This window comes from Cololabis saira, chromosome 23, assembly GCF_033807715.1.
Source record: "Cololabis saira isolate AMF1-May2022 chromosome 23, fColSai1.1, whole genome shotgun sequence".
Classification (NCBI taxonomy): domain Eukaryota; kingdom Metazoa; phylum Chordata; class Actinopteri; order Beloniformes; family Belonidae; genus Cololabis; species Cololabis saira.
Genome location: NC_084609.1, coordinates 21,086,592 through 21,158,680, shown reverse-complemented (window position 1 = coordinate 21,158,680; position 72,089 = coordinate 21,086,592). Strand labels below are relative to the sequence as shown.

The following is a 72,089-nucleotide window of genomic DNA, read 5'->3' as shown; positions in this document are numbered from 1 at the left end:
TCTCCTTCATCTTTGAAAAATAACTAGATCTAACTTCTTTCACTTTTCAACCCCCCCCCCCACCCCCCCCCCCACCCCCCCCCCTCTTGTGCTCTTTTTCATTGCTTACAGTATCAATTTCGCCAATCCTTTAAACTTTGGGCTGGGATGCTGGCAAGCTGTGATTTACTTACCTTTGTTTGTAGCCCCTGGCAGCGATGTGAGAGTTCAGGCACAGAGCACAGCAAGGGCCATGTCAGTGTAAATCAGGAGTCGTGCCATCAAGATTCTTGGATGCACGTACTACATGAATACTGAATGAACAAGTGTAGAGTGACATGTATAATACATGTGCGGTGTTGTGTGTTTTGGATCCTTTGCAGTCCTGTGGCTAAATTGTTCTTTTTTATACCAGCCATTAGTATGTACAGTACAATATTGTTCTGAAATTTTCTGCACAGATTCCATCCATCAATGTCTACACATGTTTTATGTATGTATACTGCACAGGCTAAGTGAAGCAGAACTAAAATAATTTATGCTTTTTCCAGCATGCAAGCTGCAGAGCTCAGCAATCTGACATTAAGCTTAAACTCTATGTGAGACCCAAATCTTGTGTTGATTTGTACATTGTTACTATCACTGGTACACCAAGAGCAAGAGTTCTTTTCTGACAGGAGACTAAGGCCCCGTTTACACGTAGCAAAAACGGTGGCGTTTTCATGCGTTTTGGCCGTTGGTTGGTTGGAAAACGAAGCTCAAAGTCACCAAAAACGATCAATCCCGAAAACTCCGGCCAAAGTGGAGATTTGCAAAAACTCCGTCTTCTCGTTTGCTTGTAAACGGAGGGAAACGGACATTTAGGCTTCAGAACGTCACGTTCTGCCACAGAAACGTCACCACACTGCAAAAACTCAAAATCTTTTTTTTTTTTTTTTTTTTTTTTTTTTACCTTGTCTGCACACATATTATTGATTGATACCATGACGGTAGAAACCAAAAGTGTATATATGTGCATTATTACTATATGTAATATATACATATATATACGCACACATATGCGTACACATACATAAATATACACATACAAACCCAGTGGTTTTTTTTTTTTTTTTTTTTTTTTTTTTTTGGGGGGGGGAGGGGGGTGGGGGGGGGGTGGTGACGACATCCACTGCCAATCCAGGAAGCAGGAACACACGGAGACACACGTCAAGCACTGGAAATCTGCAACAAAAAAACCACAAACAAAGCACGAAACCGGCACGGAGCCATCCAAAACACGAACAGCAATCGACCTAAATCTTGATTTTTTTTTTTTTTTTTTTTTTTTTTTTTTTTTTTTAAAATAGAATATTTTTATCCCGGTTTTTTTCCCATTTTTTTACCACCCCGTGCTCCTACCTACTGACAGTCCTGTGCATTGCCATCCTCTACCAACCCCGGGAGGGCCCTGCACTGAGCTCAGGTCTCCTCCTTAACCTGAGGAGTGAGCAGGCCGCATCTTTTCACCAGACAGGGTGGGGTTTCTCCGGCCGAACGTAGCGCGTGGAAGGATCACGTTATTCCGGCCGGATCCTCCCCACCCCATCTGGCGCCCCGGTTGGCCAGAGGGGGCATGTGTAGCCCAGGACTGTGGGCATGTTTTTGTGAGGGTAGCTCACACTAGCTACCCAGGGGAACACGGGGAGAACATGCAAACTCCGCACAGAAAGATCCTTTCGCCAACCCCACCCATGGTGTGGGCACTGAAGTCATGGGGGAACTAACACGCACTTCAGCGCCCACAGCGTCCCCCGGCGGGAATCGAACCCAGGACCTTCTTGCTGTGAGACCGCTGCACTACCAGCTGCGCCACCGTGCCCCCTCAAAATCTTAACAAGAATATATGTCTTATTTCTAGTTAAAATGTTTCATTTTTAGTCAAAAAAATCTCATTACACTTAAAACAAGACTCGTCACTGGAAAAAAGGGAACATTTACAAGTTATTTATCTGGTGATGACTCTTGTTTTAAGTGTAATTAGATTTTTTGACTAAAAATGAGACATTTTAACTAGAAATAAGACAAATATTGCTGGTAAGATTTTGAGTTTTTGCAGTGCAGCATCATGTGTGCGACCTGTGTTTACAATTTGGCCACCATCAATATTTTCTTGTATTTGACCTGTTTTATATTCTAACATCACCCTTAAAAGTAACTCTACTTCTCTGTCACTACAAACGAAAGACTATCGTTCATCTTGGAAGTAACTGGAAGTTACTCGTGTCATTTGTTGAGGTTTTTTTCCAGGATTCTGATTGGCTAGCATGACTTTATGCTTCTCGTTACACTGCCCCCTGTAGGTTTGCTGCTCATAGCACCTTAACAGCGTATTTATGCTGGTTCGTGTAAATGATGGTATTTTTCAAAATGTAGATGGGGAAATATCAGTTTTTGTAAATACCCGGCTATGTGTAAACGTGGCCTTAAGGGCACCCTTAGCTGAGCTGTATGGCCAAACAAACTGACCATCCTTCCCGACTCTCTGCTTGCCCTGCACTCATACTCCAGTCTCAATCGTGCTTAAGCACAGTTTCCACTTGTACATACGTCACATATGATTTGTCACCATCACTCATGGTGTAGCTCTCTTCAGGCAACACAGACACAGGTCGTTCTTTATAAACAGGCGTTTATTGCTGGGGCTTCTTCATCCACCTCCTCCTCATCCCTCATCACGCCGTGAGAACTACATAAATAACAATTGTACAGCATGGAAGAAAACAAAGCTTAGCATACATGTACAAAAAACACACACTGTATCCACGTGTAACAGAATACCTCGTTGGCCGCTTGTCCTAAAAAGAGGTTCCTTTAAGAGTCTTTATAAAGTTGCTTGACATCTGCTTCAGCTTCAGAGGTTCATTAACTTCTGCTTTAGCTTCAGAAGTTCGTTAGTATCTGCTTCAGCTTCAGAGGTTCGGACTTATGCTCGTAGCGAAGTTCTGTGAGAAACATCCGCTCCGCTGCGTCCCTCATGCGTCCCTCATGCGTCCCTCGTGCGCAAACCAAAGCTAAAACACCAGTCACGTGCAGCGCAGCAGCGCAGCGAGCGAGTGGTCAAGCGAGAGAGAGAGAGAGCAGCACCTCGCAGCGTGACTGAGAACAAACAGGTGCGCCCAATCGCTCCCAATTGTAACAAATAACATATATTTACCATATTATTAACTTCAATTTTAACTTTAAATCAAATACATTGTTTATCCCTTTAGCACATTAAATTATGAAATCAACCATAAATAAATTATGTACCATGAAAATAAAATACTTTGCAAAGGCACTTACACTCCCACCAAATCACTCATTAACTTGGAATGTGGGATTTTAACCAAGATCTTAAAGGGAATCAATAAATGAAAGTAAACAAAAGTCTGAATGAATGTGACCTTATGCATGCAACTTAGTTAGCCTCAAGTAAAGTAACTACTTTGTGAATAGGCCTTTCTAGGTGACCTGACCTAGGGTGTGGTTTTCCCTTATCTGGTGTAGTCTCACTGACTTGTAGCTTCAGCTTTCGCACCAGACCATCTGCACTAGGGTGGGCTTCTACAACCCTAGCAAGCTTCCACTCGTTTCTTGGTGCACTATCATTTTGTAGGATCACAATGTCACCCACTTGTGAATTTCGAGTTGATTTTTGCCATTTCTGTCGTTGTTGGAGGTTCAGCAGGTATTCCCTCTTCCATCTCTGCCAAAATTCATTGGATAAGAACTGTACTCTTCTCCATCTCTTACGCAGATAGAGATCTTCTTTACAGAACTGTCCAGGGGGGGGCAGAATGATCGATGATTTCATGGTTAGTATATGGTTAGGAGTGAGAGGCTCTGGGCCGATAGGATCATGAAGATGTTCAACACTTAGCGGTCTGCTGTTGATTATGGCCATTGTCTCATAAAGAAATGTCCTCAGAGATGTTGTGTCAAGTCTGCTTGCAGATTTGTCAAGCATGGCAGTTAAAATGCTTCGGATTGTTTTGATTTGGCGTTCCCAAACTCCGCCCATGTGACTCGCTGAAGGGACATTTGTTACAAACTCACAACCGAATGCTCGTTGACGTTCTTGATCCATTCCTTTGAGCAACTCTGAAAGCTCTCTCCTAGCACCCATGAAATGAACGTTCGAAGCGCATTCATGAACGCATCTGTTGTCATGTCATCTAGTGTCTCAATATGTACTGCTCTGGAGCATAAGCAGGTGAACAGCAATCCATATCGCTTTAACTCCTTTCTTCCTTCCTTTACGCTAAAGGGGCCGAAGCAATCGAGACCGCAGTAAGTAAAAGGAGGGGAAGTTTCGGTTCTCTCTTCTGGAAGATCCGACATTTGTTGAACTTCTGTACTTCTCCTGTATCTCCTGCATTTTACACACTTGTAAATATGTGAGGAGACCACATTTCCACATCCTAAGATCCATATCCCATTTGCACGCAACTCATTCATGGTCATGCCTCTTCCTTGGTGGTGTACACGCTCATGATGATGTTTGACAAGGAGGGCTGATACATGCGATCTTTTCGGAAGTATTGCAGGATGTTTTACGTCATGATGTAAGGCTGATTGAGATAGGCGTCCGCCCACCCTGAGTACACTGTTCTCGTCCAAGAAGGCGTTCAACTGGTGTAACTTGTTGCGCTTGTTCAGGGTGTCCTTTTTTTGCTTAATTTTTCTGAATGTCTTCAGTGAAGGCTTCTTCTTGCACCAACTTCATGATGAAGATTTCCGATTGTCCTCTTTCTTCGAGGCTAGTTGCTTCATTTGTCCTCGGCTGAAGTCTCTTAAATTCTCTGACAAATCTCTTGAGTCTCGCGACAGCTCTCACGATTCTGGACCAATCAGAAAATTTGGTAAAGCGGTTCACCATTGAACTCACTTCTTTCGCCTTGACTGTGTGAACATGAGCCTTGCGAAGCTCGGGGTCAGTTGTATCTACTTCTCCCACCATTCGCTCTTCACATGGGAGGTTCTCTTGCCAAAGGAAGTTGGGTCCTTTCAGCCAGTTAGACTCTCTCAGCTGAACTGCACTCAGCCCTCTTGAAGCATGGTCAGCCGGGTTGTTTTCGGAGCTTACATGTCGCCATTGTTTAGGGCTTGTGCTAGACCTTATGCGTTGAATCCGGTTGGCTACGAATGTGTGAAACCTCTTGGCATCATTGTTAACATAGCCAATGACCACCTTTGAGTCAGTCCAATAGTACTCTTGAAGGTTTTGAATCTCGAGCTCCCTTTTGACAACATCACCATTGCGGACTGAGGTCACGGCTGATGACAGTTCGAGTCTCGGGATGGTCGTTAATTTGGTAGGTGCTACTCTTGCTTTCCCAACGACAAGGGAACAAGTGACCTTTCCTGTGTCACTTATTGCTCGAAGATATGAGCATGCACCGTATCCATTGAAGCTTGCATCGGAAAAGTTATGCAACTCGTATCGTGTTACCTCCCCAAAGCTTGATGGAAGGTAGCTCCTTGGTATCTTCAGGGCTGCTAAGTGAGGTAAATCATGAAGCCATGACTCCCATTGTGGCAGAATGTGCTCAGGGAGGTCTTCGTCCCAGCTTACTTTGTCTCGACATAGTGCCTGAAGGATCTGCTTACCAACTAGTATGAAGGGGGCAACAAACCCTAGCGGATCGTAGACTGAGGCGACGGTGGAGAGAACCCCTCTTCTTGTCAGTGGATTTTCTTTAACTGTGACCCTGATTTGGAATTCATCTGCTTCGACGCACCACTGAACTCCAAGTGCTCGTTCGATGTGAAGTTCTCCTAGAGCCATGTCTAGATCTTTGGTTTGTGCACGCTCTTCAGTTGGTATTGCAGCGCTAACTTCTTTGTCATTGGACACAAACTTATGCAACCGAAGTTTTCCTGTCCTGCACAAGGCTCTTGCCTCTTCCACCAGATGTATGGCTTCTGCAGGCGTATTTACACTAATCAAGCCATCATCAACGTAGAAACTCCTCTTGATAAACTTGATGGACTCTTCGCTGAACCTTCCATGACCCTGCGATGCTAGATGCTTGAGCCCAAAGTTGGAGCAGCCGGGGGATGAAGCTGCCCCAAACAGATGCACCTTCATCCTGTAGATCGAGGGTTTGGAGTTCAGATCACCTTTGTCCCACCAGAGGAACCTTAGGTAGTCTTGGTGTTCCTTTGCAACATGAAACTGGTGGAACATCCTTTCTACATCACACATTATGGCTATTGGACCCTTTCTGAATCGACATAGCACTCCAACTAATGTGTTAGTGAGATCTGGTCCGGTTAAGAGATGATCATTTAGTGAGGTTTCTTGGAAGCGTGCCGAACAATCAAAAACCACACGGATCTTCCCAGGCTTGTGGGGATGGTAAACTCCGTGGTGTGGAATATACCATGCTGGTTGGTTATCAAGTTCAGGCTGTGGAACCTTCTCGGCATCTCCTCGGCTTATGATGTCATTCATGAAATTGACGTAGTCTTTAGAATACTGCTCATTTCTCCTAAGTCGACGCTCTAATGAGATGAGCCTGTGAACTGCACATGCTTTATTGTCTGGGAGATTAGGTTCGTCTGTCTTGAAAGGAAGTGGGAGTTCATAGTGGCCATCTTCTTTCTGTCTTATCCCCTTTTTCACTTTGGACAAGAAGAGAAGATCTTCTTGAGAAACTGGATTATCATCTGCAATGTGATCAGTGAAATCAGATTCAAGAGCCTTAATTGCATCTGATGGACTGAGTTCCCTGACTTCAGTTCTACACACAAAGTGTACCTCTCTTTTAAGTTCAGCTGATGGTTGCATGACAGGTGTTACTTGTCGTACTATGATTCTGTGACTGGTTCCTATTGCATCAATGAAGGCGCTGGCTGGATTCGAGCAGCCAACAATGCTCCAGCCAAGATCAGTTCTCTGTGCATAGGGATCATTTTCTTCACCTTGCAGGACTTCTTTTGGAAGAAGGGCTTGTTGACAGTTATAACCAATCAGCAGACCTACTTCACAATCCAGTAGTGGTGGAATCTTGTCAACTAATTGTTCCAGATGAGGCCATTTCAGAGCTGTTTCTTTAGTTGGAATGTGCAACCTGTTTGCCGGAATGAACTCTCTTGTGAAAGTTGATGGTAATGGAATCCTTTTCTCTGAATTGTATCCTCTCACTTCGAGGTTTGTCAACTTCTGACAGGGTATGACTGTTGACTTTGCAGACATTGTGGACAGCCGCAAACTGACATTCTCTTTGTTTGTGTTGAGGTCTTGGGCCACTTCATCTAAGATGAATGTTGTATCACTCTGTGAGTCTAAGAGCGCATAGACAAGGATTTCTTGATGTGGCTGCCTTGTGGAGGAGACCCAGACTGGAATGATTGATGATGTCTCCGTACTAGAGTCGTCTTGTGTGACTGTGTTGGTAATTGCTGTAGCAGCTATTTCTTTTGCGTCTTCTCTCTTTGGAGGTGTTGACCTTTGACCTTCGAACTTGTCATCATGTAAACATGTTGGGTGTCTCCTCTGACACCTTTCACATGTGCTCTTATTATCACATTTTCTTGAGTGATGGCCAGTCTTCAAACATCAAAGCAAAGCTTCTCTAGTTGCACAAACTTAACACGGTCTTGAACTGTCTTTTCACCAAACTTCCTGCACTTGGCGAGGACGTGTCCTGCTCTTTTGCAAAAGATGCATGATGGGATGTCACTTTGTGTTGTGTTTGTGGACAATGTCTTTGCTTGAATGGTCTGGCTTCGTGGATGCTTTGGTTTCTCATTTTCCATACTCTTGAGCGCTTGTATGGAGGTTATGGGGTCGCAAGCAAGATCTGCTTCCTTTGATAGGAAGTTTGCAAGCACTTTGAATGGTGGATACTGAGCATTCTCTTGTCTAGCTTCCATTGCTTTACGGTTCCAACTGGATACCAGCCAATCTGACAATTTCAACAGAATTTTTTGACTGTCACTGCAGTCATTGAGAACTTCCAATGTCTTAATGTGGGGCATTGCAGCCTCACAGCTCTTGAGAAAGTCTGCAAATTCTCTTAGCTCGTAACCATCTCTAGAGCTTATCTTTGGCCATCCATGCAGCTTGTCTCTAAAGGCCTTCCCAATTATGAATGGGTCTCCGAAACGTTTTTCCAACAGCTGCCAGGCTGAGTCATATGCTGCTTCGGTGCCTAGCAGGAAAAATCCTTCAACAGCTTTCTTTGCAGCGCCGCCTAAGTACTTTCTTAGGTAGTACAGTTTTTCATTCTTTGGAATGTTTTTCCTGTCGATTAATGTGTCAAAGGATAGTCGCCAGTCTTTGAATTTCAAAGGATCTCCCATGAATAATGCAGGCTCTGGTGTTGGTAGACGATTGGCACTTATGGCTTCTGCTAGCACGTTGACCAAATCAAAGCTGTTCTGGACTTGAGGCATGGGTGCTGAAGTTGGTGGAGCTTGAGGTGCGCGTTGCAGACTATGGGAACTATGATCATAGCTTGTAGCTGGCTGAGGTTGAGGAATGAATGGTGGACTTAAGGCGTTCAGAACTTGAGTCTCTCCTGTTGGTTCGAAATCATGCAACACATCAATCACTTCAGAGTTTCCTTCAGCTTGGTCATAGACCTTTACTCGAGCTTGTGCAGCGTTCAGCTTCTTAATTTCTTCTAGACGGTTAAGCTTTCTACGTTTGTCTTGTATTGCTTGTTGTCTAGCTAGGTTCTCAGTTTCAAGCCTTTGAATTTCTACTTCTTCTCTTTCTTGTTTGTCCAACACTGCCAAGACTTCCTGGGATGCGGCAGCTTCAGCCGCAGCCTCACTTCTTTTGACTGAGTGGATACTTGAATGGATAGAACCACATTTTGATCGATGAAGCACTGGTGGTCTTGATAAAGAACCTGTTGAGTCTAGGATCGATCCAACATCAGGCCAAGGTTCTTCTGCTTCACTTGTTGTATGCTCTTTAAGTTGCTTTTCTGCCTTTCGAATAATGAAATCAGAAAGCGATATGCATGTGTCAACTTTGCGCCGCAATTCTGTTTCAGGAGCTTGCAAACGACGTAACTCTTCATAAATGACCTTTACATCGGAACAGGTGCCTTTCATGTTCTTTATAAGCTCATTCAATTCCTCTCTGGAGGCTTCATCAGTCAATATTTCTCTGCCTAGTCTTGCATGATACCTCCACTTCTCATAGATGATTCTGTACCGACGGTGTACACTCCTCAGTCTTTCTTCTTGAAGTTCTACTCCCCTTTCTGTAAGTGTTCGGGTTCTTTCGCTTCTTCGTAACCTTTCCACTTCTGCAGATTCAGTGTCTGTAGCTTCAGGTTGAGTAGATGACTTAACTTTGGTACGGCAGGTCTCAGTGCTTGTGTCGGTCATCTTGAAATAACTTGAATGGTTGTAAAGTGTGTAAATATCAAGCTTGGATTGGATTTCTATTAGGCTATGTGTAGACGTGAGCTACATAAAGCCTAAATGTGAATAGCTGTGAAGGTTGTTAATACCTGTATGAATTCTTTGAACTGTATGAGGACTATGTGAGAAACCTGATTTTTACATACAGACCTCACTATTGTATGAAGGTAACTCAATTGGCATTTAAATCTATCTAGACTTTAAGTTAGCTTCAATTTCAAACAAAATAACTATCAGATTGGAACTGGCTTGAACACAAATATACAAGAATATGCACACAAATGCAGATTTTATCCAGAGGAAATATGCTTAAAGTGCATTAAATCACTTAACCTTCAAATAAGAAAACTTTTCACCTCAGTAAAGTTACCCTTTAAACATATCTTAAATTGTCAGTTACTTTTCATAAAACACAGAACTTAACAAATCTTAATAATTTCAAATTCAAATAATGTCCTTATCCTTAACTTTTACCAAAACATGTTCACTTTTGACATGCAGCACCATGGATAGCAACACATTAGATTTATCCTCAAACATGTAGGCACAGTATGCAATTTTAATAGACTTGAGTCCTTATTTGCAATTTCCGAGTTATCCACTTTTCACACCACCTTAGCTTGATACTTGTGGTAGAGAACTTCTTGGTTTTAACTTGAAAGATTGCACTTTCACCGCAGTCTAATCATAGCTGCTATGCCTAGCACTGATTGATGGGCTTTGCTTATCTGATGCGTCGACTTTTCCTTCGTGTCGCGATGTTTCGGTCTGGTCTCTCCTACCCGTGTTGAGCAGTCGAGTTCTCACTGTAGCTCTCTTCAGGCAACACAGACACAGGTCGTTCTTTATAAACAGGCGTTTATTGCTGGGGCTTCTTCATCCACCTCCTCCTCATCCCTCATCACGCCGTGAGAACTACATAAATAACAATTGTACAGCATGGAAGAAAACAAAGCTTAGCATACATGTACAAAAAACACACACTGTATCCACGTGTAACAGAATACCTCGTTGGCCGCTTGTCCTAAAAAGAGGTTCCTTTAAGAGTCTTTATAAAGTTGCTTGACATCTGCTTCAGCTTCAGAGGTTCATTAACTTCTGCTTTAGCTTCAGAAGTTCGTTAGTATCTGCTTCAGCTTCAGAGGTTCGGACTTATGCTCGTAGCGAAGTTCTGTGAGAAACATCCGCTCCGCTGCGTCCCTCATGCGTCCCTCATGCGTCCCTCGTGCGCAAACCAAAGCTAAAACACCAGTCACGTGCAGCGCAGCAGCGCAGCGAGCGAGTGGTCAAGCGAGAGAGAGAGAGAGCAGCACGTCGCAGCGTGACTGAGAACAAACAGGTGCGCCCAATCGCTCCCAATTGTAACAAATAACATATATTTACTATATTATTAACTTCAATTTTAACTTTAAATCAAATACATTGTTTATCCCTTTAGCACATTAAATTATGAAATCAACCATAAATAAATTATGTACCATGAAAATAAAATACTTTGCAAAGGCACTTACACATGGGTTACTCATCTTCACATAGCTGCAGCCATACACAATGTCTCAAGGAGGCAGACATATAAAGACACAATCTCCTATTAATTGCTTGTGATTACAACACTCAAACTAAGCTCCTCCTCTCATCGAGTTCACCAACAGCAACACTCCATGTGTAAAGGTCACAGCCCATAATGTGAGTTGTCAGTCACAGCAGTAAATCACACCATATTTCCTTAACTATAAGATTTTGGACACACATTTTGGAAATATTAACTCAGCCAGCTGCTGAACTCGTATTCAGTTCCAGAACGATGGTAGTTTGACCACAAAATCAGTAAAAAAATAAATAATAATAATCAGGTTATTCCACCATGAAGAGATGATTGATGCTAATACAACTGAACTGTAACTAATATCTAATAAAAAATGACTTAGCCAACAGGGTTTTTGTTTTGATTGTTTTCTTTTCTGGTCTTTTTTTGGTTTTCACAAAGATAATACATTTTGGAGAAATTTATCTGACTTAAATTTGAGCAATTTCAGAAATCTGGACAGAAAACAGGTGGAAACCAACTTCTCTAACAGGTATGTCAGATGTCTGTTCTTACCAGGTACAGGTGTTCAGTGATTCTCTTTGACTTTATTTTTCATCCTTTTTTCTACCCAAAGGTTTTTTAAACGTGTTAATATGGAATTCGTTCAGGCAAAAATATCAGAGGGACATACCATCTAGTTTTATTTAGTTTGTAGTTAAATGTCTACAGAAGCAGCAGCCAAGGTCAAGGCTTTGAAATCGCAGCAAAAACTTTTGCACCACAGCTAATTTTTTTGTTTTTGCCAAACACAAAATGCTTTGGAGCCCCTAGCCTCAGTGGAAACCTAATACTTTCCCTCATATCCTACCAGCTTTAGTTAGCACCCTTCTAGCCAGCTGAGGATAGTTTGTTTACTCCAGCTACATGTGTAGCTTATTGTAGGTTAGTTATCATACTCTAGCTATATTTGGAGGAGAATGCGTCATATTAAGCCATTATTGCCTGTACTTTCCTGCTATAAAAATGTCTCAAGAAATCATAACCCCCCCCATCTCAGTTAGTGAAGGATTATGATTATTATGATTTTTTTTAATGTTAAACCCCAGTCTTCTACTGTGCTACATAATAAGTGGAATCTGAATTTTACTGAAAAAGAAAATGCATCTCAAGACATTTCCATCAACGCATTAGTGCACATCATTGCATTGTAGAGAAAAATCTATATGAAAAATGATTAGGAAGGATTAGGTAAACATTTCCTCAGAGGGGCGCCTAATGGTAGCCTCTGTTCATTTAGCACAATGGATCATAAACTTACAAGATTAAAATGTATGTTCAGAAATTTCTCTTAAATTATTTTATTTACATTCCAAACAAATCTCTAATTAAAGCAGGAGGTTTTAATCTCATCACATTGAGCAAAGAAAAGTACACATTGCTCCCCTGAGGTTGAAGTAAATGGGATCAGATCTGGATTAGAACACCATTAAGTTATAAAATAATCATAATGCTAGTCACTCAGGAATCACTGCAAACATCAAATATGAGAAAGAAAACTTTTCAAATCTTTTATAACAACAAACAAACTGAGCTTCAGGGAAACATTTATAGCAGTGCAAACCCATTCCTCTGTCTTTTATAAGACTCCTGTCTGTGCTAAAAGCAGATAAATGTGTTTCGTCCTTCCACAGAGAAAGCCTAAAAGGGCAGTTGGAGCTGACTTTAGAGAAATAGCCTTTTGAACTTCTATTAAAAGGTTAGAAAAAGGAACTGTTACCAACATCACACTTCATGTCTAACGCCAACTCCAGCTAAACTCACTACTGAACTTGTATTACGACCCAGGCTTGGTGAGGACTGCAGGACGCTAATGTAAAATTGGAGCTGAAGTGTTTTATTTACAAAAAAAAAAGTAGAAGAATAACATAACCAATGCAAAGGTGGAGAAGAGCCCATCTCAAAGGAGCACTGAAACATCTGTTTTGCATGATGGGCACCAGCAGCCAAACAGTAGACCAGCCAGTCCTTGGAGAGAACTGAAAGAGATCTCTTGGGATAAAGAAGGAGCGAGTGAACACGACTGCAGCCCAGGCCTGTGGCAACTTGGGATATATTTATATAGGACATACCCCGAGTAATGCTGTCTGTTTGATGCTGAAGAAGAAACCATGCTCTGCAAGCATTGCTTCCTACCGACTAACAGGCACAAAAATGTCTATGTTGATGCTAACGTCCAAAAACCAGCACAAGACTAATATCCATTGGGCGTGTCCCTGTTACAGCGACCAAGCATCACACCTGAGCCTCGTTCTATCAGCAGTATTTGTCCCAGCTTGGACCTTCAGTCGGTGCCAGATCGTTGTTACACCAGTGGTAACGCTCTCCGGCTCCTCGTTAATTTATACTCGTTGAAATCAAACTCCACTCTAACCTTTGTTTGTTCGCCCTTGCCAGAAATCATCCGGTCAGTCGGCCCGCATGCTCACCTGCTTCACCAGATCACCTCTTCATCTGTTTCTCCCTCCAGTCATCTGTCCACCTGCTCCGACCTGTTCCGACCCCTGTCCACCGCTTCCGCTCACCGGCTCGCCAGCATTCCTGCTCACTGGCACGTTTGTTCACCGGCCCAGCTGGACCTTCCTCCGACACGGATTCCATCCTGCTCTCGCCACCTCACTCCCCTGATCATCCAACCACAATAAAGACAATCCTTTATCATTTAAAATGTGTCCGCTCTTGGATCCTGCTTTCCACCTGTCCCTTATCAAAACTGGATCCATAAGACAACTCACCAGGAAGTAAACCATTTTTTATTTTACCTTTATTTTACCAGGTTAGTCCCATTGAGATTGAGGATCTCTTTTTCAAGGGAGATGTGCTATGTGTATGTATGTGTGTGTATGTATGTATGTATGTATGTATGTATGTATGTATGTATGTATGTGTGTGTGTGTGTGTGTGTGTGTGTGTGTGTGTGTGTGTGTGTGTGTGTGTGTGTGTAATAAACCAAACAAAGCTCCACCTGAAGTGTATCTATAGTGGGGGAAGGGGGGGAGCAACCCCGCCACCCGCGAGACCAGAGGCCGACAAGGAAGAACCCGGAACCCAGGCCACCAGCAACCCCACAGAGGGGAGAAGTAGGAGGGAGGCAACCCATCTGATCATCCAACCACAATAAAGATGATCGTTTATCATTTTAAATGTGTCCGCTCTTGGATTTCCACCTGTCCCTTATCAAAAATGGAGCAAGTAAACCATTTTTTATTTTACCTTTATTTTACCAGGTTAGTCGCATTGAGATTGAGGATCTCTTTTTCAAGGGAGACCTGGCCAAAATGGGAGCTTTAAAAGTTACAGATAAAACAACAAATCAACAACAGAAATAGAAGGACAATGCAAAATACAGCAAAAAACAGTGCCAGTAAATAAGTTACAATACTTTGCATTTGTAAGAGCTTTAAAATCAGACAATGACAATAATTTTTTCAGCTTCAGGTCTTTTTGGACACTATTCCAAGCAAGTGGGGCAGAACAGCTCAAGGCTTTCTTCCCTAGATTGGTCCTTGCACTTGATATGGACAGCAGGATAGCATCATTTGATCTCAGCCTATAACTACTGATGGCTTTCAAATTGATCAGAGAACAAATGGAAAATGGAAGTTTACCTAATATAGCTTTGTATATTGTAGCGACCCTGCAGTAATGTTCCTGTATAATGTTGTCATGTTCAGATGTTCTGTTGAATGTTAGGCCTGTGGGTAGAGAGCAGGTAGGGGCGGGGTAAGCACGGGAGTTGTGAGTGCGTGTGCTTGTGGCGGTTGGTCGGAGCTCGCTGGGAGAAGCACGGCTGTTGAGTGGCAGTTGAGTGAGTTCAGCGGGGTTTTTGTTGTTTTGGCGTGGTTACGGCCAACAGTAACCCATTCTGTAACAGGTAATAAACTGTTAAACTGGCTAACGCTTCGCTCGTTCTTCCGACACGTCCTGGCGGACGCTACAATATGAACAACTACCATTTTGAATCACAGTTTAAATACTGGTGGAACTTTTGTCATTTTCAGTCAATGGATTTGAATAAAATGTTTACCATACCGTGCCCCCTGAGAAATTTCTATGAGAAGCCAGGAAAAAAGGAAGTTGTTATAAGGTACAGTTTTTTTTATATATATATATATATAGTTGGATGTTATGCAAATGGATGTGCAAAATCTTTGTCTTTCGTAGTTAACGCTTCAGTATGAAAATGAACGGTCATTGCTGCTCTGTTTGCACATTTACGCGACTGGTCTGCCACGTTTACTAAGTTCTAGTCCTGCAGCCCGTTTGCATCGTTGCAGGTTCACAACTTGCAAATCTGACTTCCACGTGGTTATTTTTAATTCAATATTGTTTTGTTAGTAAAAAACACATTCTGGAACCGTTCTTGTAAAAATGGAAAGATTACTATAAAAATTCAGGTATATTTTTTAGAGTTAAACGTAAAAGTGGTGCCCTAAATACCTGGTTTTCGGCTTTCAGACTACGACATTGTATCTTACAGTTGGTTGAGCTAGAACCAGCTAGTGAAGTTATGTCCTGTTTCTGATTCTTCCGCTTCTCCTTCTTTAGCAAAGATGGAAGGATCCCTTCAGATCAGATGGTACAAAGGAAGCGGGAGAAACAAGGCGAGAAAGGAAAAAGAGTGTTGATGAAGAGAGAAGAGGGATTATCAGAGAGGTATAGGGAGTGTTAGTCGTGTACAGGAGAGGAAGAAGGATATTTCAGGGAGCATAGGGAGACAAAGATGAAAGCGAGCAGCCAGAGAAAAAATCGAGGGATGAGAGAGGATCAGATAGGAGATCATTACAGGGATACTCATGGGAGAGTAGAGAAGTGTTGATGAAGGTAAAGTAAGGGTCAGATGGAGAAATTAAAGGTTGTTGAAAGATCAAAAACAGGAAATCGGAAGGTCGTTGAGGGTGAGGCGGGAATGTGAAGAGTATAATTTGTTTCCTCCTTCAGGTTTTTTTTTACCGATCTCCAGACTGTTTCTCTCCATCTGCTGTACTTTTTCTCACTTTCTGTATTCCTCTCTCTGCTTCTCTGATTTCCTTCTTCGCCTGTGTCTTTTACTCCTCTACATTTTTCTTTATCCTCTCCAGTTTTTCTTTTGATCATCCCGTTCTTGCATCCGCTGCTCAACTATTTTCTTCTCCTCCTTCAGTTTTGTCGTTGTGAGTTTAAGTAGTAGCTGCTTATGGTTGTCTCTTTCCCTAATACATTTCCTCTTTTTATCCTCGGTTTCTTTTCTTTTCTTTTTCAAAGTGTTTTTCTCGACTGTCTTCATCGAAGTCTTTAATTTTTTTCTGTTTTATACCCGTTTTCCTCCAGCACGTCTTGTCTTGTGCTTCTGCCTTCATTATCTGGATCTTTCTTTTTGTACATCTAATTTTTGCATCTCATTAGCAAGTGTTGCTCTCTCTAGTCTCACTTTCTTCATCACCTTTGCGATTTCTCACATCCGAGACAGTTTTATCCTCTCCACATCACTTTCTTCATGCCCCATAATTTTTCTCTTTTAATTGCATATTCTTTTTATTACAAAAAGTTTGGATGTTTTGTAAAAGATAAATAAAAACAAAAAAACGTAAATTTTTCTAATCCTTTTCAACCTATTCAATTAAATATACTGCAAGGACAAGATGTCTTAAAACAATAAATGTGAAATCATTGATTGAAGAAATTCAATTTCAATCAATTCACTTAAAGCTTAAATAAAAAAGAAAAAAGTACCAAACTAGCTGATGCCAAGAAGCTCAGATTTCCCTAAATTTTATTAAAAAGGTAAGCTCTAAGCCTAAGTTTGGCTCAAACTCACCCATGAATAAATCCCTTCAAATGTCACAAAGACAATAATTCCTCATTTGACTCTGTTACTGTTAGAGTTTCATGATGCACAGTTTGTGACGATTGGGTTCTCAATGCAAGACTTTCCCTGGGTGTCTTCTTCAATGTAAGCAGCCTGACCTGAAACTGAACGACTGTTCACCAGAGATGTTTGTTCTTACTCCATATTCCTGAGTGGACACCACCATCACCAGAGGCACTGAGTGCTCCTTCACATGGGCCAAACCAGTGGGCAAAATGACATAATTCACTCATGGATAATTACAGGGATGTTAATAAACTATTACAGGGATTTTCAACCATATTCCGCCCATGTCACTTTTGTTTAAATAGAATAAAATAATGATCACCATAACATAATAATGTATATTTTTGTTTTTGTTTTGCCCACCACCTCTTTAACACATCATTATTTACTTAAAATAACAAGTCATTAATGCGCTGCCTACAGCGATCCACTGACATGGAAGATCATTGACGAGCTAAGCCCGTCATTGGCTCCCGGTAAAACTCACTGGACGTCCTTGTGAAAGGGATTTTCTCATCTCAATTGATTTTTTTCCTCAATAAATAAAGATTAAATAAATAAAGAAATTGGATCCCCATAAGACTCAGAATCCAATTCAGAATGTTATTACTTGGTAATAACATGTTTGCAGGCCAGAGCTTCAGGGGCTGCATGCAGCTCTGCAGTCCCACTCTCTGAACATCCCACTGCTTACTTCCACGTGTCTGTATAGACATCTGTTGGATACCTACTGATATCCTGACCTGCAGTCCCCCCCTCTGACCACCTCAGTGTCTGCTGTCTACATCTGCTTGTGTAGTCATCCCTGTAGTGCACCAACAAACCATTGTGTCTGTGTCTCTCCTCTTTGTGTTCTTCATTTTCTCTTTCTGGTCTCTCTTTTCCTGCTCTGCCCAGCTGGCCTCCGGCAGGAGGGTCCCCCGTTATGATCCAGGTCCTGCTCAAGGTTTCTTCCCTCCTAAAGCGGAGTTTTTCCTTGACACTGTTTGGATTAAGCTTTCTCTCCCACAAGGGGAGTTTTTACCTGCCATTGTTTATGTAACAATTGCTCAGAGGTCATGTTTTTGGTCTCTGGAAACGCCTGGAAACAACTTGTGTTGTAATAGATGCCATATACCGTAAATTAAATTGAATTGAAATTGAATTGCTCGTCAATAGACTTTAGGCTCTGGTGCACAACCACGGCAAATTATTTGCAGCACGGGACTTCTTAAGTGAAATTGGATAATTTCCCACAACACAGCTGAAATCACTGCTCTATTTACCTGCATTTTAGCCTGATTGGTGTTTCTACATTGGTTGCGTGTGTGTGGCCCTGCGATGGACGAGCAACCTGTACAGGGTGTCCTCCACCCCTCACCCAGTGACAGCTGGGAGAAGCTCCTGCCCTCCATGTGACCCTGAATGAGAATAAAGTCGCATGGATGGATGGATGGATGGATGGATGGATGGATGGATGGATGGATGCATGGATGGATGAATGGGTGAGTGGATGCATGGATGGATGGACTAACTGTTGATTTTCATTTTCATCAGAGACGACCCAAAATCACACGATGTATACACTGATACAAATATCTTGCTTGATCTACTTAAAAAAAAGAAGTCAACTTTTTGCATGAGATTATTATGTAGCTCAAGAAAGACTACTCTTTGTATAAACTACTTAATTTTGCAAGTACAGTCAACTTGTGTTAAGTTTACTTTATTTATCAAAATTAAGTTGACTTTACTTGCAAATGAATTTCGTACATACTAAAAATTAAGTAGTTTATACAAAGACTGGTCTTTCTTGATCTACATAAAAATCTAGTGTGAAAAAGTTGCCTTAATTTTTTTAAAGTAGATCAAGCAAGATATGTTTTACTGTGGTGTTCTACTTAAACAAATAAAGCATGTTTCATCTAAACGTTGGTCAATCTACTGGTTTATTGTTCTTATCATGCCCTACGATGGACTGGTGACCTGTCCAGGGTGTAACCCCTGCCTCTCACCTGTAATGCTCCAGCAGACCCCCGTGACCCTGCAAAGGATAAAGCGGGTATAGAAAATGGATGGATGGATGTTCTTATCCTTTGGTATAACTTTGTTGCTGTGAAATCATCATAATTTTGACTGGTTTAAACCCAATGTGTCAACACTTCAATTTTTGTTTTGATTTATGGCCAAACAATGTGGTAGTACCGCCCCAGAATGCACCAGGTGTTGGCACTGGTTTCAAAGTCCCTTCTGTACATGGTCTAGTACCAAAGGAGCACTGGTGTATGGCTTTATAAAGGATGTCACCTGAATAGGGCAGAACACATTCTGCAAGTAAAAGCTACTGTCTCTGTAAAAGCTATTGTCTCTGATTATACAACAGTTGGTGTAAGTTTGGATTTATGGTCATATTAACATATAAATTAGCACTCAAACAACCTAGAACAGAGCATTATGGACTTTCATCAACACGAATGATACAGAAATGGACTTGCATACAGTCAACAGCACATGACCTGCCAGTGATGATGCAGTGTGTAGACTGAAAGCTGATTGGCTAGCTGGTTTGAAACCCAAATTAGATGACCAACAGAGAAATAACATGAACAAAATGTTCTCTAATAACAACAATTCCAACACAAACATGTAAAGCCCAAAGGTTAAAAAAAGATGTAGTTAAAATACTGAAAGAGAGTCAACAAACTCTGAGATGAGAAACTCAGAGTTTGGGGTTTCCAATGAAAGGTTTAGTCACTTCTGTACACTGTCTCTGACTCCATCATTCACCATGGCAACACAAAAGGGAGGAGATCTTCCACTTTTCTGAGCCAGCTTTTATCGCATGTATTTATCATGTATCTGGTGAATTTGAGCACACCAGATAAGTGAAATGGCTGCAGCATAGAAGGAAGAGTGTTAAGAAAAAGCAGCGTGAGTGAATGAATCATTTTAATATTTAAAACTGGTACATTATTGGATGAGTGAAAAATGGTCTAATATAAATGTATTGTAACTAATATTAACTTTCATGCAGACATAATTCTGATATGGAGGGTAAAAAAACTGCATGCAGTTGAAGGGGAAGTATGAAAACAGTTTAGACGGAGAACAGACTCATGTTTATCACTTACATGACAGCACGGCTCATTCAACCAGCTTCAAAGGGAATATGGGTACAAATATGGATATAAATTCCTTTACTCACAGAGGTGGGCACAGGACGCAATTAGAAAATATGACTGTTAAGCATTAATGGAACTGATTTCTAAATCATGTACTTAAAATCAGGTGAAATTCCTCTTTGATGGCTTTTCGTCATACGATCTGCCACTAGCTATACCACCAGTCAAGAGTTTCAGAGCACCCCAGTTTTTCCAGTTTGTAGCTGAAATTTATGCGCTTTAACATTTGAAAGGAAAGCATAGAGCATTGAAAACTAACTTTAAAAAAGAAATCAAATTATAAACTGAAATTTACATGTGTTTTTTCCTCATCAAAGGAGGCCCTTTTGGCAGCGATAACAGCTGAACATGCTCTTCGTTCCACAATGGAAATCAAAGATTTTTCAGAAAGTTCTCCCCAGCTCTGTTTGCAGAAGTCCCTATAAATGTGTCACTTGCAGGTTTGCTTTTCTTTCACTCTTCTGTCCAGTTCCCCCCGAACCAGTTCCAAGGGGTTTAAATCTGGAGACCGAGCTCGTCGCTTCATGTTTTCCAGCCAACGGTCTTGTTCTATTGTCCTACGGCAGGTCTGGCATAGCTTGGACTCATGTTTTGGGTCATGATCTTGCTGTAGGATGTATCCTGGACCAGCTAGGCCCAAACCTGAGGGTACTGCATGCTGCTGTCGAAAGCAGGTCAGGGTGCCCTTTTCTCACTGTGTAAGTCACCGACCCTTATCTAGCCAAACAGCCCCGGACCATGACACGTCCTCCTCCGTGGTTGACAGCTAATGTCACACACTGATGTATCATTCTGAAATGGACATTATTTTTCAGTTTTGGTTAACCTTACCTTGTTTGTTTTAACTTCTGGCAGCTCAGCACTTAACTATGTATCATTTGAAGATATTCACGTGAAGTCTCTTTAGTAAAAAGTGTTTGGTATAAAGTGATGTCATGGCCACAGTGGGTGATATTTGTAAAGCTTGAATGGAGATCATGTATCATGTAATTAAGTGAGCAAAAAATGGTTACAAAAATAATTTAGGTATGCCAAACTATTTATTTATTTACTTTTCCTGACACACTTGCAGCTCCATTCCAATCAGCTGGATGTCTTCATCAATTACAGGACTCTCGTCTCCAAACGGACGTCTCCAAAATATACATCCTGCCTAATAAATTAAAGCCTGTGTTGCCTTTATGAAGGGGAGGATAAGTGGCCTTATCCTCCCCTTCATATCCTCCCCTTCATAAAGGCAGAATACCTGAAGATTCTCTCATCTCAGGTTTGTATACAAGCTGCTTTCTGAAACAGGGTAAACATGGAAGAATCTGTATCACCATACCAGGACTTCAGTGCTCCACTACCTTCCCCGCTTGCTGCATTTCTAGGTCACATTTAAGTGTTCCACCTTCCATTTGGTAAGAAAAAGTGCCCCAATTTGATTAATTAATCTCACAGGAGCACGCGGCCATCCAAAAAAACCCAGGTGGAACATGAAAATTAAAACGTCTTCTAGCTGTACAGCATCGTTCTGCAACATTAAAGCTGTATTCATGAGAGATAAAAATGATTTAGAATCTCGAGCAGTTTCTATTTTGTCCTCTGACTTTGCAGGGATGACACAAAACTCATTCCAAGTTGTGTATTTTGCCTTTTTTTTTCTTTTTTTCCTGTAATGCAACATGCATTATCAATGGTCTCTTCATATCGTGCCCTCGTTGTTCTCACCCACATCCTGGTTCATAAATATGTTATTTGCTCAAATGGAATGAGTGATGTGGAGCTCAGCAAGTCGCAGGTGTCCATCTGCAGAGGTTAAGAAGTTGCTGAACACGAGGGAAAGTGAGTGAGGGAACTGGAGCATGGATGCAACCTGACAGCCGTAATCATCTCCAGCTGCTGCCCACCGTCTCTCCCCATTTCTCTTGGTCGTTTCCTTCTCTAACCCTGCCCTCAAACTTTTTATTTTCCCTGCTTTTTTTCCTCCTTCTCGCCCCAGTGTCACCATCCTTCATGCAGCCTCAGGCGAGTCTGGATCGGTGTACCTGAGGGCCGTGTTTATCCGAGGTTTCAAGTGCACGGACTCTTCCCACAGCAGGTTCTCGTGGATTCACTGCATGCTACTCCGCAGTGCACAAAAGGATGCTGATATAAAGACAGGAAAACATCACCAAGGGCAAAGGGAAGTGCGTCTGCATGAGACTATGAAAAAAAAGTTTATATAAGTTTAAATGTATCCACGTTTTTCTCAGTTACTCTTTATGCCGAGTTGTTTCTTTCAATTCTGTTTTCCAAGTAAAATAAAGAAAATAAGTTGTGGGAATTTCTTTCTTCTCAAAATCATCCCTGTGGTTACATAAGCCATCAAAACCAGCACTGCACTTCCCCTTCTTTGTGTCAAGTGAGTTGCCTGGCAACTCCACGGATATCTGCCTGCCTGCATCCCTGCAACCTTTTGTGACTTAGACACACAAACCATCAAGCATCCCAGTCCTTTTAATCACCTGCTCTCTTCTGTAAGGGTCTCTGCTTCAGAAGTGGATGAGCTCCCTCCCCACAGCTGTCATCTTTGTGTGCTCGTGGTAATGACAGTGCCAAAAGGAGAAGTCTGAAAGGAGAACTGAAACTTCTCTGGACACCAGATGACGGTGTAGAGTTTCCTGACTAACTTCCTGGACGCAGGACAGGGCCAGCAGAACTTGGACCCATATAGAGGCTGCGTCTCTGTTTGAGTTCTCTTTGAAGTCTCAACTCTTGAAAACCATCTTCCCTTTACTCTGCCAGCACTTTTATAGACAGACCAAAGTCAACTTCTGGCCTGATTTGACTATTTTTTCACTTAGTTGGAGAAAAACCTGCCTGATATGTGATTGGGAAGTCGTTGACACTGAGCCTGGGTCCTTATGTGACCTTGGAAGCTGTTGCACATCTTGTTTTGGAGCGATCTTCATGGGTCAGTCAGTCCTGTTGAAGGCTTTGCACAGATGTCTCTGTCTGTGGACAGGTGGAGTCCAGACTCCCTCAACACAGGATTAACTACCATATGTGCAATTAATGCAACTGCAATAGGGTCCATCGTCAGCAGGGACCTGTTAAAAGAGATTCACCCAAAATAAACGTGTTGCATTCTGAAGTAAGCACATCTTATTTGGAGCTTAATTGTGATTCATAACTGCATCCCAGCAGTTAAATTGTTTTAACAGGCTGTGAAATGTAGAGCAGCAGCTGGATGGAGAAGAGGAAGGCCGACTCCAGGTTGGAACCGTGTTGACCGTCTTGCACTGATTGTCATGCTGCTGTATAGCTTTTCCAGCCCGATGGACTTCATCAACTCTTTTCCCTTAATATTTCAATTCCCCTTTGTTTCTGCCATGATGCACTTCTACAATTGCAAAAGAATTCACCTTGGATAGATCCCTTTTTTTTCTTTTCTTGAACCAAGTTACAGCTGCTTGGCGTCTCACTAAACGAAAAGTCTCTATATTTATTGAGAGATTTTCCAATGAAACTGTTCCTATAAAAAATAATGTGACAAAGTAGAATGGAATTGGAGACAGTTGCCACAGTTTCTAAGGACAGCCCACGCAAGGAAGGAGTCTGATTTGGTAAAGGCAAGTTTTTTTTTTGTTGTCGATGTGGTCCTGCTGAATTCATCAAGCTGACAACTTCGGCTTCCACTGCAGCAGTTTGCAGCTCAGTATGAAGCAGTGAGACTCTGAGGCCATGGTTCTCACTCAGAAAAGCGTATCGTGTGAGGTTTAGAGTTTAAGAGTCTCCAGGTCCTTTTACACACGCTTGAGAAAAATTGAGGAGGCGGATTGGTGCAGCACCCGTGGAAATGAAGACACTATTGTGGTGAAGAGAGAGCTGAACAAGACAAGGCTGTGTTGTCTGATTGATCTACGGCCATGCTTTCACTGAAGGTCATGAACTGTGGTGATTGAAAGAATGAGATCACACGTGGAATTGGCTGAAGTGACTTTCCTCTGCAGGGTGATTGGACTCTACCTTAAAGTGATAAGCTCCGCAATGAGATAGAGACTCGGAGTAGAATCGGTGTTCCTCCATATCGAAAGAAGCCATCTGAGGTGGTTTGGTGTTGGTTAAACTGCCCCCTGGATGCCTCCCTGAGGACGAATTCTGCACAAATCCAATCAGGCAGAGGCCCCACGACAGACTGGAGAAGGTAGGTCTCTTGACTGGGTTAGGAAAGCCTCGATATTCGCCCTTGAAGACCTAGAGGAGGCGGCTGGGAAGACCGGGTTCAAACTCAGATAACCAGAAATCAATGGATGGATGGACAAAATAAAACATCTTTGTCTCATATAGTTCTCGATTACCACAATGGAAAGTGTTAAATGGTTCACAAATGTCACTGCACTGTCATGCAAAGTTTATCACTTTGCTTGGGATGCTTACAGAAATATGCATATTTTTGTTTAAGTGTATATTATATGAATTGAATTTTTTACTGAGGTACTGAAAATAGTTTGCAGATTATGCACAGAAGAGTTTGTCTGAGACTTTTTGCAAAGATCAAACATCCTGCCTTCTCATAGTCTACTTCTGTTTTTCCCAAAATAAAGATAGAGAAACAGATCAGAGGTTTGATATCTTCAAGCTTTGAAGGTGTGCATGAGTCGGTAAACACATACCACCGGTCTTGTTCTCCCTCACAGGCACTTTCACTGAGAGGAAATGGAAAAAAGGAGGAAAAGAGAAATGGATGCGGCAGATGTTTTATGTGTGTTCACAGGCAACTGAAAAGAGAGGATGCATAAGAGAGAGAGAGATACATGGTACGCAAGCGAGACCTCAACAGATCTGTTTTAACAGCTTTTGGGCATCGTGTTTCCTGTAGATGGGAGTCTGCAAGGCCAGGACGTCCTAGAAAATGTGCACGGTAAATGAAGGACATCTTTTTAAAATGTTTTTCTGTCTGTGCTGAATTGTTGACATCCACCATTTAAGTGACATAACGCACATCCACAAGGTCAATCCAACCACTTCTAGCTCATCACTGAGCAGCTGTCTAGATGCAGACGACTGGGACGGTTAGTGTCTTTGGATGGCTGCACTGAAACTTTATGACGGGATGTCTGAACTTATTTCAAGGAAACCCAACCAACCTTTTCCATGCTCTCTCCCGCAGTGGAGGAAGTGAGAATATATGAGGGAATTCCCATAATAGGAGAGGGGCTTTTCTGAGGAAATGGAATTGAAAAAGATGTCTAAAAGCTGAACGCATTCAGTGCCTGGTGTGTCTGTTGGTGGAAACATTCAAAAATGGACATTCAAGTGACCATTCAGGTTTCTGTTTTTACTTCGAGTTGATGGCCAAAGAAGTGGTTGAGAACAATTAAGTTGTTCATTTGAGTAACGATGTTTAGAGCAGGTGAAAATATTCCTATATGTCCATGATGTGGGTGAAGGATTCACTTCATTCTGGGATTTTTTCCCCAGGGTTTGCGCTATGCTTAAAAATGTAATAGCGTTAGGGCCAATCCCAATGTTCACCCTACTTTCTACCACTAGCCCTCACTCACCATTTCACCCTAAAAATGAAGTTGCGTAACCTACGCCGTAGGCTCTGCGTTGGTGTAAAGCGGAACCATAAATCAGCCTTTATTCTGGCGAGATCTGAAGATACAACGCAACAACGAGCAAGCGAGTGATTATGTACATTCACTGAGTGAATATTATCAAAGTAAAATATATATTTCTCGCTAGAAATGTAATCAAAACGCATTTTTATGCAGAAACTAACTCAAAATATTGATTTTATTCACTAAAAATGACAAATGTCCACCATGTTTTTTTGTTTGATTCAATCTGTAAATGATGACGTAAAGCATTCTGGGAAATTTTTGTGGCCCTCGGTCGCGAAGTCAGCATCTGAATTCCCTAGCTTTTAAGGGCTAGATTCATACCCCCGAGCCCTCGATATCCCCACTACCCCTACATGCAAGGAGGAATTGGGACACCACTCACGGGAACGCGCAAAATTTAGGGGTAGGGCTGAAAAGTTGGGCTAGGGGGTGTATTGGGACTGGCCCTTAATATACCTGCTGGAAAAAAAAAAAAAAAAAAAGGGGGGGGGGGGGGGGGGGGGTTCTTAGCATACTTTGTGTCCACTTTCGAACTGAAAAATGCATCCAACTGTTTGCTGTCCATGTCAGAGTTTAAATAAAGTCTTAAAAGGACAGCATAGTGTTTTCAACTGTATACGAGCACAGAAGGAGCCTATGGGTTAAAAATTGCAAAACATGTCTTTGTATTGGTTCAATATTACATTTAATTTTTAGTGGGGAGTCTACAGGAAAGACAGAATGTCAGAATCTTCACCTGCTCCGACTTCAAAATCCAACAAACATAGCTTAATACAGCTGGTTGTACTCTTTATAATGCTTCTTTTTGATTTAATTAACATTTAATCAAATATAATACTATTCATTTTCAATGGACTACTGCTAAGTTGTTTGTCTGCACTAAATCCCACTTACTGGGTTATTATAAATCAGTATTTCTAACAACAGCTAGCAGCGGCAATGCAGGCTAATCAAGCTCTTAACTCTTTCTGACTATTGACCTGATATTGTTGCAGACATGTTTTTGTCAGCCAGCGGGAAGCAACAGCATGTTCTGTTCTCTAATATGCAGTTCACGGCTTTGTTATATTAGCTGATCATAAGTGCAAAATTACAAGTGCAAATTTCTTTTTTTTTTTAACAGGGATTTTATAATTTTTTTCCCTCTACATGACAAAGAAAAATATGAGATACCACAGTTTACTTTACAAAGCCAGAATGTTCAGCTGTCAATTAATTAGCATCCATGACTTTTTCTGCATACCGATAGTAAAAATAGCTCAATGAACATCCTCCAAGAAAAGTCATTCAATTAACAGGTGCTTTAATACGGATGTGGAGCCTGGAAAAGGTGAGGAAATGAACTGAAACCTGGGAAAACATGACAACACACAAGGAATTTTTGGAAAGTTTAATTATAAAGACCATCTGCTACATAACCGCTGTGAAACCACAACAAAAAATGTTAATCCATTTGATAAAACAAGTAGAAAATGGTGATGCAAACAAGCAAGAATTCAAAGAAAGAGACAAAGATGAGCAAAGCTGGATTAAAGTAAATATGTCACTTTAAAAACAAATCTAAAGTACTTTAAACAGAGTCCATATACAAATCTGAGACTCTGAAATGGTGTTTGAAGGTGGAAAACGGAAGGAAGCTCTTGAACAGGCAGCAGGTAATGAGAACAGATCAAAGTGTGGAATGGTACCATTTACCACAGCCTGGTACTTTATGTGTTTTTAAATCCACTTAATCGGATGGCCGGATGATACATGATGTTACCTTTTCCACTTTGTGTGCAGAAACAAGTCACTGCGCTCGTGGTACGAAATAGCTTCTTTTCTTTTTTAAATAGAGCAAAATGCTTGAATTTAGATTACTATTCAGATTCTGTATCAAATGAACAATATCACCCACAGTATCAGAAATTATACTTATTTAACTGAGCCTATGATTCCAGTGGTCACAGCTCAGTGTACGTTTTCTAAATTTATGGCCGAGTTTTAAAAAAAAGTTTCCCCATTGTATCTTTAAATTACTAACTTATTAATACATTTGCAAACTGTATTTCTAAAAATAGACTAACTGAGTGACTCTCTGCTCTGTACATGACTAGGTTTGACGTTAAGATGAAGAGCAACATCAGGGCATACCAGACTTTTTTCTGTTCTTTTTTTATCTGATTAACTTACACACAGTTTCCCAATGCTGTTTTCTGTCTTTGATCAATTAAGAGCCGTGCTCTGAATTCAGCAAAGGCCGCTGCGCACCTCAGTAAAGAACAGAACAAAGGCCTTTTCCTTTGGCTCTCTTAAAAGGTTAATGGATCGAGATTGAAGTTGCAGAACACGGGGGCCAGTAAGACTAATGTGGATAAGGATGAAAAGGAAGTTAAAATGAATTGTAGCCTTACTGGATGCACTGCTGATTTTGCCCACAGCGCTCAAAATAAGAAAGCGAGGGGGTTCGGTGTCAGTATGCATTACAAAAAAGGCGAACAGCAGGAGCTTATCAAGTACTCATCCAGCATCCGGCTTTTGATAAAACAGTATTTCTTTTAAAAGCTTATACGGTGTGAAAGCTGTTATAAAAAGAGCTAAACAGTTTACAAGCAGGAGCTGGATGCACCAATTTATAACTGAATATCTGATCAAAATTAAAAGTTTGAATTACTTCAGCCATGTGGAGTTAGGTTATAGTTGTATTTCAGTCAAGTCGTGAGTCATATGTCAAGTTTATCTTGGTCTGGACTGGGGCATTTTTTACTGGACTCAGTTCTTTATCCCAACACACTTGCATATGAACTGATGAAGTATGTGAGACCAGGCTGAGGTGCCTGAGCTGGGGAGGATTCATTTGGTTTAGTTCGATTTCAGTTGGGCTGTCATGTTTACGTGCATTTAAGAAAGTCGATTTCAGTCGGACAAATGCAATATCTCTCGAAACTCTCCCAAAATGCCATTACTCTAATCGTGTAAATGCACTGAGTGGGTCTAGTTTGTTATGTGAAAGAAAACACTTATTTGGTGCAAAGCTGCTGCACTGTGAGCAGTTTGAGCAGGCAGAGATGTGAACGCTGGCTCAAAGAGGAAGCCTTATAATAGGAACATTTGTGTGATGCTAAAGTTTCCTGTGTTCAAGAGATGTGCATCGGTTAGTTGGTGGTTGATTGAAGGTTGGTTTGACCCTGGAGGGGGATGACAACGGCTCATTTCATGACAAAGAGGATGAAGTGTCAGAAACAATAAAGAAAAGCAGGTGGAAAGCAGAGAACGCAGCCTTACCGTGCAGTTTTCATTATATTAACAGGTTTCCCTTCACCACAAAGCAGAAATTTTTCCAGTAAGTCTTTAGTCTTTTCCATCGCAAAGCAAAGCCAAAATAGGACAATATGTCAGATTGTTTTAGATTTTTCTGAGGCTGCAATACGATCTAACATGCAGCTGTTTGCTTGGAAGCTGAACAGTAAAAACTAAATTTGTAACTAATATTCAGGCTAGTAATGGTGCCATCTCGAAAATTGTTGCTCCTCACCTATACCTACCACCTACAAGCTTAGTAGAAACAACAATACTGACAACACTAACTTGTTCTTGCAAAGATAACATCAAATGCATAATACTTATGGTAATACTTGCTTACTGAAGTAAAACGAACATGACATCGCCTCTTTTTCCCGCCTTTACAGCAAATGATCAGTATTAAACTGGGCAAATTGTTAGATTTCAGAGGCGACAGCCCCTGGTGTTTGGAAAATGACCTCTCCTCAGCTTCTGATGTGTTCTCATAAAGTTACAGACCTGGTATCATTTCTTAACTCGCCTCCCTACCGCCACAGGCTTAACCCAACCAACCCCGGCACATAGCTCCAGGCGATGTCATTTATGAATTATTTAGATACAGAAGCATCACACATTAAATTAATATTCATTATTCCGTTTTCTATTATCAGATGTCAGGTCTCTGTGTCACTCCAAGCTCCCTGTTATGTTGGAAATGATTTGTATTCCTGTGGCATCAGGTTGGTCGAGGCTCGTGCCCGCTGACGCAACATGCCAGGCATGCTGAGTGAGTCTCAACTGGGCTGCTCCTGTTTTCCTCTTCACTCCTGCACCGGTTCTGGCAGGTGATCTTTTTCCTCTCTGCCTAAACCATTTACAAGTTTCTTCAAAATAACATCTGGGGTTTTTTTTTTTTTTCAATTTAGCGTCACAACAGAACATTATTGTTTCAGTTCAACCACTTATTTGATATTTGCATTGGACTCTCCGGGCCATTAAACGTTTAAAGCTAGACATCGCTCAGCAGTGAGAAACATGCACTCACTCAATAAATTATACATCATAAAAACACGTCTGAGACTCTCTTGCAGTATTGCAAGGGCAGTGTGTTCTTTGAATACCAAACAGTATGGCTCCCCCTAGTGTCAAAGGCAGGTAACAATAGTGTAGAGAGTTTCAATTTAATTCATTTGCATCACACAACAGCTTTTTACATCAAATACAATTAAGCAGAACATTTTGAGATCATTTTGTATCACTTGATTGTGGTATCCGGTATAAATTCTGGGATTTTGGAGGCTTTATTGACACTGTTTCCCCCTTGACTTCACTCTTTTTAGTTACTGAGCCCGCTGAACAAACCCCAGCCTCACAGAAGAGATAATCATTTATTTAAACCCGATGCTGCAAACAGAACCGCACTTGTGTCAGCACACTCTGGCCCAAGGACAACTTGTGGCCTCTCTTGAAGATGACTGCAGTCATCTGCTCGGCCATCTCGAGGCTAAAAAGCAGCTGTTGCCTCAAATATTCAACACAACGCAAGACTACATATGAAAGCACAAAAAAAGGCAATATTTAATTATAAATACATTTTATTTGTTAATTCAGAGCTGGTTAGGAATAGCCTTGAAAATCATTCACAGCCAATTCCACTGGTGCAGAATCCACCTAACTGAAAGTAACGGGTAAGGTGTGGGCTTTATGTGATCTCTCGTAAATGAGACTCCAAAAGCCAACACCCTGGGTCAACAACTTCTTACCAATAACAGTCATTCACGTTCCAGAGACAGTTTCAGCATCCGTTGTTGGGCATCCCGTGGAAATCAAAGTAAAATCCAGAGAGCCATGTTCTGGGTCTCTGGAAAGCGCCTAGAGAGAACTAGGCTACAACTTCTGTTGTAATAAACCCTATCTAAATAAAATTGAATTGAATTGAAAGGAAGCACATTCATTTGATGTAACGAAAATGAAAATAGTTAGATGGTCAGCCGATTTAAAAATGTTGTAGGGCTACAAACTGTATACTTTTGCCCTTTAAATATATTATTCATGCATAATAACTTCAAGGTTTTTAAAACCACTGGCTCCGAAGTCACAGATCAGCATTCCTTTCGTTGTAATTTATCCCCTAAGACAGCCATCATCATCAACGACTATGCTATGAAGCAGATGCAATTTTAGATTCTTTATTTGTAACAATTGTTGTTCTGCAGCCTTTATTTTGATTTTGAGTGAAAATATTAAGGATCATTTTTTAGGATTTCAAGGAATATGGAATGTTTCTCCAAACCTTTCCAGATCACGAGTAAAAATGACAAAGCACAATAAGGGGAAAAAAAGAGATCCTTGATGTGTTTTCATGTGTAATGCATGCAGAGTGGATGTGTTCGGGGAACCGTTCTGGAAACTCCCATCAGGCTAACGTGGGGTGAATGAGAAATGAAACACAACACATTCTGACATTTTTTCAGGTCTGAGCTGGAAAGAACGCTGCTGACAGTCGGACCGTGGGAATGCTAGCGGTGAGGCTGTATCTGTGACATTTTCCACTTGTGTAATAGAGAACTATTTTTGTCCTGTTGAGACAAACACACTGTGTCTGAAATGATAAAAGGCAGGAAAGACAATTAAAGTGGAATGATTCCGTCTGAACTTCCTGTGAAGCCAAGATTTGGAGGTGGAAGGTAGGAAATCGTGTGTGACGGATGTGTTTGATCCTCTTAATGTCAATATAGCACAAACATGAAGAGGCAATGCAACATAAAGAACTAACAAATTTCCATATTGGTGGCTAAAATGGAGATAGAGAGCAGGAACCCAAAGAACAAAATAAAGAAGAGTGAAAAGCATTTCAAAAAATCTAATTCTGATTAGAAAGACTAAAGAGGAAACTCCTGGGTAGAGCTACTGAGTATGTGCATGATTTTTGCTGTCCATGAAGCCCTTTGTATCATTCCCTCACATTGTCCCAAAATGACACCGATCGTCTCGCACGCAGTTATCATTGGTGAGGCTAAAAAGCTACATCGTACTGCTTTCAGGCCTTAAACAATGTTTCATATCTTCATATGTTTGTGAAACAGGATTCATTACTTAAGGGACAAGTGACATCAAGTTGAGTTTGGCTGAGTTTGAAATTTAAAGTACCCTGTGATAGTCTGGCTCCAGGGTCTACCCCCGCCTTTTGCCCAAAGAGAGCTGACATAAGATCCAGCTGAGCCACATCACCCTGAATAAAGTGGGTATCAATAATGGCTGATACTAAAAGCCACTCTGTGTAGCAAAAACACTTCTGACCACCTGGGGGTAGCACATATAAATGTTAATGTGTCAGCCACTAAGTGTAACACTACGAAGTGCACCTCTAGTGGGACCGAGTGGTATTATGAAACCAATAGCCAACATAGTGACGTTGTTGCTACATTTAGTGAGTTTTCAGACCCCTCCAATTACTTTTTTGTCAAACAAAGGGACTAACGGCGAATGTAGTGTAGCAACTTTTTCAGATGCTATTTAAGACTTTTGGATACCCCAATGTGACAGCATGTATCATTCTCAATCTTCTCAGTGAGCAGCAGGTGCTGCTGTGAGTCCCTGCCCCGTCCCAAAGCACTTTTAATGGGCCTTGTCCTCATTCCGTATTAAGGAAAGATATGTTACTTTACTCACAGATCCTGCTAAAATCATTGGTTGCGTTTCAGATTTCTACGCAAATGTTTACCAGTTACAGGAGAAACCAAACCTTGAAACTTTGCCTTTACCAACAATAAAGCACCTGGTCCAGACAGTGTCAGCGTATTTTTTTCAAAGTATTCAAAGTATTTCAAAGTATTCAGTCCCAAAATATCGCTGCCTCTTTTACGTATGTTAAACCTCTCCAAGCTGACATCTAGATTGCCTCCCACTTTATACAGAGCCAATATCTCATTGATCCCTAAGCCAGGTTGAGATCCAGAAGAGGCCTCATCTTATCGTCCCAGCTCGTGGTTGTCTCTTGAGACCAAAATTCATGGGAAAATTCTGGCCAACAGATTAAAAGAACACATATATTCAATTATTCATGCTGGTCAGACGGGCTTCATGCCAGATAGTGATATGTTTTATAATTTCCACCGTCTTTTTAATATCCTTTATGCAAAACATCTTGATGAGGCAGTGGTTATTTCATTAGATGCACAGCATGTGTTTGATCAAGTTGAATGGCCTTATATGATGTATACACTTAAGAAATATGGATCTGGACATTTACAAAATTGCTAGAAATAATTTACTCACATCTGACTGCTTCAGCTATTACTTATCAGAATATTTTGTATGACCCTATGCAATTGATCGGGGGACACATCAGGGCTGTCCACCCTTTGGTGCCAGCACCATAACATCATCTTTCACTCTATGCTGATGACATCCTTTTGTTTGTCTCCAAACCGCATGTATCTTTTTGATGTTGATTAAGAATTTTGGCAGCCGCTCAGGTTTTTCTATTAATTGGGATAAGAGTGAATGGAAGCCTTTCTCGCTGGGGATTGATCCGGCCTATTTGCAGTCCATCTTGATCGCTTGTAACCAACAAACCGGAGGATTTGCTATGACTGAATTTGTAGAATAAGAACACCTTAAGGAGAATATTGACTTCTGGAAAACTCTCCCACTTTCAGGATTGGAAAGATCAACGTGATTAGAACAGTGGTATTACTATTTTTTCTCAATTTATTCCAACCTATCAACCTATCAGGTTTTATATGTGTATCCTATTCTAAACAATTAGACTCTATTATTCCCATTATTTGTGCCGATAGAAATGTTAGAATTTTCGAAAAATCCTGGGGGACTCTCCCTACAAAATTTAGGCTGTACGACTGAGCTTCCTATTTATTCATCCTGGCGAGGTGGAAGAGAGGCCCCCTGTTATCTATAAATTCTTGTCCAGCCTTATGGAACACCTGCATTGTAGAAATAAATCCATGTCTGCCCTCTTTTATAGTCCCATTAAAGTTGATAAATCACTCTCTAATAACAGTTTTGTTGTAGGCAGCACTATAAGGATTTGGAAACAGATGCAAATCTGCATAAAAGCCCTGAATGTTTACTTGGATTTTCCTATTAGTGATAATCATCATTCCTTTGCTCCAGGCCTCAAAGATGGTGTCTTCTGGATCGAGAGACTCAAAGGCATCTGTGTGATAGGAAATCTACATGTTAATGGGACCTTTGCATCTTTTGGCCAGTTATGTTCTGTATACAATATCCCTTCATCAAGTTTTCTTTTTTTTAAATGTACAGATGCCGGACTTTGTTAGGAATAAAGCGTCTGACTCTGGCATCTTCACAAGATACGAGGCCCTGGAGGCAATAAATAAATTTAATCCTAGCAATCGGGGGGCTGTATTGTATTTTTCAACAGATCCTGTGCGACATGACTGCATTAGACATGACTGGAATTAAGAGGGCAGAGGAGGATGAGCTGGGTGAAAAAATTAGCCGAAGACGCCTGGGGTGAATGTTTAAAGAATACAGACTCTACTATTCGAGGAAGATGCCAAATAACTTCTTTTTTTTTTAAATTTAATGCAAAACAGGTGAGGTGGCTTGGGCATCTGTACCGGATGCCTCCTGGACACCTCCCTAGGGAGGTGTTCCAGGCATGTCCCTCCTCCCTAGGGAGGGGTTCCAGGCATGTCCCTCTGGGAGGAGACCCCGGGGAAGACCCAGGACACGCTGGAGAGACTATGTCTCTCGGCTGGCCTGGGAACATCTCAGACTCCCCCCAGAAGAGCTGGAGGAAGTGTCTGGGGTGAAGGAAGTCTGGGCATCTCTGTTGAGACTGCTGCCCCCGCGACCCGGGAACGGATAAGCGGTGGACAATGGATGGATGGATGGATGGATGGATGGATGGCAAAACAGGTAACAATACAAATGCGCAAAACAAAAACGCATACAGGTACAGGACAAGAGGGGACACTAGAAAACAAACAAAACAAACAAACAAAAGAGTGCGTTTATGTATATTCACGTGTATGGTGTGTATGAGTATGATGGTTTTCTAGAATGATGGTTATTTTGGGAGAGAGACAGCAGCCAAAAAAATAAATAAAGCTGAATAAATAAATAGGAAAAAAATAGGAAAATAAAAAAAGGGTTTAAAAGGGGGAGTCATTACAGCCTGAATCATGGTTCCGCGTTAAATCGACGCAGAGTCTACTCCGTAGCCTGACGTGCACCTCCCAAAAAATGTAACTACGCGTCGAGGCGACGCAGACCCAACGCAGACCCAACGCAGACCCAACGCAGACCGAGAGGGCTGTGATTGGTTTGCTTGGTGTCAACGCATTTCCGGTTCTGGTTCGTGAAGCAGTCGTGAACTTTCAGTGCTCTTTTCTTCGTGTGTGTGTGATTTTTTTGGGGGGTTGTTTTGGTTTTTTGCACAATAGTTGTCCTCATCTCTTTGATTCACTCAGACCGGAAAAAAACGGAAGCTTAACAAAGTATCAACTAGCAATCTCGGGGGGTATTGCACCGCCACGAAATGGAGTTTCAAGTTTAGTTTATTCATACATAACCATTAAGATAAACGTATACAATTGAGACCAATTAGACATCTATAATGGTCCTTCGGAGTATATTCGGAGAAGTCCGAAGGGTTCACGACGGCGTCATGGCTCTGGGTTGGTGTAACGCAGAACCATAATTCAGGAAGAAATGAGAGTGAAAGGGATGGGGGTGGTTGGTTGCGCCAGGGCGGGACCGGTCCGGACAGCAGAGCCAGAGCGGAGTTACACATTCATTTTTTTGTTTCCTTTTCCCCTTTAATTTGCTTTTTGATTTGGTATGTTTCATATTCTCACATTCTCCTCTTTTCCTTTTATTACAAGTTCTCAATTTCCCCCTCCCCTTAATTCTAGCTGTCCCTTACTTTGGGCCGCCATCAGACCCACAGGAGGGGCCCGGCCCGATGGAAGTCAGCTCCTTTGTGAACCAGATCCCTCCCCTACGGGCGGGGTTGATTCACCTCTGGGCTAGATAACTTTTTTAACAACGTGTCACTAGTTTACAATCGCTACAAGTCTGCAATTGGTAACTTGACGCACTCCCTCTGGTCATGCAGTAAACTCTATTTACTGCATTTTTCATTGTTTTTCAGTGGCTTTAGGGACGAACTGGGACCCAGATCACTCATTGCCATCATTGGGGCTTCTAGCTGGTTGGGGGAACACAGTGCATCTGGAAAGGCTAAGGTATTATAATGATGATAGAAGAAATGTGTTCCACCAGCTATGGGACTTAGTGTTAAAATGTCTTTAATGAGGTGGCTGGTGTGAGTGACTGACCTTGCTGTTTTCATCATTTTATACTTTGTGGCATGTGAATTTACTGTTGTTTGGACTGTGTTTTTAATGAATTCACTGATATGCTGTTCTTTCCTTTTTCGGGGTGGAGACTGTTTTGTGTAGTTGCATTTTGTACAAAAGGCTTTGATGGTTACTGGATCTGTCAAAGAGCTGCTCTCAACCTCGTGAAGCGGCGGGGATCTCCATATTTCAGATTTTAAAGTCTTTTAGTATTAAAGGAAGAAATGTGAAATGTTTCCCACCACTAGACATTCAAATCAGCGACAGCATTTGCACTTTCTTTCACACTGCAAAATGAGAACAAACATAGCTTATTTAAACATACCTTAATTAAATTGAAGCTGTTGGTGCACAGGGTCAAAGGAGATATGCCACAACACAAACAAATGGGGGTATAACCGACTTTATTTGCCACTCTGATACTCTGAATAATGATTTTATGATTTTATGATTGATGGAGCAGACCATAGTCTGCATGGAAAATGAATCCACATTCTTCCAAAACAGTGAAATCATCCTGTGTTATACGGAGTCACAATTCGCAACACACTATATAAAAGTTGATGCAGCCCAGATTCATGAAATGACCTCTTCAGTATTACAGAGCCCTAATTAAAATCATAAAGGAAGATTATCCCAGTTAATTAGTAGTTTTATGGGAAAATGTCAGTAACAGTAGGTAGACCTGTTATTATCCTTCATATTGCAATTTCTTAGAATCACTTTTTCCAGCGTTAGACTTTGAGAAATATGATTTATAGGAGACTTGAACGAAAATTGTTCTGCACCTTTTTCAAAAGTCTGGACAGTTTTCCTGAGATCTTAATGAAATGTTTTTGATGTTTAAGTTAAAGTACTTCATGGATACAGTGCAACAGCTTGATTTTCAACCGTGTGTTTACAGCTCTGTTCATAGTTGCTCGTTTTTAAGGGGGGGGGATTTAGCCAGTGGTGCCTTCACACTGCCCTTCTCTTCTGGGGTGGGTCCTTTAAGAAAAAAGAAAAAATATCAGTGTTATAGCTTTGTGCGACCCATTTACAAGATACAGCAAATGAAAGGTGAAGTTGCAGAAGAGATAAATGTGGGGAGGTTTGATAAATTTACTCTGATCTGGTTCTGGGTCTCATTTTTTTCTCATAACAGTACCTGGACCATGTAGATTTTGTGTGTGTTTAGAAAAGCTAGCATTTTCTTTATTGCTGTGACGTCATAAAGGTAAGATATAATATTTTTTTTAAAAGTGATTCACTGAGGCATGAGAGGCATGGCCTTGACATGATAACATCCGTTATCACATCTGATACTTCTCTCATTCTTTGGCAATATGCTGGACTCTCTCTTTGTCGTTAAGTAACAACAATATTTTTGTATCCTTTTCCTTATAACAGTTTTTGCTGTAACGTGAACTTTTGGAATGACTAATGCTTCACATTTACATAAGCAGTAGTATACTATATGAATATATTGGTTATGCATAAAAAAATATTATTTGGTGCAATAGATCAATGAATTGAATTGAATAGTTTTACAAACATTTTTACAAACAGTGAGTCAGGTTTGGGGCAGCTGTAGGGTTGTCAATCATTTACCAATTGAAATGTTAGTTTATTCTGGGCTTCACCAGTGCACATGCTTAAGAGACCTTGAGGAGGACATGTGCATTCATCTGTGAGTGGGTGTGAATGACATGCAAAAAGCACTGCATAGGTTATAAAAAAAATAAAGAAAAAAGAGTAGACTGAGAATGGTGCATAAATGTGTGTGAACTGGTCAAAAGTGCAGCTAGTCATTCATAAGATTAAAAGTTGGTGGGCTACAGGCTACACTCTCTTTTAATCCTAAATTTAAAAATGTTTTTTAAATGTTTTTCACATCATTGTGTAATATGTCTTTACAATATTGCATCACTTTATTGAGATTTTCCAGCTGTATTATTGGGTTGACGTCAGTACTTTCACAAGCTCATTCCAAAACATTGATCCTTTAAATTTTTTTTAGACATGCTTCAAATCAATGTTGTATGGACCAGTTTTGGATGACGCAGGTTATAGTTTCCATACTGATGACCTCATATGAAACTCCTTAATACAGTAACATTAAAAAAAAAAAGAATGGTAAACAATGCTGTTATTATGGCTACAAAATAATTGAAATCTTGACAATGCTTGCTTGAAGGTGGGTTTTAGGTGTTTCTGCTGAAATGCTGTGTATGGCTTTCTCCAAACAACTCTTCAAATAATTATTTATTTATATTTCTGAACTTTGCACAGAGCAGTTGGGGTAAATTTCCTGGGATGTCCACCCCTGAGAAGACTGGCTACTGTGTTGAAAGCTTCCCACTTCTAAACAATATTTCAACATTGACATCTAAATTACAGGGGAAGTGTTTCATAAACTTTTCCAGGCTGATGTGCAACAAACATTTGCTCTCTAGGACCAATGCTTATATCTTCTCATCTTTACATTGTGTTAACAAAGTGTTAACTTTATAATGTATATATTTATATATTTATAACTATATAAATTCAGTCCAACAATAATTTTTGCATTACTAGTAATTCACCTTGACTCCATGTCATTGACAGCTACAAATAAACCGGAAATCTTGGTGTAATTATTAACTCAGACCCTGAACTTCAACAGCCATCTAAAGTTTATCATCAAATCTGCCTACTACCACCTGAAAAACATTGCTAGAATTGAGGGGTTTCTGTCTAAACAAGACATGGAAAAACTTCATTTTCAGTAGGTTGGATTATTGCAATGGCATCTTTACAGGCCTTAACAAGAAATCTATCAGGCAGCTGCAGCTGATCCAGAACGCTGCTGCCAGAGTCCTTACAAACACCAGGAAACTGGACCACATTACACCGGTCATGAAATCACTACACTGGCTTCCAGTGAGTCAAAGGATAGAGTTTAAAATCTTACTGCTGGTCTACAAAGCACTGAATGGTCTTGGACCAAAATACATGCTGGATCTGTTAGTTCCTATGAAGCTCCCAGACCCCTGAGGTTCATCTGGATCTGGTTTGTTGTGGTTCCCAAGAACCAGAACCAAGCAAGGTGAGGCAGCGTTCAGTTATTCTGCTCCTCACCGGTGGAACAAACTTCCTGTAACTGTCAGCTCCTTTAAATCAGGCCTAAAAACATTACTGTTTAGTGAAGCGTACTTACCTGCTGTACTCTACTGTCCTTACTTTTTAACAACCTGTGCTTTTTATTAATTTACCTCTTTCCTTATCATTTTATTCTCCTCATGGTCCCAAGCACTCGAGCAGAGTTGGGTAAATCGGCCTTTTCCTTTTATGCACCGCAAGCTTGGAATGAGCTACAACACATACTCAACTTGAAATATTTACCTTCTCTTAACATGTTCAAACATATGTTAAAATCAGTTTTCACAGAACAATGTCATTGTTTTTAATCAAGTGTCATTCTCTGTCATGAATTCTTTTTAGCTTTCTGATTCTTGTATGTTTTGTAAAAAAAAAAAAAATGTTTTTCATTTCATTTTGTTTGTTTGTTTCTTGTTTTTATTTTTTTTTGTAAAGTTACTTGTCCTTGTATGTATTTTCTTTTATATGAAACTGAATTTATTTTTCTGCTGCCATCTTGACCAGGACTCCCTGGCAGAAGAGATATTCAGAATCAGAATCAGAAAGGGGGTTTATTGCCAAGTTTGTCAACACACACAAGGAATTTGTTGTGGTGATTGGTGCAATACAGTAAGAATAAAAATAAAGAAAAAAATAAAAATATAAAAGCAAACAAATATACATGGAGCTAACTGAGAGATAGAATAAAGTAAAATGTACAACAGGGATAAACAGAAATGTACAATATGAGGATTTAAATAGTGCCGGATATGAATCTTTACAAAAAGTGACGTAAAGTGACATTAAGATATTGTATCTCAATGGGACTTTCCTGGATAAATAAAGGATAAATAAAATAAATAAAAATGTCATTTTATTTATTTATTCTATTTTATTTCATTGTATTGTAGCCTATTATTATTTCTTATTTCTATTTCCCTGTTTAATTGTGTCTTGCTGCTTTTTATGCTTGATCTAAAGAACTTTGAATTACCTTGTGTTCAATTATGCTATACAAATAAACTTGCCTTCCCTTGCCTAATTAAATAGTAAGTATTTTAACACAAAGTGTCACTTGAGGTGGTACCTTTCCCCTAAATGAGACTCAACTGTTTACAACCCGTTTCCTGGACAGACTACATCACGTGGGAACACACGCGACGCTCTGCTCATTCCTGTCCTGTGATTGGTCGGAGATGCCGGGAAACCTCCTCGTGACATGGTGCCGGTATAAATAGCGCCAGCCCTCTCCAGTCACGCAGCACTGGTGTATGAGGGAAAATGTATCGTCTCGGTCAACAGAACATCTTCAAGATCGCCTTCGATTTATCCTTTTCTACGGTGCCACGGGAACATTCTCACTTTACGAGACAATACAATAAAAGTTGGTCGTGTATTGGCTGATTTTTAACTATATTTTTATTAAATCTGCACGAAAATGCCGAGGATCAAGAAGAAGAAAAGCAGGGGTGAGTGAAACGCCCGGCCGCATTGCTCTGGCCTTCCTTTGTGGGGCGCGCTGGCCGACGGGAGTTGTAGTTCTTTACCATCGTCAGTCTATTGAGTCGAGTGCAGCGTGTTTACACTACGGACTACAAAAGATGGCTGCCGGCCTGTATCTACACAGACGGCTAACGAGCGAAATACTTGTCCACTTACGACGAATCTGTTTATACCGATGAGTTATAACGTTTTGAAACTTTATAATTGGCATACATTCATTTATATCCAGAATTAGCGGTGAAACATCGTCGTATTTATAACAAGTTAACGTCAGCCACTCCCTGTTCAAATGATAATATCCATGTGGTTGATAATTCAATATTTAAATAAAAACATTTTGTATATCCTGAGGTTATGATGCCGTTTGTGAGTTTGAAACAAAAACACGGGGTTTGTGAACTGAGATCTCCTCATCTTTACCTCCACCTCAATTAATGAGTGGCGTAAATGTCTATTTGCCTGTCTTTATTCCACATTTTCAGACTCAAACCCTTATTATAACTGAGTTATTGGCGGTGCTTTATTTATTACCGCATTACTGTGTTTATAGACTTAACAGAAAGCGGAAATGTTGTCCTCAAAGAGCGGGCTGGATGGGGAAGAGGCGGTGCCGCTTCTCGGATATCAGCTGTTTTGGGGGGAGAGAGTCCACGTCAACAAACACTGAGCAGTAAATACTCCAGTAAAATGGCCCCGCCACCAGCTGCCTGGCTCAAGGGCTCCGGCACTGCCCCAATATACACGTGTTGGCATCTGGTTGAGAGGTCGGCCTGTTGTCAGCTTGTAGACGTGTCTTCCTGGGGTCATTGAGGTCAGAGCAGAGAGAGAGTTCGTTCGTTTCGTCTATTTCGTGTGTATAAAAAGATAAGAAAACAAATACAGGTGTGCATTCCACCACCATAAAGAAAAAAACACATATTTCAGTTACATGTTCAAAAAGGATTGGGGGGGAAGTATAGACTTATTTAATCCCACCCCCTTTCCACAACTAAACATACATTGTCTATTATCTTTTTATACTATACACTAATTTGTATAGATATATATCATTTTTACAAAAATAACCTGTTTAATACCAGATGTTAAATCTATCATAACTATGATATAAATATAATATAACTATGATATAAGTATATCTGAGTATATAAACATACAAAGACAACATGACAAAACATAATTCAATATTTAAATAAAAATATTTTGTATATCCTGAGGTTATGATGCCTTTTGTGAGTTTGAAACAAAAACACTGGGTTTGTTAACCCCCTTTCCACAACTAAACATACATTATATGTCTATTTACTTTTTATACTATACACTAATTTGTATAGATATATATCTTTTTTTTTTTTACTTTTTATTTAAACATTTTAAACATTTTACAGAACATATCCTGACATATGACTTCACATCAAACAGATTAAATGACTACAGAGCAGAGCAGAAGTGAATCTGCCAAAAGCAAGGTAAATTAAAGAACCAAATAATTGTAATATTAAAAATACTAACGGTAACAACGTTAAGTAGAAGAGAAAATATCTATGAATAGTGGCTGAGCAGGATTTTATAAAGAGGAACTCCCAAAAGTTCTCCCTCACATCATCCCATCCATCAAACCCTCAGGTATCTTGAAATGCAAGTCCATCTCCGCAGGAAAGTGTCCATTGTGAGCTGTAGACTAGCTGTCACTCGCTCCATCGTGTATACATCTTTCAGTCTCTGGGTCCATTGAGCTATATTTGGTGGTTTTATATATCATTTTTACAAAAATAACCTGTTTAATACCAGATGTAAGCTCTATCATAAATATAACTATGATATAAATATAATATAACTATGATATAAATATAATTATGATATAAATATATGTATATCTAAGTATATAAACATACAAAGACAACATGACGAAACATAATTCAATATTTAAATACAAATATTTTGTATATCCTGAGGTTATGATGCCTTTTGTGAGTTTGAAACAAAAACACAGGGTTTGTGAACCCCCTTTCCACAACTAAACATACATTATGTCTATTTACTTTTTATACTATACACTAATTTGTATAGATATATCATTTTTACAAAAATAACCTGTTTAATACCAGATGTAAGCTCTATCATAAATATAACTATGATATAAATATAATATAACTATGATATAAATATACGTATATCTAAGTATATAAACTTACAAAGACAACATGACGAAATAGCAGAAAACACACAGCTGGTGATCTTTAAACACAGTATTCACTTTTATACCACAAACTGATACACAAAAACTTATTTTTGTTGTACGCACAAATAAAGATTTGAAGTTTAGGTTACCCCTTAAATTATGAGTCTGATCTGGTTTGGTCAGTACCTGTAGATTTACCTGGCATTTTTCACACATTCTTTCTGAACCTAAATAAACATCATATTTTTGCACTGATGAAGCAGCATATTTTTATTTTTAGGTAATTTTATATCCCTGCCTCACCCACTTAATTTCTAGGAAGATATTTGTTGTTCTCTAAACTTTATACTACTAGTGCACTAGATTTAGCTCTTTAGACACTATTTGTTACTGCTCACCATCAAGGACGGGTGGACCTGTACACAGTATTTACTCTGTACTACATCATATACACAGTACGTGGGATTCTTGGTTCAGGGGGCGTTGGGACTCCAAAATTCCCACTTCAAGTACAAATGGAACAACGACAATCCTGAATATCGACAGGTCTTGGCATGTTGTGGACTGCTTGTCTGTAGGTTTTTAGATTCTGTTCTAGATGTTTTTAAACAAACTTCTGGTTCTTTTTGTTAACAAATAAATAACTCAAATAAGTGGAAGTGGACTTAAATTTGAGAAACTTCTCATTTGGCTGCACTGAAACTACATTTGTAGATTTGCAGTCGAGGCTGCAGTTACTGAAAAACATTTTTTTTTTTTTTATAAATACATTTTTTATATATATATATATATATATATATATATATATATATATATATACATATAAATAATTAAAAATCTTGGTGACCCATGTCGCGTCAACCTAAGCATTGTGGTGTTTGCACAGGCAACTGAAGCGGGTTGACCCTGACAACATGTGCATGTGAGATAATAAAGGTTCCCCTCAGGATAAGCTGTGCAAAGGACACATAACTGATAAGATAGCTCTGGTGTTTCCACCACTACCCGCATGCTGCTTGGGTTACATTACGAACTCGCAAACCTGTCATGCTAGTTGGTTTGATTAGATGGCATTTCCCTGCAATAATGAGCATCTGCTTGGTTTTCAGGGGGCCAGCATGGAGCTGTGCAGCCTTTCAGCGACGAGGACGCCTCCATTGAGACCCTCAGTCATTGCAGCAGCTTCAGTGACGCCACTAGTGTGGCAGACGAAGGTAGTGTGAACTCTGGCTTCATTCACTGCCTTATTTTTTAATGAAATGCTTAGTGCTTTTCAGGGTGTGTAACTATTATCTCTGCCACGTCATCATTATTTCAGGTGGAGAGGCCAGTGAGGACACAGCCCAGGAAGATTTCCAGTACAAGTTGAAGGGGTTCATCGACAGCACTGTGGATAAAAGGTTAAATGTCTGCTTGGTTTCAAATATCAGCTTGTAACCTGAGCTCTCTGTTCACTTCCACTCTTCAGATAGATTTAAAAATAAAGCCACTTGAGTTCAAGAATGTTGAGGGACAAGTTATTCTTTTCTTTTCTTAAAGATTAACAGTTAGAAAAGGCAGCTGCCTCTTTTTTCTGTTGGTGGAAGTTGCAGGGGTCGCCCCAAGGGTATCTTTTGCTCCCAGGGGAACCCTGCTAACTTGTACAGGAATGGACGGCATTCAACAAATGAGCTTGCAAAAGGAGCATAATTCTTAAAATGAGCTACTCCCACACTAGACAAACTGGTGAAGTGTTTCTGTGGCGTCTTTTCATTGGAAGGTTTGGACTTTTGTTAGTCTTGGACTCTATGGAAAGAAGCTTTTTTTAGGAGGTCCCATTGAATAAGAAAAGAATGCGGTGGAAATGGATAATGGTGGCTTAATTTTTAATTTGGTTTTCTATTCCTATTCACCGAGGAAGTGATTCATAGGCTTAAATTGCATTTTCGAACACGATCATTGAGGTCTGCTGCATGAACAAGTTAAAAATAGACCATATCCCTAAAAAGGGTGGCCAGCCTCAGTCTGCTGTATTTGATATTTAAGTAGAAACAAACTGCAGTTCTGCTTCACTACTCATGTCTATTGAGTATTGTATTAAAGCTTTTAACATATAAGCCTATAATTTGATATATGATTGTAACTCATTGTTGAAGAGTTAAATCCATGTAGTGGCACAAATTAATGTGTCTGGATGCGTGTACGTGTTTCCTCAGTGCTAAGACCCGACAGGGGGCTCTGGATGGGCTGAAGACGGCTATGGCCACACGGATCCTGTACGAGTTCATCTCAGACAGAAGGATGACCATCACAGACAGCATTGAGCGTTGCCTCAAGAAAGGTACTCGGCAGTGATTTCATCAGTGTTTGTTGATACAACGGTAGCAGAAAGGAGTAACTACTTATTTTTTTAGTATTTAAGGCAAGTGTCCCGTGATTTTAAGGGTAAAGTTGATGCATGTCCTTCTCTCTGTCAGGCAAAGGTGAGGAGCAGCGAGCGGCAGCTTCTTTGGCCTGCTTGCTCTGCATTCAGCTGGGCTCGGGAATCGAGAGCGAGGAGGTTTTCAAAACCCTGAAGCCCATCTTCAAAATCATCCTGGCCGATGGATCAGCCAACATACAAGCCAGACAAGCTGTGAGTGTAGCCGTAACGGCCATCCCAGATTCTGTGGAAGAATGCTTTTAAAGAGGTTGTGAAACACCAGCTGCATTTAACTTCCAGTCCAGAGCTTTTTTTTTTTTCTTTCCACCCACTGTAAACTGAAGAAATTCTGTATTTGTTGTGTAATAGGTGGCGACAAGTCTGGGACTGTGCACACTTGTTGCAGAGGATGACATTTTGGTAAGTTCTTGATCATGTCTGGTGTCTTATTTATGGTTTGACACGCTTGGGCTTGAGGGCAACGCTGTGATATTACTCTGACAGCCTTTTGTCAGATATATATTTGTACTCATTATCAGCACTGACATCGCCCCTGATCCATGCACTCAGGAAGTCAGCAGCGTTCGCAGCTGATCTCTAACATGCCCAAACTCATTTGTCAGATATGAATTATAGCTTTATTGTTTGTAATAACTGATCAGTTTTCTTTAAATTCTCATCCTTGCTGTGTTTTGGTGCTCCAGGATGTTCAGGCCACCATGGAGTGCTTTGAGAGCCTGTTCACCAGGTCTTATGCAAGAGCAGATGGTACCTGTCCTTCCATCAGTCCGCAGATGAGCCAGCTCCACACCAACGCCCTGCTGTCCTGGGCGCTGCTGCTCACCATCTGTTCAGCCAGCCAGCTCAAAGATATCCTCCACAAGTAAGACCCTCCACCCGCTTTCAGCCCAAACTTCTGCTTTTTAGGCCCTCCTTCATTTTACATGTGAACATTTGGTTTTGTTTCGTCATGCAGACACCTGTCCAAACTACAGCGGCTGCTCGAGAGTGACGACGTCAACATGAGAATTGCTGCTGGAGAAACCATCGCCCTGCTCTTTGAGCTGGCCAGAGACATGGACTCTGTAAGTGGGCGTCTGTGCAACAACGAGGGCAAAGTCTAGTGATGCACCGAAATGAAAATTTGTGGCCGAAACCGAAAATAATAATAAACACTTGGCCGAATACCGAACAATACCGAACATGGTTCTTCAGCAGTTTTTCATTTATTTTGCCAATTTTTTTCACCATTGCATAAATCAAATACATTTGATTTAGGCATGCTTTTCAAAGAAAAAAATCTTTTACAAAATTACAAGGTAGAAAATATTTATTGAACATAAAAAAATGAAATTTTTTTAATTTCCCAGCATTATGTTGTTTTGGTTCCACCTCCTGGTGAATGTTAGGTAAAATTCTTATGGGGTTAGTTTTTGGTTGGCCAACGATTTATGTAGTGCGCAACGTTACAGGACGGAGCGGCCAGTCTATTTCCTTATTTTACAACGCCGTTATTAATTGTTCGTTTTTTTTCCCACCTATTCCACCGAACACCAAAAGTGTTTTTTTGCCATTTTCGGCCGAACAATTTCGGTTACCGAACAATCGGTGCATCACTTACAAAGTCTAATGTTATCTTTTTAGATGAGTCTAGTCTTTCTTAATGTGACGTTGTTCTTGAATGTAACATGTTCTGTTTGCATGTTCTTAGGAGTTTGAATTCGATGACTGGGATGGACTGTGTGACAAGCTGAATGCGTTGGCAACCGACGGCAACAAGCACAGAGCCAAGACCGACAAGAGGAAGCAGCGCTCGGTGTTCAGGGACGTGCTCAAGGCTGTGGAGGTGACTCCTTCTGTTGGTTGCAATTTCACTCTACTTTTTTAAACATAGTTTAAGAGAGTTTTCTGGCAGGAGCTCTGAACACAAAGGTGACTGAGGGTGTTTTGTACGTTTCACCTCACCATCCTGTAAACTCTTTCAGGACGGTGACTTCCAGTCCGAGACCATTCGCTTTGGGACGGAGCGCATGATCATTGACAGCTGGGTCAGGAAAAGGACTTATGATGCCTTCAGGGAGTTCGTGGGCTCAGGAATGAACTACCACCTACAGGTATGTGTGTTTTTTGGAATGAAACTGTTTTTTTGTACCTGGTTGCCATTTACATAATCTAGCACTGAAAAAAATGAGACAGAGTTGTATCTAAATGTAGTTACTGACTGCCTTAGTAACGTACGTTTTGTGCCAGTGATTGCTATCAAAAGATCCAAAAACCTTTTTTTTTCCATCCAGGCAAACGAGTTCATCAGAGATGTGTTTGAACTGGGACCACCGATGCTGGTAGATTCTGTTACGATGAAGGCTATGAAAATCTCTCGTTTTGAAAGGGTAAGTGTTCACGACACGGTTACAGCAAACTTTTACGATGTTTTTAACTTGTTTTTCTCTCGTTGAATAACCTTCCGTTTACGTTTCCTTCTTTTTTAGCATCTCCACAACTCTGCTGCATTCAAGGCTCGGACGAAGGCCAGGAGCAAGTTCAGAGACAAGAGGGTGGATGTGGGAGAATTTTAATATTATTTTTGTTATTTTTCTTTACTTGTTGACTCTAATATTTATCAGGCTTCCTTGCTTTTTAGACGAACCTTCACAAGTAAATGTATTTACATGATTGTCCCCCTCTCAATCTGTTGTATTAAACACTCTCCTCCTATAACACTTGCCTTGTTTTGACTCTATTTGATAGCTGCTAAGCTCTGAAAAGAAGACACAAAAATGATGTTTTGTTTTTTTTAATAGGACGTGAGTGTTTAATTATCAGATTGTGGAAATATAATACCTATCTAATGTTAATCCACAGAAAATGGTTATGTTGTACATATCTGTATATTTTCACATGTGTTTTTTCTTCTTTACCATAGGACTTTAATTTAAAGAAAATTGTCATTTGTGCTGTTCAATGTAGTCTTGTTTTTGGTACTTGACACATGTTGTGACTGACAAACCCTTTGGATTTGTTTTCAGTTGCACTAACTAGTTAACCTGAGCAAATTATTTATATGGTGACTATTGTTTAGTAGTGCGTATCCTGTATACTGTAAGGGAAAAACATGGTGAAATAAACTGGGGAGCAAAGAAATCTGTCTTTCCTCCTGTTCTTTTACCAGTGATGCAGATGAATTTAATCCATGTTTCAAATGGCATTGCATTCATGAGTACATTCAAACGGTATTCTGAAGTACATCATGTGCATACATGTGGAACGGGGGCTTGGTAAAGCACTAGTCCTCTTAGTGGGAGTGATGAAGATTCTGTACTACCCGAGTTACCACCGTGACGTTGCCCAGGCTTAACTTCTCATTCGTCATAAATTCCCCAAAAAAATTAACCAATATTTGGCGCTCATGATCTGTCTACACTTGAGGGTTTTAATGGCACAGTTGCTGGCACTGGAGATGGATTATGGTCTCTTATTTTATTTCATATATATATATATATATATATATATATATATATATATATATATAGAGAGAGAGACAAAAAAACCAAGCACGAGTGTCTTGTCTAAACAATATTCTCATTTCTAGTAGGCATCTTGTGAGCAGGAACATTGCACTTCATCGACTGGCCACTAGGAGTCAGCTCCAAAAGTGAGTGCCCCATTAACCCTCATGGTAAAATGTCAAACTTTGCAGCAGATGTGTATAAACACCCTGATTCAAAGGAAAAAAGTTTTCGTCACAGTAGCTTGATTTTTACATCCAGGATGACTGTACAGGGAGTTAATTTTTATTTTCTACCCGAGTAGTGAAAAAGAGACGTGTAATTAGGGCCCTTGACTTGCAGCCAACGGCAAGCTGTCATCACTTTTCCTGCCTCTGAGCTTGGAATAAAGACCCAACAGAGCAGCATCGATCATATTTTAGATTACATTTTGTTGTGCTGTTAATTGTACTCGAACACCGCTGGGAGTCGGCCGGGAACAGTCTGAGAAGGAAGCTGAGCTGCATTTTGTGCTCACTCCATGGGCCAAACGCAGTGGTTCATTCGGATGTTGCCACTGAAGCAGCATTTTGAAATGACAGCTGCAGTATGAGGAAAAAGATAATTAAAAAAGCATCCCTAACTCTTCATGTTTAGGGTTGTCCAGGTCTTAAAGTGTGTAATTCAGTGAACCATTCACATCTGCAAAGTATTGTGACATCACAGTCCCAGATCAGAGCAGAATCATCCAGCCTCTACCTTCATCTCAAATTCACATCATGCTGTATTTATGAATGAAGTGGGTGGCACAAATCTATAAGACTGATTTCAAACCTTGTAAAAGAGGGGGTTGGAGTTTAGAGTCTGACCAGCAGCTATGGACAGAGGTATAACAAAAGCTATTATAACACTTTACTATTATAACAAAAGCTGTTTTACTTGAGCTCTGTGCTATTATGACCAAAGCATGCCCCAGGTGTCTCAATATGACCTCAGGAAATTGTAGAAAATTTAACTAAAAACAAAAGAAAAAGAATAATTCATCAGATGTCTCCTTCCAGAAAGGATGTGTTCAGGTGCCATTTATCAGCACAATATTAAAATGATTTCTCAAATTATGTGACAGTTATTCCATTATCAACACATTCACAGATAAAACAGGTCTGATGTTTTACCAGATATTCATTTCTTTCAATAAAAATACTATTATTCAACATCTGAAATACTTGTAGCCTTGAAAAATTAATCAGAATTTGTTGTAACAGTTTTATCTCCTTGATGTCCAAAGTTTAGGCGTATGCACTTTCCTCCACATTTTCAAGATACCTAATTTTATGCTTTAAATAAATCACAAGTTAACAGCTGCAGTATTGTGTTGGAAGGCTTTGATCACTGTCCAAGAAGCATGATTTTATCACCTCCAATCCTACATGTAAGAGGAGGAGATTATAATCCATTAAACTTCAAAGATTTAGTAGCACTCTTTAAGTCTTACTTTGATGTTTCGATTTTTCAACCTACATGTTAATTCACGTTATTGAACTGGTCTCTTTGCTGTATACATTGAAGGACTCTGCAGTCATGCTCTCCAACATGCTTATCTTGGATCATCTCTCTGCACTACTTAATCAAAGCAGGAAGTTCAGAGGAAATGGAGAGACTGTGTACGTGTTAGGGATGACTGAGTCAAATGTCATGCTGTGAATAGCTCAGTTCGTCCTGGAGGAGGCTGAAGTCTCTTGCAACGAAACAGGAAGTTGCAGGTGGCTTTTGTGCAGCTCTCTGGCATCTGTCCTGTAATCTTTCCAGGGGGAGTCATCCTTGTGGTGGAACTTAGAGACTGAGTTTCACTTTGTCTTTGGATGAAGTTCAAGCACAGCAACTGTCATTTTTTCTTTGGAATTGTGCTTTTTTGAATTCTCGCTTGGTTTAAACCCATATGAGCCAGAAAGCAAAAGCTAAACTGTACACGCCAGCGTCTCAATAACTCAAGAAAGTGCTACAGACGCTGACCTGCCGCGCTGTGAAAAAGAAATAAATTCATGGATTGCCAAATTAGCATTGACTTTTTTTTTGTGAACGGTTGCATTCAATATGAGAAGAACAGAGTCCAAATACAATCAATGCTCCACCAGTTTAGTATTGAACTGAAAATATTGCCAGACTTTAAAATCAAAGCAAGCAAATTACTCCACCTCCTAGGAAAATCTGTCTCGGGCATTGGGTTACAATCTAATGCTTTGGAAAAAATATACAATAAAGGAAAATTATATATATATATATATATATATATTTAAGCTATACCATATGAATATATGTAAACATTTGCACTGCCAAGCTGCTTTCAGGTTTCCTGCTGGTGATGCCTACACCTTTTAACATCTGGTACAAAATGGGAAACCATGACAACGAGAGCTGTTAATTGAGTTTTCTGAAGAATAATTAGTCCACAAAATAAAACTCAAAATCCGAGGCAGCTGAACAGGATGAGGACGTTTTCCTTCTGATCCTCATCCTGGGGACTGTGAGGTCACTTTGTGTGAAAACACTGTTTACTGCATGTAGTGCTCTGATTGCAATGTGGGTTCCAGTGTCCCGCTCAATGAGGGGTTGTGGGGGCCGAGGGGGGGCCGGGGACAGCGCTGCTGACCGCCAGGTTGGGGGATGACCTACTCCAGCATCATCGCCATGGCCACCGACCACGAAAAACACACAAAGGATTAAACGAGACGGAGCTGAATATTAAAACTGAAATAAGAAGTAGGTTCTATTAAACTGAGGTGCTACTGCGGGTCATGCATAAACCATGAATCTCAACGGTTAATGTTTCATCAAAGTAATTAGGAAGATGTTTGGTTTAGAAGCAATGCTACTAGGATGTGATGCTTTTTTCAATCTTTTCATATGGTTAACAATTATGATTAATGTTATTAGCATGTGTTGTTGTCACACTGCCATCAGGACACAAGAGTACATTATGTTCCAGCACCAAACACCCACATTTCTTCATGCACAGCTCCGTCTGGAGCCACAATAAAATTCACATCACTTTTTCAATAATGCTGCAGCACTAAAAAAACAGAACTTGGTGTATACAGTAGGCTACACACTTTGCACAACTTAGAAACCTCCAGCACTGACAGAAACAACGCTAAATCATGTGTTCATCCAGTTTGTGTGCAGACCTGCTAAATTTTGACATATATAGATTGAGCTGCATTATTATTTTTATTTATTTATTTTTATTGGTTTTGCCCTGAATTTTTGGCCTGTTTTTGTCATGAATAAAACATTCACTCTGGCTCCAAAAAGGCTCACAGGTGCAGTTTCTTTTGCATGCACACCATCTTTTAATCCTTTGTTAACATAAAACTGTTCATTGTTGCAGTTTTAAATCTCATTATTGGCTGTTTGGCACTTATTGTGAGGAACTGTGCTCGTATCGGCTTTTGTTCAAAAACAAATGGGCTCAAGTTTGTAATGCTTTTCTTCTAGATACACATTGATTAGATCATCTCTATCTTGGCAGCGACAGTCATGTAGGAGGAGTGGATGGTGATAAACAGACCACCATTCAAATGAAAAGCATTATTGTGCACCCAGGGAGGATAATACGAGAGTTGATAAGATTACTATGATGCGTTTCATAATTTGCTTCATTACTGTGTCTTCTTGCACTTTAGACAAGTTTTAGTTTTTCTCTGACTTAAATGTTGGGAAAAGAAACTGAAAAAGGGCAAAAAAAGGGCAGGTCACATGATAAAAAAAAGACCTCAAATGCAAAATACTCTTAATATCTCTTTTCTTGTCATGTGACTCAACTGATTGACTATTTATTTGATTGTTATGGAAATGTGGACTATGTTTCTGCCACATGACCTTTCAAGACGACTGATTGAAACCGACGTGGCGCTTTGATCGTATCACACGAGTTAGCACGTTGCAATGTGGCATCTTGTCTAATCCACTGCAAAGCTGCAAGGAAGTCGTCGCCACGGCTGGTTAAGCACCCCATGTTGGATTGGCTTTCCAGTCATTGTTCCAGGCACGGGCAGCAAGAAGAGCCTGAGGCGCAGGCATCCAGCTTGTGTTGCAGTCGCCCCCCCCCAAACACACACACACACACACACACACACACACACACAGCAAAATCACCCACTCATTTGTGTATGTCACATTGATCAACTTTACATTTTAGACGAGCAACATGTAATTTCTCCCCCCACCATGTCATCATCTATTTAAACAAAATTAAGCGAAAAAGAAAAAGATAAATGTAATGCCAATACTAAGTACCCCCCACCTTCTCCCACAGGATTTAAGAGGGTAGGTTTCATCCAGGTGCTGCTTGATCAAGCCCTTGCTAAACTGTTCAGCAGCAGCTCTGCAGGCCACGATAAATGCTGACACGTCGATGGTCAGGGGCATTAACACAATGCCAACAAGGAAAGGCATAAGCGATGGAATAATAGAAGCAATTGTTGCTCCGTATCAGTCTGGAAAGGCTTATCAAAGCATTTCTTTACAATTTAAACACGCCATAGTAGGGACGATTATTCACAAGTGGAAAACATTAAAACCATTCGGAGCAAATCTCAGCAGATTCAGACCCAACATCAGGCTCAGCGGGGTATGATTGGAAAAATCAAAGTGCTGTAGTATAAAGAGGGAATATAAAATAAAGCGCTCCATAGTGGGCCTGAGAATGGGTAAATTGGGACTTTTTGGATAAGCTTTAAAAGGGACTGAGACTGGTATGACTACAACTAGGTAAATAAACAAAAAAAAGTTATAATCTGATACTATGATCCGCATAATCTTTATTTATTTTACTATGTTTGTACAGAACAACAGGATTAAAAAAATAGGGTATTTTCCAGCTACAGTTCCTCATCTCCCCTCTCCTCCTCCCTTCTGCATCTCCTTTATTTTGCACCTGTTTCCTGGATCAACGGAAATACAAAAGCCACCTCAATAATAAAAAATAGATAGAGATTAGCAATTCTTTGCTAGTGAATGGATACGGTGTGCTTTCTATCCCAAGATGCCAAAGGGCTTGTTGTTTTGACTAATAAAATGGCTGGTGCAGTTTTGCTGCATGAAAATACTGCATATCTAGAAGATGATTTATCCTGCTCTCTGTCACCTTCTGGTATGTCGCATAGCTCCAGTAGTCCATATCTCAAAATGGCCCGTAAGAATTTTTTTTTTGTACGTTAGTTGTAAAGAAAAACCCCATTCAGCATGTTTTACTCCCCTGCGCCACTGGTCGGTCTCCAGGGGAAACATCACCCCGTATCAGATCAGCTGTGCAATAATTAGATAGCTGTGGAGGCGGAGAGGGAGCACCGATACGTGCAGGGAAACCACTACCGCAGCAGGAGCGCGATAACCCCCAAAACAGCCGGTGTTGGTGTTAATGTTGGCTGTCTAAGCGCATTTTTTTCCCCTCACCCACCCTTTGTTGGTACTATGTACTGAGTTGCGGCATCCCCATAGTGACAGGTTTTGTATTATTTAAGATATTGCACACATTACAAAATCACCACATGCTCCTTCCTACTTATTTGCAGGTCTGCACAAATGCTAAAGCGAGAGAAGTGCAAACAAAGAGTTTGGAAATGTTAATGTTCCTGGCCGTACTCCCGGGAAAAAAGATGTTGGCTGCCATTCAAAGTGCAGCATCTTGGGCATAAATCATTGGTCACACAGCAAGTGTTTTTACCATCACTGTGTATACTGCTATGTGTCTTTAATGGATTGTGACTGGCTGTTTTGTAGAGTCATGCTTTTGGCGTATAAGGCCTGATGTGTTTTATCTACATCACCTCGGTCCAGTCGGCCGAGGAAAAACACGAGAAGAGAACAGAAGGTTATACTCTTCAAAGGTATTCCTGGCTTTAGGTGACCAGTGGTAGCCTGAAAGAGCAATTTTTGCTTACATAACATTATGGATGCATGTCAGCAGAAAGTTTCAAAACAAAGTAAATGTCAAAGAAAGCCATAGCCAACAGTCAGTGAACAAAAACAACTTTATGAGTCATTCGGCCAACTCTCATGGTAAAATATATATTTATCTAGATGTACAACAACTGGCCAGCCAGGAAAGCAGTCAAAAGTATATCTGCTAGAAGTTGATTTTATTCCTAAAGCATGTTTGTGTCTTTTGCATCAATCTTTGTTACAATGAAAAGAGTTGGAATTATATTTGGTGTAAAAAGGCTAAAAAAAGCATTTCCTCATGCAGATTTATTTGTCAGTTAATGTTTTTTCCTTCATCTGTTAAATGTGGTAAACACTTCTTTAGTGTCAGTTTAACCCAGCTACTAACAGATGACATGGCACAGCACCAGCACCAAGAACAAATAAATACTGATCTGTCCGGAGGGGCACTGATGTACAACCTATGCCAAATAAAATATGAAACTTATGTGAAGGGTAAAAGTTGGAACTTTTAGGCTTGGACATGTAAAGATGACAGATAGCAAACGCATTAGTAGAAAGATGCTGAAGATAAGGGCTGGCAGGCAAGACAGAAGAGAGGACTTGAGGATGTGGTGAAAGAGGATGTGAGATTGGTTGGTGCGGCAGAGGAAACTGCAATAGACAGAGCAAGATGTCAACATCTAAAAAGGAAAAGATTAAAGAAGAACTTTGGCGTCAGGTTCACAATAAAAATACGCATTCTAGACAACAAAATTAAGGATTATGTTTAATAATAGACATATATCTCCAGGGTCATTCCTGCAACACAACCCACTGGAGACAGATGCTCCCCCAGCTATACATATATCTATATATATATATAGATATATGTCGACAAAATGCAAAGCTGTTTATAGAAGTACTGCATTATTTACTATGACGTCCCCTGAAAACATATTTCAAATCTCAAAATCAGTAAAGCTGCATCATTTGCCTCTTCCAAAGATGAAATGCTGTGCAGAGAACTGTGTTTACTCTCTTGAGTGTTTTGCTAGATGCACTGTAATAACCACTTGATAGCATGATTTAGTCAGTGTCTGCTGGGTCACTCTCATGTGCTGTTGAGATTACCCTTGAAAGCCAAGCCTGCTCCACAGTACATGAATAGTAAGATAATACAATGATGTCTCAAAATGATTTGAGTGAATAACTACTTTAAGTGCATGGCATTTTCAGTGAAACCAGTCAAGACTATTTGTGTTGCACCTTTCCAGAAGATACATAACACAAACCTATGAATCATCTGAATGTTAAGTGATAATGCCAGGTTGTTTAGTTTTTAATTTCACTCCATTTTTGTTAATATGACTAAAAGAAAGCCCCTGTTTGAGTAATAACGCCAGAGTGAGTGTAATGTTAAACATCACCAGGTGGGGGCAGTTGTTTACCATTTAGCCTTGAGCTGTATGACCAGTGAGAATGACAGTAATCAACTGTGTGCACTTGCACCTGAGCTAAATTCAACAGTATCATTCAGTATATCATTTAAGATGGAGTTGACTCACATAGATTATCTCTGAAAGCCCAGCCTGCACCACAGTACATGAATAGAAAGCTAATACAATGATGTCTGAACATTATTGCTTGTGTTCTCTCTGATATAAGTCGCTTTGGACAAAAGCGCCTGCTAAATGACAGTAGGAGTAGTAGTAGATTACACTATAAAAGATAAGTCTTTAATTCACTGCACGTTGATTTTAATGGATTTGTATATATTTTTTTTTAAAGGACTCGTCTTCTGCGTTTGCTCATCTACTTTGCATGACTTGACGTACTAAGACCTATGAGTTCATACACCCGGATGGCCTGAAAGGATGTCCTGGAGTCTAGGTTTTGTAGGTCACAACAGTGATAGAAGATCCAGTGACTGAATTCCTCTCATCTCATTCATCTCCCAGTAAAAACAGACCCACGCCCTATATCCTACTGTGCAAAGCTGACACCATATGGACTGTGGTTGTAGGCCTGAAATAGAGTCAAACGGGACACATTGGGTGTGCTGGGCGCAGATGCACTCTAGCGCCCACACGGTGTGACTCATAGCTACTGTAAACTCACACACCAATCCGCACAAGCGCATGTGCACAAACGAACACTACCTTCTCCCTCCCTGTCTCTCCTGTACACCCCACCTCCCTTTTTTTGTGTCACACAAACTCCCTTTTTCCCCTTTGCAGCAGTGACAGGCCCAGACCCCCGTCAAGCCTAACAGCTGCTTGCCGGATATTGCCACCGAGACGAGGCAAGAGGCCATAGTTGAGGGGATGACGCCGTCACTTTGTGCTGCAGCATCACTTGCCTAAATATAGAGTCAACTCAGAAAAGGTTTTGTCAGAACACACGTCTTGCTTTTCTAAGTTACTCTGATCCCCCCCCCCAACAAAACGGGATGATTGTTAGCTACACACAGTACTGGAGTTGAGGGGGGATGAGGGGGGATGGCATCCGCCCTGAAATAAAAACGGTCAAAATCATCCCCCCTGTAAAACTGCCATCCCCCCTTTCCATCCCTTATGTCATTTCATCAATGAATGTGGTTTTACTGCTATTTCAACATTTAGAGTCATCAACACCAGAAAAATAACTTATTTGACAATTTTCACCTGTTTCAAGTACATTTTCACTTGAAATAAGTAGGAAAATCTGCCAGTGGGACAAGATTTATCTTCTTATTACAAGCAAAACAATCTTGTTCCACTGGCAGATTTTTCTACTTATTTCAAGTGAAAATCTACTTGAAACAGGTGAAAATTGTTGTTTTTTCTTGTCTTGTAATGAGATTTTTTTTACTAAAATGAGACATTTTAACTAGAAATAAGAAACATATTCTTGTTAGGATTTTGAGTTTTTGCAGTGATCCATTTTACTTATCCTGTGAAGGACAGAATCATATTGATAAGTTCAGAAAACTGTTCTTTATTGTTGTGTTTTGATGTATTTGATGTAAGTCCAGTGGATATTTAAAGCTTACAGAAGGCTGCATTTAACTGCTTCTATGTCATTCCTGCAGTATTTCTGCAGGTGTTTTGGTCAGTGCTATTATTTGTAATATATTATATTATTTGTAATCAGCACAAATTATCTGTCCCCATATGATAAAATCCACCATCCCCCCTGATTTTTTTTTACAACTCGAGTAATGGCTACACAGATACTTTAGCTTCTGGACAAAAGTTGTGACTCAGTCTGAATCACAAACACCACTTCAGCTCCAGAGTTGCCCTGCTTGGGTTCCTACACCCTCAGTTTTTGTGATACTGAACTAAAGCTCAGACATCCACAATGGAAGGATGGTAACTGTGCAGCATAATAGAGCCAGAATTAGTGGGTAAACACAAGGCCAAAGCCAGGAGGTGGTTAGGTCAGCTTCAGAAGCCCTCCTGTACAGAATTAACACTGACATTAGCAAGTCCAGCACATAAACTGCTTTATAAAACAACTTGTTCGTTTTTGTAAGATTAAATGTTGTGCAGCTTAAACAAGCTAATCAATTATGTATCATTCTAACCAAGCACACCGTTTCATGCTCACACTTTAAAATGGTGAAATACTTCATTCAATTAATTCATGTGTTTTGGTCCCATGTACATTAAATAATATAACATGGATATTCCACTCATCTAGTTGTCAGTTAGTATTAACGTTACCATGTTAGCTGACACTGGCTCTCCGTACCTCAGAGAATAGACTTTAAAATACTAAATCACTGAATGGTTTAGGACTTAGAGATTTGTTGCTGTCACATCAACCATCCAGACCTCTAAGGTCCTCTGGTTCAGGTCTGCTCTGTGTCCCCAGAATCAAAAACATGGAGAAGCAGCATTCAGCTTTTATGCTCCACAGGTCTGGTCCAAACTTCTAGAAAACTGCAGGAACGCTGAAACCCTCAGTTTCTTTAAATCAAAGTTAAAAACTCCTTTTACTGTTCACAGCTGCTTTTGACTGAATAATTGAAACTATTCTTAATTCTGAAACTTTAAACAGTGTTAATGTTAGTAGCCTAGTCAATTGTAACTGTAGTTTAAGTCTAGCTTTTCTTTACTTTGCCACGGCACTGTGACCTTTTTTTTCCTTATTTACTTTTCATATATTTATTATGTAAAGCACCTTGAACTGCCGTGTTGCTGAAATGTGCTACATAAATAAACTTATCTTGCCTAATGTCACTGAGCTCTTTATTGATGGCATGGGAGCATTTGAAGCTAAATGTAGTACAAATGAAAGTTTAGTGTATTAAACTCTTCATGAAAGACATGTTAGACAGATTTTCCTGAGCACTGTTGCTGAAAACTTTCCTATTATCTCAAACTATCTGACCTTATAGTTCAGGCACTAGCTGAGGGCAACATCGACCGGGTCATGTCTCTGTTTAAAGTCAAATCTATCATGGCAGGTGTTAAAGAAGAACTCAACCTCCTAGGTAATTCAAAAGGAAGTTGTGGTGCAGCAGTTTCTAAAATGACCAACAGAAGACCAGGAAAGGCAAAATCAACTCCTTTTTTATCACCGTACAGGATATACATCGACTAAGTAGTTTCAGTTTTACTGTGGCAAAGATAAAACAGGCTGCCCTGAAAAATTTGTCGTAAAAATTCCAAATAACAGCAATCCTTCAGTCGCCGAAGATCTTGAGGTGCCAGTTTTAACGGTTTATTATGCTGCCGCAATGTTTCACAGTCAAGATGCTTCCAAGACGTGGTGCAATGAAGAAACTCGAGAAGATTCTGTAGAGGATTATTCTTATTACAGAAGATTAATCAACATGCAAGGCATTTAAAAAGCCTCAGGCTAATCTTGAAGAATATGGATTGTCTGTTTCAGCCGTACACGAAAAGGGTGCAGATAAGTGGATACAGAAGATGGATGGATGGATGGATGGATGGCAGGATGGATGGGTGGATGGATGGAGGAAAGATGATCTGCAACTAATGGTGAAGATTAATTTAATTTGAATAAAAGGACAAAAACTTGATTTGGGCTCTGTGCTTATCTTTCTATTCATCGAGTCAATAAAGCAGCTTTTGGCTGTTGCTGTGACCAAATGGAAATGGAAAAAAAAAAGAAAAAAAATCTGACTGAAATTGATTTTATTCTTCTCAGAAAAGCTGAATTTCCAATCAGCCGTTTGCTTGTTTTCTATGGTTTAACATTTGCCAGAGGGGGGCTATCCGTACATCAGCTGCTCTGTAGTCAATTCCTGTCTGATTCCACTTGGGTGAATTTTTCCACTTGTTTCCGTTTATGCAAGCACACACCTGTGGGTGTATTAGGCCGGCTCTCTCACTCATTTATAGGAGACTGTAATAATGGATTCATGGAGTAAATCAATTAATCTGTCACTCATGGGATGAAAGCAGCTCAGCCTTAGTCTTCGGTGTGCACAGGAGATCAGAGCAGACATGGCAGCCTGTGTGACATGCCAAGCTTTCACCCAAGACTTGAATATAGACAAGACACATTTTATAGGAGGCTTTATGAGGTGTTCATTCACTGCACAAATGCACACGTTTCACTCCCACAGATGTTGAGACAACCCCTCATACACACACAGATACACACACACACACACACACACACTACTGCTTGCCGGGGAGGCTGTTGCCAAGGCTCTGAACGAGAGAGCTGATTGGCTGCTTCTGCTCATCACCGGAGGAACTCACCAGTTGGATTGGCTGGCTCCGTAAAAAGAAGCTTTTCAAGATGTTTTCTCATCTGCTGATTTTACCAACTGCTGGATCTCTCATTTGTCTCACTATTGCATGGTGCTCATTCTTTATTAATTTGCTGAGCTTTACATTTTCTTTTCTTTCTCAATTTTTTATTTTGCAGCAGGGTTGAGAGGTTGTTCTCTTTGTTCAAATCTGTCAGTATCATCCTATGAATCACGGATCTTGCCTGAAGAGATCAGAGCTGCTGTTGTGATTGCCACAACTCTTTGTCATTGTCAGGGTGAGGAAACGAGCACATATTGCGATGGAACGATGTTGCATGCACCGATAAAAATCTGCTCTATGGTAACAGTCCACACAAAAGCTTTAGTTCATATGTGTTGATAAGCACCAATGACAAAATATGTCCTCAGCCATGGGGTGAACATCGTTATCCTTTTGCATGACTGGAAGCGTGTGTGTGTGTGTGTGTGTGTGTGTGAGAGACCGTGTGCATGTGTGTGTCACTCCTCTGGCTCTGTGCAAGCAGATATGCGTGTGTGACAGTGCCTCGATGTATGAGCTGAATTAAATAAGGTCACTCAGAGCAAGGCTGACTGCTCCGGCAGCCCTCTCACAAACACACAGACCCCGTCCATGAACACAGGTGGTACGGTTGTTTACGCTCATGCCTCCAGATAAACGCGAAAGGATAAAAGGACATGCATTCAGATAATGAGTGCCTATAGAACGCCACATGATCCTCGTATAGCAGTGGCTTCAATGTTACATATATATTATGGCAGGAACAAGCATGTGAACCCGCTTTAAATGAAAGGTGGCGCAGGCAATACATGGAAAATTTGCAAGAACAAAAGGAACTTTTTTCTTCCATCAAAAATAATGCCTCCAGAGCACATAAGTACCAGTAAAAGTAGAAAAAAAAGACATCTTATGATGGGGTGATGTGGATATTCTTAGTTAACGTAGCTAACGAGTGCCCCCCCCCCGAAGATGTCCTTCAAGATCGTATAAAACATTTCACACTGTCCACACGTAACATACCAAAGGATTGGGGGAAAAAAGCTCAGCTTTGAGTCTGTAAAAACAAGTTTCACTTAAACACAAAAACAATCCAAACACCAAGAGGCTAAATTAATGAATTGTAAAAAGACAAGAAAGCAGCATGCCGAAAAAAAACAAAAACCAGCGACCAACGGCTAAAATCAATCTAGCCTTCGTTAGTGTACAACAAGCCATCAACCCACCATGAACATCTGTGATATGTGGATACAGTGGCGTGCACAAACATTTTGGGGGGCAGGTGCTCAGTGCAAAATAAGGGCACACACGCGGCGTGTGGAACTGCTGGCTGCCTTATAGCAGTTATATATTTGGAAGAAAAAAAAACATAGCATATGGCATGGTATATTTATTTCAATATCTTAATAACATTGTGATAAAACAAATAACTTTGGACGCTGACATTTCTGCCTCTCTGTATGTCCCTCATCTTCCATGCTGGTAGATGGCCTATTGCAGGACAGCAGAGAGAATAGAATATGTTTATTTGAGTAAGACTGATGGTGACAAGAGTCAATGCATTACAACGCTAAGACTCACCACACCAGGCTGTAACTGCCATGGCCTAACTTCAATTTCCTACTACAGATCTGTGCTTTTTAAAGGTTTTTTTTAATAAAATATGTTTTTAACTATTATATATATATATATATATATATATATATATATATATATATATATATATATATATATATATATATATATATATATATATATATATATATATATATGTCTTCCCGTGAGGATTTAATGGACCCATCCCCTCCTTGCTGCTCGTCTCCTCCTCCTCCTCCTCCTCCTCCTTCTCCTCCTCCTCCTCAGAAAAAGAACTAAAGCCAGGGCTTTTCTTTGAAGCAGGGACAGATGTATTTTGCAAACCGAGATGCAAAATGTACGTCCAAAAGAGTGGGAAAACGGCGCCAGACCGGAAAAACTTTTTTTCGGTCGCCAAGCAACTTGCAACAAATATGTACGCGATGCGCGCAGGCGCGCGCTGCTCTGCTCCCTGCTCTGCGCAACCGCGTTCTAGGTGAAAGCCTCTTTGCGCCGTCTTTCGCCCTTTGCCGCCGCACAAACTCGGCGGCCTGCGCCCTGTTGCACGCCGCCGAGCCCGGCGGCAGAGCCTAAGCCCTTGCGCGGCAGCAGGAATGAATGGGAAAGCCCGCGGCGGCTGCCGCTGTGCGCCCTTTATGTGAAAACCGCTTTACGTTGAGGAGGGCACCTGCTTGGTCCAGAGGGCAACGGGCAAGTGCTCTAGCACCACCTGGTGTCTATCTGTGCACGCCACTGTGTGGATAGGACAATTGTCTCTCCAACAGCCACCATGATCTCACTGTATTTAAAAAAAAAAAAAAAAAAAAAAAAAAAAAAAAAAAAAAAAAAAAAAAGAATAAAAAAAAAAAAAACTCACTGTAGAGTGTGTTCTGTTCATTCTCTTGTTTCTGTTGAACAAATACCACTGTTTTTCACTTGTTTCACTTCTTGCAGCAGCCAGTCTTGTTTTATTTCTGTATTATCTGAACTGACAGTTGTCCAAACACTTGGATATTATTTTGTATCTCTTTCAAGTCTTACGCAAAACAATCACTCTTGATCATATCCATCCATCCATTTTCTTTACCTGTTTAATCCTGTGCAGGTCACTGGCTCTGGATCATACAGTACGTCAGCATTGGTCCACTTTAGCAGATGCTTCTTAAGAACAGCAAACTTAAAATGTTAGTCTTTTACCACATGAAGTAACACCAAACCATGTTTCTAAACTCTTTTTGTTAAATGGTGTGCAAACCACTGACTCCAATTAGATTTAGGTAATTAGTCTATGGGTTTAGTTATCTTTACTTCCAGCACTGTGAGTGTTTAATGGGAAGGTTCAATAAAGACAAGAAAGTGTAAGGTATGGTCAAAAGGTCAAAAACAGACTTCAAATTAGGTAATTCCTTGTATTGTAAAGGCTACATGTGGACCAAATACCATTAGCCACCATAAAGGACCAAATCTGGCCCAAAGGCCTAAATACAGAGTAGTAACATGTCTCATGGATACATGGCTGAGTTGGGGCAGACAACATCATGACTCAACCCCATCAGTCACTGCTAAAGCATTATTATCTGTATTGTTTTTTAAATAGAGAAAAACACTTAACAATATGCCATTTGCACTCCTTGTAGGTGAAGTAATACACACAGCAAATCAACTGATAATAAAACATTAAACAGTATTTTTATGTGGCTCTGACCATAAACTGTGCCTTCTGGTGTACAGCTTTAGTGGAGCCCAGCTGTGCGGCGCACAGACCGCCCACTGACCATCATTCTTGACCGTTCTCTAACAGCCATTATCATTTAATCCAGTCAAAAAAAATGTGCAGCAAAACATAAAGTATGAAGAAGAAGCTGACGATCGCCACTTAGCTACAAAGCATATATCTGTTACCTGGCATTGAGGGTAAAATGTATTCTATCACCATTATTCTTTACAAGGGTTGGTGAATGAGCTTGTTTATTTATAGCCGGCCGTGTTCCTTTCCATCAGCGCTGTCACCTGTCGAGTGTTTACTGCACCTCCTTGTTCACCTGTCTGGTGACAGGAATCAGGGTTTAATAACGGGAAGCATTCCACTTCTCACTTTAAGTGCTTGCATTGTCAGCGTCTGCACCGTTCTCGGTTTCCCGGATGTGCAATAAACTCTTTAATGTTTCAATTATGCATTTTAATATTTAGCACAAGAAAGTAAAATTTTAGCATCCAGGGTTTATTGATGCAATGTGACAGCAGAAATAATCCCACACATATGGTTATAAATAAGGTGCCATGAAAGAAGAAGCAGCCTGTCATCCTCCACACCTGTTATACAGTCACTGAATTAATGTGTGGCAGATACGACACGCTGTGCAGCTCTTTAATCACCGGCTGCATGTGTTGTATGGTTATTATAGCTCCTTTCCTGTATGTCAATGGATACATGTCAGCATATGTTTGGAAATTGTGATCCAGAACATTTAAACGCAGGGTAAGGGATTTTTGGATGATGTCTGTTGAAATTTGAATCTGAATATCAACAAAACATGCTGAGCTACCACCTACCTCCCACTCCCTCCAATTTGTCCTAATAATATAAGCCTCAAAGTCTCTTCCCTCTTCACCACTTCATGTGCAAGAGTACAAGCACCAACCTCCCCTCCAGGTTGGCTGGAGCAATGTTTGTAGGCTGCCACCACTCTGGTCATCTCCAATTTATGGAGCAGGGGTGTGTGTATGACCACAGATTTCTTTTAAATGTGAAATCATGGGAAGCTAATGGATTGTGTCCTGGTTTAATTGTACAGAATCCCTTCCATACCTTTTTAATACAGGTCATTGGCAGTACCAGAGCCGCCTGGGAGATTTGCGAGGCCCTGTGCGAAATGGCTGGGGGGGGGGTTTGGGTTTTTCGGGTCGGATAGGGTGTCTATATGCGCAATTTTAATTCTCCAATTAGCAAAATACTGGATATCTTCCCCTGCCTCATCATCATTTGGCTTGCCTTGACGCGGGGCCCCACGGCTGCTTGAGACCCGGTCGGATCGGTGATTTTTGTAACAAATTTATCAAACAAGCCTTTCAGAGAGGCATTAAACTCTTCCATTTTCTTTAGTTTTTTTTCTTTTTTCATCCCCTGATGGAAATTTCCTGAATCTGTCTCGTTCTCTTGACATTGTGTGACAGTTTGTTCCAACTCCACCCGTCTGGATCAGAGCAGCTTGTGTCAATGCGCTTGGTCTGACGCAGTTGTATTGAACAACAGACATTGCACATATATGTATTGATATGCACAGACTAGTACACATTTAGGTCTGTAATGGAACGTGACTGTTGATATTTATAAGGGAAAAAAAAAAAAAAAACGGCCCATAGCGCGAGGCCCCTTGGGGCGCGAGGCCCCGTGCGGTCGCACGGTTCGCACACCCCTTGCGGCGGCCCTGGGTAGTACAGCCTGGATTAGTTTTGGGTTTTTGAATCTTAAGCATGGTAAATGGGTTTGTGTAGAAACTATGCACAGGCCTGCATTGTACCTGTATATTTACCAGTTGTTGATTGTGTCGCTCTGCAATTCCACCATGTTGCATTACAGTTCAATGAAATTGGAGCTTAGTTGTGCTCTTACTGAGAAGTTTAGAGTACCAGGTGGGCTAAAAGTGTACCATATATACTGATAACAAAGACGAGCGCTGGACAGGTTAGTGGTGTTCCTTAGACTTTGTGTTAAAATATCAGTTGTGTTTCCATTACACTTTTGCGGAAAAGAAAACCGAAAGTTCGATAAAAGGTAGCGCTGCAGGGGGTCTGTGTTTCCATTTATCGCTATTTTTTTTAATAAATGTAATTCTCGTAACTCTCCATATATTTGGTCCTGCAAGACTTCTTTTCAAAACAACAAAAAAGAAAATCTCAATGTGAAGAAAAAGGACTGAAACATCTTTGATAAATTATTGCGATTGCTGCTACAGCTGTTGCGAAAATAGCCCGATGAAGGCAGCTGAATGATTATTCAGAGACAAAGCACTTATCTAATGTATAATGATTAAGTAGAATTACAGGACAACTAGATCATAATGAGGCCAAAAATAGCTGAAAACTAGATTTTGATTACTTTGGATTAACCGGCAACATCACATCCAGCTCTGCCAGAGACGTGGAAATTCGCATAAAGCAGTTTATCGAATCACCAAAAAAAAACACCTTGTGGAAGCCTAAAAAGGTTTATGTAATATTTCCATAATAGGATTTGTTTTTTACCATTTGGTTTTGGACAAATCTAGGGGTAATGGAAATGTGCCTAATGCTGATGTGTTGTCTTCCCAGCATTTCTCCAGCCCTCAGGTGTCTAAGGTGACGGGTACTCCTTTCCCCAGGCCTCTGCAGAAAATCAGGGAATCAGAGCAGGTCAAGGCAATACAAGCTGCCATCACTGTCTAGCCTGGTTATGTGCCTGGCTACATCCAAGCTCTCCAACAGGCAGATCATGCAATCTGAGTGGTGTTATGAAACCAAACACAGCTGTTGACTCTTGCTATTACCTGTAGTGTTTCATTGAAGCGAAGAAGTCAGTGACAGTTCCTGTTCTGGACAATTCCCCTGACAGTTTTTCTCCAGCCGGAGTCATCATGACTTTCTCCCATATTATGTGGACCATTAGAAATTGTTCGGAAATGGATAAAATGCTCCTAACAAATTGTTTTTGGTCATCTGTAATGACTATCTTCCAGGAATAAAGATGTTCCTCCAGCATGACTGAAATGAAGCAAAAAACCCAGCATGTCGGGAAATGTCCTATGACACTTCAGGATGAACTTTATAGCTACTCTATAATATATCACCATTTACATTTTAGGAAAGGTTTAACTGAAAGTTAATTAGAAAGTTTGGGCTATAAAGGCCAGGCTCTTTTATAATGTGCCATATACTACGACGGCTTGACCCAGGTGGAAGTCAAAACTGGGTCTTGAAAGTGCAGCAACTTATTCCAATCTCAGCTTTCTTATCGATTAATGTGACCTTTGTTGTTCCTTGTTGAAAAAAATACATTATGCACTTTTTTCAGATAAGGACACCATTTTCTGAGGAGATTTGATTGTATTATACTTTATACCTTGCAGATACAGAAAAAACACAGAACACCCTCCAAAACAACAACTCTCTTTTCAACCATGTCTTTACAACTTTCTTTAAAACAGATGCTTTTAGGTCATGGCCCACACGTCACAGAACCTGCTGTTCTCCTTCTCAGGCTTGGATAAGTCACAGTATTGGGTTATGTTGGAATTTTTAGTTTGATCTTCAATTCAGACACCCATATATGCTCTCAAACACAGAAAATCTTTTTCATATCATGTGTCCTCTTAGGCAGTACGCGCTCTCAGAATAATATATTTCTATGGCTGGCCGAAGCACCAAATACAAAAGAAATTCTGTTCATATCTCAGAGAGATCACTGGCTTTGACAAAATAGCATTATTTGACTCCCTGCAAAGCAGTACAGGCTAGTAGTAATAGCATTTATTTAAATATATATATATATATATATATATATATGAAGAAGGGTATCTTTTTCATTGACAAATCAAGGGGACAGCATTTAAGATGTGCTAAGGACTACTTTATCAAAATTTGGTACACCTGTCATGGATTTGAAATCTAAATCTGAAATCAAAATGTCTGAAATATATGTTTTTCTGCTGTAAAGTTTGATATTCTAACACGGGGGCCAGCCTCAAGGGGTGTTTTGAGGGACTTCCATACTTCCTTGATTGTCTTATGGCACTTTCCCACTAGTACCTACTCAGCCCGACTGGACTCGCCTCGGTTTGGTTCTTTTCCACTAGAGGTCTACCCGTGCCAAGTAGATACTTTTTCTGTAACTACTTTGCGGAGGTTCTAAGCGGCTGAGTCGGCTGTATCTGACGTCATCGCACTACAGGCCACCGATTAGTCGGAGGGATGGAGTCAGACGTCTGAGTGAGGAGGCGGAAATCAGTGAAAGAGCGACTCTGACGGCTTCTTGTTCATTTTATTTGACAAGCAATGGCAGCGCAAAAGTCTGTTTCGTGATCCAACTCTGAGGTGCAGATGTTCATAAACCTGGGGGCTGAAGAGAGAATTCAAAAGGGATCTAGATGGGTGATAAGGAACGACCAGATCCGCCAGGAGCTCTGTCACTTCATAGCTGCTCGCGGCTACCAACTGACTTTTCAGCAGCGCTGACACAAAAATCAAAAAGCCTCGCCGCTTGAAGCTTCTCTCACTCTCATTTTTTAACTTGATATCGAACACAAGCAACAGACCCAGCAGCACAAATATCATCTCCTCCATGTTCTACATCTTTAGTGTTGTTATCTTCTTTGTTTAGATCACACAATCAAATACGTCACAGCAGCTTCACTCCAACCTCCTACTTCTGCTCCAGGTGCTGAATTGTTATGGAAAAGAAACCAGGCCGAGTTGAGTCGAGCCGAGATGAGATGAGTAGAGCCGAGTAGGTGATAGTGGAAAAGTGCAGCAAGGGGCTACATCTGCCTTAGTTTAGAAAGGCAGATGTAGCCCCCTTGTGATCATGCACAACAACAACAAAACCCTACCGGCTAGCTATTGGCCACCGGCTAACATGATTGCTAAGTATGGAAGACTTTGTGAGCATGAAATCAGATGAATATTATTACACTGGAGCAAACGATCTAGAGCCATATTTCTGTTTGCCAGAATACACCGAGGGCTGATTGAAAACAAATGTATGTTTTGGCTAGCTGATGGACTTGACTAATATTTCAATCGGTCTGATTACATGTTATCCAGCAACAGTGCAGCTCTAGGCAGTCATTCCATCCAGGTGATGGTGCTCTGCCAAAATAACGTTTCTAATATGTGTCTGTTTACACTATTGTTATTTCTCATTTGTGTCTGACATTGGATAAATGCATGAGTCACAAAATGTAAATTAAACTATTTTGGTGTTATTAGGAAGTTAAGGCTGGGTGTAACAATTCCCTTCAAGTGACTATGCTAAGATTGGCTAGCGGGGAAATTGTCAGATAGGATTATATCAAACTCTGGGATTGACTGCAAAAAGCTAATTCCAAAAATATATCCCTTTAATGCATCATTGCACATTTTTTGAGTTATTCCATGACAATACAAAATAAAATTAGAAGTGTTAGAAAGTGCTTTACTGGAAGGGATAAGGTGAGCTCGGTCAAAAGAGTCAATTTAAAGATTTGAAGGCAGCTCCAGACTTTGTGTGCCTGAGTTCAGTGGGTGTGAAATGGAGGCTGCAGTGGAACATGATGACAGTGATGCTGCATAACTACATTGTGGTCTGCTGAATATGAACTGAATCAATACATGACACAAGTCTACATCTCCCTCGATGTATCAGTCTCAGAGCGCAGATCTGAGCAGAAGGTGAATCTGCAGGCAACAATCAATGTAACATTATCCACCACACTGACATTGACATCCTCACTGAGTCACAAATGTGCAACATTGCTGTACAAGGCAACTCTATTTGGGAGAAACGTCAAGTTGAAGGGCATTTATTTCAACCTCAAGCTGTAAAACATGATGTTCACTCGTTTAAAAACAGCACACATGCAGTTATATCATTTTAGCAGCGGTTGAGTCAATCATTTCATTTAGGGCCTGATCTTTAGGTTTGAATAATATCCTTGGAGGAAAAGAAAAATCAATAATATAGTTCTTTGTTGTAATTCTGCCCACTCTCCGTTCTGAGTGCTTTTGAATCCATCTTTTCTGTTTTTCCCTTTTAAATTACATGCATGATACACACCCTTTTCTTTCAGTGTCTCAGACTCTTGTGTAACACCAAGTTTCTGTCATTCCTTTGTTTTTTTCTCTCCTCCTTCTTTTCATTCACATAGCAAAAACCCTCTGTTTTCAATTCTCACGAGCATTGTATGCAAATATAAAGTACTTCTAGTACACTGTTCATTGCACTAAAAGTGGGTTAACAAAAGGAATTGGTACGCATGCACATTTTAAGCTGTGTAGTTAGTTAATTCATTGACAACTTCATTTATGAAGGGGTAGCTTTGAAATAAAACAATTTAAACAATATTATGATAAAAAAGAGCAACCACTGTTGTGGATGTTTGCGCATCACTACAGCTACGCCACAGCTCAATAACCACTGATCAACATGAATTAATTCTCTGTCATACTTCACAGTTTATTTTAAAGCTACTGAGTTAATCCATGCCCTTTTCCTAACTAACCGAACAAGTCCTTTGTCACATAAATATTATTTTTAAAAGCCACACAACAACAAAATAAAAGGACACCAGTAGAGATCAGTTTGAAGATGTAATTAAACTATGTATGTTTTTCCACCTGATGGCTTACTGTCTTATCTATTAGGGCCCGAGCACTGACAGTGCGAAGGCACTATTGTATCCATAGGAATTTTTCTTGTTTTTGTTTTTATCCTCGTTTTTCTTCCGACGAAAGGAAGGCCTTTTTGCCCCCCTAAACGTGCCCCAGAAATCACCAAATTTTGCACGCAAGCCAGGCCTGGCGAAAAATTTCATATTTAATGGTTTGCATTAATGGGCGTGGCAAAATGGCTCAACAGCGCCCCCTAGAAAACTTTGTGCCTCAAGCCCCACAATACGGTTTGACGTACATGAACAAAAATCGGTACACACCTGTATCATGTCACAACTTAAAGAAAAATCTCTTGGCGCCATGGCCGAAACTGAACAGGAAGTCGGCCATTTTGAATTTATCGTGTAATTTTGGCGCAATTTATACCATTACTTCGGCCGCTTCTTCGCCCGATCCGTAACGTGCACCTACGATGCGGATTACTTTTCTCAGTCAAAAGCCTACTTTCTGCCATAACTTTTGAATGGTTTGACATAAAGACTCGTGGGTGGTGTCATCGGACTCGGTTTTGAGTCTTGACCATAATTGGTGCAAATTAGCCCCGCCCTTTCTTCTGATTGGTCGATATTTGATAGTTCCTATTTTCTGCAATAACTTTTGAATGGTTTGACATAAAGAGTCATGGGTGGTGTCATCGGACTTAGTTTTGAGCCCTTGACCTTTATTGGTGAAAATTGCAGGCGCAAGGGCCCGTTCATCGCTGCTTGCAGCTTTAATTTACCAATTTTAATTGTAAAATTCATCAAACTAATGTCCATAATGACCCACAGTAGCAAAGCCTTGAGAGCACGACAGGTGGATCATGACATGATTGGGCCTTTGGCTTCTTGAGGCAGGTGACAGACGAGAGAACAACTGCTACAAAGTATTTGGGTTAAGGTTCTGTGGGAAGGGCTAAGACTAGAAGTCGACAAACAAGGATCCCACATCTGGCCTTCGCATACGTGCACTGTGATGCTACGTGGATTGAACTGCTGGAGCACACTGGCCTGAAAGTGGTGTACAGTCACAGAGTTATGCAGTGGATAGCGAGGCCCAGGAGGAAGGTTCTTTTGCAGGAGGCAACAGGAATTGTCATGCAACCCCTGATAAGGCAAAGGTCTGTGGTGAATAGGGGTGTAACAATATATCGTGCCACGAAATTTTGCGATACAAAAAACGTCACAATACGTGTCGTGGAGGTGACAAAGTGTATTGTGATATTGGGTTATTAATATTAATCTATTGTGTTGACTAGTAACGCGCATCCGACCACGCGTGCCGACTGCGCCTCGACCCGGGGACCAAAATCTTACTCCGCTCAGAAGAAACTAGTACCGTTTTGTGGTCCCAATCACAGGGCTCTTGCAGGGTTTTGAGCTAACTTTTAAGTCTGGTGTAGAGTTAAGCCTTACCTTAGTACGAGTGTACTTTAATGTCCGCTCAACAGTGTAGGATTTTAGAACATCAACACAACACCTAGTGCTGTATCACTCCGCCCAATCTAAAACATACTAATCACTACAGATAAACTGACTAGTGTCATTATAGTCCCTGATTTACATCAGAATATAAAGAATATATTTATAAAATAAT

General features: G+C 40.5%; 1 protein-coding gene across 1 annotated transcript; it reads left to right on the top strand.

The window, feature by feature from the left end:
- Window positions 1–40,546: 40,546 nt before the first annotated feature.
- ifrd1 (interferon-related developmental regulator 1) lies at window positions 40,547–48,517 on the top strand. Its single transcript, XM_061714591.1, has 12 exons — window positions 40,547–40,762; window positions 44,085–44,189; window positions 44,294–44,375; window positions 45,171–45,295; window positions 45,432–45,589; window positions 45,746–45,796; window positions 46,081–46,259; window positions 46,353–46,461; window positions 47,088–47,222; window positions 47,362–47,490; window positions 47,671–47,766; window positions 47,866–48,517. Exons 1-12 carry the CDS (start codon window positions 40,732–40,734, stop codon window positions 47,950–47,952), a joined length of 1,287 nt encoding a protein of 428 aa, XP_061570575.1. The 5' UTR covers window positions 40,547–40,731; the 3' UTR covers window positions 47,953–48,517.
- The last annotated feature ends 23,572 nt before the right edge of the window (window positions 48,518–72,089 follow it).

What these genes read in the sequence shown, in the direction of transcription:
- ifrd1 (XM_061714591.1), top strand. Translation starts at nt 40,732, where the DNA reads ATGCCGAGGATCAAGAAGAAGAAAAGCAGGG. An exon ending in CACTAGTGTGGCAGACGAAG is followed by an intron (nt 44,190 to 44,293) that starts GTAGTGTGAACT and finishes TCATTATTTCAG; the next exon opens with GTGGAGAGGCCAGTGAGGAC. An exon ending in ACATACAAGCCAGACAAGCT is followed by an intron (nt 45,590 to 45,745) that starts GTGAGTGTAGCC and finishes GTTGTGTAATAG; the next exon opens with GTGGCGACAAGTCTGGGACT.